This window comes from Carlito syrichta, unplaced genomic scaffold (genome assembly GCF_000164805.1).
Source record: "Carlito syrichta isolate Samal-C Ts95f unplaced genomic scaffold, Tarsius_syrichta-2.0.1 Scaffold307277, whole genome shotgun sequence".
NCBI lineage: Eukaryota > Metazoa > Chordata > Mammalia > Primates > Tarsiidae > Carlito > Carlito syrichta.
Window position 1 is genome coordinate 321,448 of NW_007251373.1, and position 72,089 is coordinate 393,536.

Consider the following 72,089-nt stretch of genomic DNA (forward strand, 5'->3'; position numbering starts at 1 on the left):
GTGAGAATTGCACAAAGGGATATCCAAACTGCATGTCACTATCGTTAGGGACTGCCTGTCACTAAGACAAAAAAGCATCCTCAGCATTTGGCCATTGAAAGTGGGGGCCTTCTGTGGTTCCATTGCCTCTAGATATTTCTTTGCTTTCTGGTGTTTTCTTCTCCCCTCCAAAATATAGACCTGGAAAGAGACAAAGAGCTCATGATAAGACGGGATGTGTCAGGAAGTTTGGTGCCTGGGTCAATGAGAAAGGAGTTGAAACCAACAGTGAAGTGAGGTTTCCAAGCCAATCTCTGAGGATGCTCATGATCAGCCGCTCCCCACACCACTGGGAGAGTGAGCTCGAGTCTTGGCACTGAGGAGAGGCACATTTAGACCTGAAAGTTGCATTCCCTCTTCATAATACAGAAAATAGTCACCTGCTTGGAGACAGCAGGTTGGAGAGGATGCTGCTGGACTGTACACAAATCCATATAACCCTTTCACTTAAAAAGTCACATAAAAAAACAAAAAATGTAGGCTGGGCTATAATCCCAGCACTTTGGGAGGCAGAGGTGAGAGGATTGCCTGGGCCCACGGTTCGAGACCAACCTGGGCAACTTGATGAGACCTCATATCTACAATAAATCACAAAATTAGCCAGGCGTGGTGGTGCACGCCTGTAGTTCCAGCCACTTAGAAGGCTGAGGCGAAAGAATCACCTAAGCCTAGCAGGTCGAGGCTGCGCTGGCCGTGAGTGTGCCACTGCACTCCAGCCTGGGCCACAGAGTGAGACTCCAACTCAAAAAAAAAAAAAAAAGAAAAGAAAAGCGATGACCACATCTAGTGTAGACAAGAAATCAAATGTTGAAGGTCACATACTCATTTACAGTTTCATCATAGGAAGTCAGATGACCTTTTGTACCCAATTTAAAAAATGTCCTTATGTTGTTCTTTGGCACGGGAGCATTTCAGGCTTTCTTGTTACACTCGTTTGTTCCTTTGGAATGTGGCTGTGTAGTCACAGAAGAAATGCTCCTCTGAAAGTTATCACCAATGGAGAGAATTTGGTTAAAACCAGTCAATTTCTTTGAGTGTTTTCAGGAAACATCAGATGGCCATGAAAAGCGAAGAGGGTTGAAGTGGAGGTCCGACTGTGATAAATGAGGCTGAGCTGTCCGTGGCAGCAAACAGGTAAAATCTGACATCAAGGAGCATTATTTTAATGGAGGGCTCATCCTGATCTCAAAGACTCAATGAAGTTCTAAAATAATAGAGCCCAGGACTTCAGAGAAATGACCAACATGGAGTTTAACACAGTACACTTAGCACTGGTTTCTATAGAAAACATTTCAAATTAAGTTATTTAAGGTGTGAAGCAGGTTTCCCAAGTGCCTGAGCCATCTCTGAGCTTTAGACTTGGTCTCAGAGATTCAGCTGGTGGTTGGGCGGCTTCATCCACATTCACCTCTAATGACAGGCTAAAAGAGGAATTTCCAGATGGTAGCTTCTGGCCCAGGACCAGGGGAGCGGCCTCCAGGTGGCTCCTGGCATTACTGAGATCTCACTTCCCAGATGGCTTTGTTGGAAAATAAATCAACAGCTGACGTTTGTGGGCATCTGGGCTCAAGCCTGGCCCCCTGAGAGGTACACCCTAAGAAGTGAAAAATGGAATTGGAGCTTTTGCCTTACTCTTGCAACCCAAGCTCCTTGTGTGGCAGGAGAACTTTTATTTTAAAAAACATAAGAAAATATTACCTAATATTTCCCTTTACTTCTAGTACCTTCTCAACACCTCCCCCCCATCCCCCTAACAAACCAAAACAGAAAATGACAAGTCAGGCAGCTATTAACTGGCTCATGATTGTGTCTCAAGGCAAGGATGACACAGCAAAAAGCAGAAAGAAAAAAATGAGTCTATTATTGGCTTGTGATTTACAAAAGCCAGAGGCCTTTAGGGAAAAGACCAGGAGTTATATAAACACATACAACACATCCAGGAGAATGCTGGTAAGAGGGACGCTTCTCCTCACCCAGGTCAGCCCCTGGCTCCTGCGGTGGCAGCCAGTGGGAAGCTGTCAGATCCTGGACATGGTGGTCTTTGAGAATAGGTTGGCCCCTCTCTCTGACCAGTTGGGATAAAGATCTGAATCCTGGATGCTGGGAGGTGGTTTTATGAACAGAGAGAACCGTGTCCATTTCCTGAGTCCCAACCCAGCGTAGATGCCATTAAGACATGGGTCTGGGTTGAGAATGGGTTTCCCCACACCCTTGTGTCACCCATGTCTTCAAGAGGGACTTAAAGGTGGTTGAGGGAACCCTAGGAATGGAATGGGGCTTACGAGGGGCAGCAGTAACCCAAGTCAGTCAATACCAAGGCCAGATAGGCCAGCGATCACCTCGGCAGATGTCACTGTGGATGGATGACACAGATGCATGACAGAGGGCCACTGCTCTGACCCCTTGCTGCCAACTGCTACCAGGTAACCCCGTCCCTCCCAATCCCACCCTCAGACCTTGGCCTCCAGGGAAAAAGTGTGTGTATAGACTCTTTCATTTGGACAAGATGGAAACTAAAAGTGGGTCCATTAAGAAAAGACATTTTCATACCTGAGTTTGTGAAGCACTTGCAACACATGATTTTTACCTTTCTGTCTTCCCAACTGACTAAGCAGTGAGGCAGGTAAAAGTACAAGGACAGTTTATAGCCAAATACCGGGCAGATTCCACAGTCACAGAATCGCAGCTACATGTTGGACCTCAGAGCAGTCTCAGAGCACTGCCCTCTCTCTCCTGTCCACCCATTTTATAGAAATGGTAGTGAGACCCTTCTGGCTGGGAGCAATAGGGCAGTGTAAGAAAAGCGATGTGTCAGCAGTGGGTTTGAAATGAAGCAAGGATCCATGAGACTGGCAGTGAACATATGTGGTCTGTTAGTCTGGAATCGACATACTGGGCAAGCCAAGGATCCCATCTGTTCAGGGAGGACTGACTTTGGCTCACCCTGTCTGTACGGGACGAGCAGGCCTGTTCCACTTCAATCCTGACCGCCAGTCAATTTGTGGAACAGGTCCTCGTCGAGTGTTTCATTCTGGTCTTTGGAGCGAGTGGACAAGAAAATGTAGCCACCGATGTACTCATGCACAACTTTGCAATCTGCACTCAGGCAGGTAAACGCCATGGAGACGTTTTGGTCAAATTCAATCGCCACCTGAAAGAGGAAAGCATGGGTAAGCTTAAACCCTCACAAGGAATGAAGAGAAAGAAGCGCTCTCCTGGAGCTGAGAACCGCCGAGGTGGCCGGCAGATGGCTATCCCCCCAAAACGCATAGAAATGCACCACTTCAAGTACTTCCAGAAACATCTTTGCTCTCTTTGCGCCCTCTTGTGGTGTCATCTTTGCCACACACCCGGTAAAACAACTCGCAGCACACGTATAGTATTTTCTGCCTGTCACTTGGATATAAGAATTTCCCAAGCACTCCTTGTTTTGAGCGGCACGGTGCTTTGCAGAATCTTTAATGGAAATAAGATAATTTTCCTGCCACTACAAATATTTTCCTGGCTGAAAGTCATGAACTCTAAGCACTAGAATAGGTCCCCAATCTTTTTGGTATCAGGGACTGGTTTTGTGGAAGACAATTTTTCCAGGGACAGGGGGTGGGATAGCAGGGTGAGGGTGGGGTGGGGCAGGTGGTTTTGAGATAATTCAGGCACATAATATTTATTGTGCATTCTATTTCTATTATTATTACATTGTAATATATAATGAAATGATTATACAACTTACCATTTTAAAAAAAGGGGAAATGGAAGGAAGCAGTAAATAAAATAATGGGCGGGCCATGTGCGGACTAAAATAGATGTCAGATTCTGACTTAAAGCCTGCTACCAGATGCAGCTGTACATTTGAAGCACATCAACTCACTTGCCACTCACTGACAGGGTTTTGATATGCATCTGCAAGCAATTGATTTTTTATGGTCTCTGTGCAGGCAAACCTCCCTGCTAATGTTAATCTGTATTTGCAGCTGCCCCCCAGCGTTAGCCTTACCACCTCAGCTCCACCTCAGATCATCAGGCATTAGATTCCCATAAGAAGTGTGCCACCTAGATCCCTCGCGTGCACAGTACACACTCCTAATTCAACACTTTCATCCTCCTATGAGAATCTAATGCCATTGCTGATCTGACAGGAGCAGAGCTCAGGCAGCAATATGAATAATGGAGAGTGGCTGTAAGCACAGATGAAGCTTTGCTTGCTCACCTGCTTCACCTCCTGCTGTGTGGCTTGGTTCCTAACAGGCCATGGACCCATACAGGTCTGTGGGCTGGGGGTTGGGAACCTCTGCCCTAGAAGAAAGTCTCAGAGATTTCACTTTGGCTACCCACTTGGAATCACTTATAGAGCTCTAAAAATGACCGATGTCTAGCTCCTATTCCCAGAGATTCAGATTTAATTGGTCTTGGGTGTGGCCTGGGCAGTGGTATTTTAAAGCTCTCCAGGTGATCCTAATATGCATTAAGGTTTTAGAGCTACTGCATTAGGGGTCATCTAATCCCCGACCTTCATTTTACAAAGGAGTACCCAGGTGGCTATCAGCACTACTGAGGGGAATTCAGGGCTCTTAAAAAAATGTGTGAGTCCATTCAGCCCTTTGGCAAGTCATGTTGGTTCAGCCTCCAAAATACACTCCTAATTCAACACTTTCTTCCCAGCTCTGTTGCTAAAGTCTGCACTATGTCACCAGTCTGGTCTACTTAAAGAACTTCCTAACTGGTCTTCCCACATCCCCTGTTCTCCTTCTGTAGTACATCCTCCCCTTGTAGAAGCCAGACTGTTTTTAAGTAAAGACGAGATCATGTCATTTTTTTGCTTAGAATCATCCAGTAGTTTTTCATGACTACAAGGCCTGACCCTCCCTAATCCACTCACTCCAAGTTCCTCTACTCTCCCTCCTCATTCACTGTTCTTTCTGTACCTTGGACCCACCAAGCTCATTTCTATCACAGAAACTTTGCACTTGCTATTTCTTTGGTCTAGAATACGCGTTCTCTAGAGAGCATATTCTAGAAAATACATATTGTGTGGCATTCTCCTCCTTATTCAGGTCTCATTTCAAACACTGCCTCCTCAAGAAATCTTCCACGACCACAGAAGCTGAAGGCCTTCCACTTTGTACCACAGTACTCTATTTTATCTTCTTTATAGCCATATTTGGGACCTGACATTATCTTATATTTTTTTCATATTGCCTTGCTTACTAATCAATTGTAATTATAATGTTTAAGCTCCTTAAAAGCAAGTTCTTTCTTTTGCTTATTACTTATATTTCTAGTGCCAAGAACAGAGCTTCCTACATAATACATGCTAATAAATATTTGCTGATTAAAAAAAAAGTGTGAGTATCTACCATCCTTCTACATTGATGGCTTTGAACTAGAAAAATGAGAATGCTAAAGGAACAAGGGAAGAGAGATTCTGTATCAGCAACACCAGAATGTTCCAAATCAGCAGTAAAATGCTAAGGTGCCTCTAACTTCATCTAGAATTTCCCATGCTCTAGGATTGGCTTGAACTTAATTCCTAGTACCGGAGATGACAGGAGACTGTGACACAGGCTAAGGGTTTGAGGGCTCCTGATCTCAACAGGCTAAACTTTTCTCAGTCATCTTTGGGCACCTCACTTGCTTCTCCAGCAGTTCTTCCCTTTGAGACTGGAATGTTCTCCAGGTAAGTGATTGAGCCTTTTAGTCCTCAATCAGTTAGACTTCTTGGCTGCCAGTCAGATGAGGCCTTGTTTTGGATTCATTTTGCATAATAGTTACATCTTTAGTAGTTTCTGCTAAGTAATTATCAGCCTGAATCTTATATAATCCTATGCTGAGTCAATGAATACTAATCAAACTGCTCAGCAATTTTTGAGTCTGTATGGAAAATCTTCATGGAGACTAAGCCAACTTGTGGTGCTAATTCAAGAACATTTGGCCTGTACTTGTTAGGAACTTGCCCAGAATTGCATGTGATTATTTTAGCAGACAATTACCACATGTTTGTGGTTTCCTAGTTCTAAATTTATGGACATCTCTTAAAAATCCGAATAACCTGCATTTCTGAGGGAACACACATTTATAGGCTCAACATTGAACACTAACAACTTTCACTTTACCTGCCGGATTTCCCAATTTACATTCCACTGTTTCATATTTGCGAATCTCCATGTTGTAATTGGAATCCCAGTGACTGCATCAATTCTAATCAACCTATTATATGAAACTCCCAGAATGTCATCTTTCTTGTATCCTTTAAATCTGAAAAAGAACAACGTTAGCTAAAAGAAGCAACTGCTTCTTCTAATATGATGCTCATTTCCATATGACTTAAAGATAATACCAACATGTCTAAATCATTTCGGAAGAATGGATAATGAGGGATTTACTACAGGAGACAATTTTTATTGATACAGAAAATACAAAGAACAGAAGCCTGGGCACAGGGGCTCACGCCTGCAATCCTAGCACTTTGGAAGACTGAAGCAAGAGAATCACTTGAGTCCAGGAGTTCAAGACCAGCACAGGCAACATAAGGAGACAACATCTCTACAAAAAAAACAAAAGAAGAAGAAGAAGAAGAAAAATTAGCTAGGCATGGTGGAGTGAGCCTGTAGTCTCAGCTGCTTGAGGGGCTGAGGCAGAAGGATCACCTGAGACCAGAAGTTGAGGCTGTGGTGAGCCATGAGTGTGCCACTGCACTCCAGCTTGGGTGACAGAGTGAGACTCTAACTCAAACAAAAAAAAAGAAAAAAGAAAAAAGACAATACAAAGAATGGAGGGAACGAAGCCTTTCTTGCAGACCTCCTTTAAGTGAAATTGACATCAGAAGAAAGTAAAATAAGAGGAAGTCAAATCAATTCAAAATTAAGAGCAACTCTATGTGTCAGGCACCATCCTAGGTACTGGGGAGACAGTGGTGAACTAAACGGATAGAAAATTCCCAACCAGCTGTGGGAGAGGAACATAAGTGTGAAATACATATACCAGATAAGATCATGAAGGAAAATAAAGTACAGAAGGGGTACAGGGATTACTGGCCAGGAGATGGTTACAATTTAAAACAGGGAAATCAGGGAAGGTCAGTGAGAAGGCGATGTTTGATTGCAGAACTGATATGCATGAGGGAGGGAGCCATGTGGATATCTGTGAAAAGAATATGTTAGACAGAGGGCACGTCCACTTATTCATTTCTGCATGCTCAAGGACCTGCCAGGAGGCCCATGTGGCTGGCATAATAGAGGGGGGAGGAATGTGTTAGAGACTTAAGGTCTTGTAGGTTGTTGTAAGGCGTTTTACTCTGAGCGAGATAGAAAGCCTCCAGAGGGTTTTGAGAAGAGGCTTCTCAGAGTCTAGCTTAAGATTTTAAACAGATCCCTCTGGATGCTAAGTTAAAAACTTAGGGGCACAAGAATAGAGGCAGGAAGGTCAGGTAGCATGGTAGTAGTGATGGAGGTGGTAAGAAGTGGTCAGATTCTGTTATTAATTTTGGAAAACTTAAAAAGAAAAAGGGGTGGGTTCTATGTATATACTTTGAAGGTAGAGTCAGTAGGATTTGCTGATGAACAGCATGTCAGTGTGAGAGAAAGAGCAGAATCAAGAACAACTCCAAGAGATCTGACCCAAACATCTAGAGGGGAAAGCTGCCCTTTATTGAGATGCAGAAGGAAACAGGAGGAGCAGGTGTAAGGGGCAAGGTCAGGAATTTGGGACATGTTAAGATGGGATGCCCATTAGACAGCCAAAGGTCATTGGATTTATGAACATGCAGTTCAAGAGAGAGTTCTGGGCTCAAGATATACACTTATGGGTAATCAGCTTATACATGTATGAATGAAGCCAGAATGGCTGAACCCAAGAGGTGAGCATAGATTGAGAAGAGGAGTATTTTGGGAACTGAGGCTTGGGCATTCCAGTATTACAGAAGGTTGGAAAGATGAGAAAGGACCAGCAAAGAAAACCAAATGAACTGGCCACGAGAGAGGAGGGGAGACAAGAAAGTCAGCTGTCCTGGGAAGCAAGTGACCCAGGTTGTCAAGGAGGAGGGGGTGCCGAGAGGCTGCTGAGAGGTCACAAGGACTGAGAGCAGAATGAGGAGTTCAGCGGTGTGAAGGTCATGGGTGGCCAACAGGCAACCTGATGAGAGCAGATGGCGGGGGCGGGCAGTGGAGTGGGGGTCAGGGGAGAAATCATGACTGGAGTGGGTTCAAGAGAGAACGGGAGAAAGAAATTGGAGATAGTGGGTGGGGACAGCATGCTTAAGAAGTTCTGCTATGAAGAGGAGCCTTTAGCAACCAGAGGGGGAGGGGAGGAGGGGATGCTGATGTGAAATTGATGCAGAAGGAAAGGAAAATATAATTTGAGAAAAAAACATTTCTAGTTGAATAAACCCTTTTCCACATCATTCTTATCTCCTTCGTATTCTTATCTCCTTGATTGAAGTTTACTCTACTTTTCTGGAATTATTCCCATATCTTTTAACATCCATTCATTTCACCACCCTCATGCTTAATACCACAAGTTAACCCATGTCTTACTCCACTTGCTTCTCTCTAACATACGGGAATTCCCTGGGATGCTCTCCAGCATCCGGGGAGCCGTGAGGCAAAAGCCCAGGTTTCTCAGGTGTGGGCAGATCTCGACTCTGCCTGCTGGCCTTGGAAAAGGCAGATTTTCACTACCCTCAGGGCCGCTCCCTCAAGCTGCACCTCCATAAACAGATGCTGGAGGCAGAGGGAAGGAGTAACTGTCATGGGAAACCTGTTCAGGGCCCATAGCACACTTCACAACTCATCAGGCACTTTGCTTGCATTCTTCCACTGGATTCTCTCAACAAGGTGGGTCCACAATGCCCAATGAAACAACACAGAAGCTGAGACTTGGCGAGGTCAGTGACAGTGACAATGTCCAGGTCACACAGGAGCAGAGGCAGAGGTGGGACTGGGAGCTGGGCCTGGGTGGCTCAAGTGTTCATGTTTTCTCCAGTCTATAGGCCAAATTCCGGGTTACAGGTGAGTGTGTGTGTGCGTGTGTGCACATGCACTCATGTGCATGCACATAGTTAATGTCCAGCACAACTCCCTCCCACTACTCACGCTTTTGCTGGGTGCAGTAGAGCAGAAGAAGTTGCTTATTTGGGACAAACATTGGGGACCAATGTTAAATATGATGTTTCAGTGGATAAAAAAGTTTAAATAGATTTCTTTGCCATAAAAGGTAGGAGAAAACAAGTCTTTGGAAAAGGTCAGGAAAGCGAATGAAAACGGTACCTTCCCATAAACCAGCACTTTAAAATATAAACTCATCTTTCGTCAACAAATTAGAAAATGAGAAAGTGACGGAGAGTATTTGTGGCACTGCAGAATTAAGTGTAGATTTTGCTTAAACTTTTCCCCTTACCTTTTATTCTTCATTTATTCCACCAACTTCATGCTTAATACCACAAGCTAATGTCTTTGCTTAAATGTCAGTCTTCTTTACTGAACTAAAAAATATGTTTTGATTTACAAGCATGCTTATGGACACATTTTGGGAAACCATTCATTTTATACCATGGGGCAGTCATCAGGCTGGGTGGGGATTATGAATAGGGACACTGGGCCATATGCCAAGGCATGCCCCTGACTAGGAGGTGAACTTGGACAAGTCACCCAAGTGATTTTTCTATAGCTCAGGGTTCTCATCTGTAAAACAGAAGTGGGTAACAGATGGGCCCCCTGTGGATCCTGTAGATCCAGAAATCTTCAGAGACCAGTGGGAACAGGGTGGCTACCTCATGAAGCTGGGTGAAGATGAGACACAGCGTTTGTTCTAGAAACCTACACATTCTGCAAAGCCACGCTGTGAGGCACGGTGTGAGATGCACAACAGGGATGAAGCTGACAGGAAAGAAAGTCACAGATTTCATAAAATCAATAGGTGGTGTTCCTTCTCTGGCTTTGCAAATGAAGTCATCCTAAAAGATTTCCTTTCCCACATTTAGTTGTTTCAGGGTCATCCTTTTAAAATTTCCTTTCCCACATTTAGTTGTTTCAGGGTGCTGGCACTTAGAACTGAAGGTATGAAAAATTTTTATGAGCAACCAAAAGTGTTTGGGCCATTTGTGAAAGGGCAGTATTCTAAAATAAAAAGAGTTCTGGACTCGATACTACAAGAGAATAAGCTGTGCTCCCAGAAAGCTACTTAAAATTGAACAGAGCGTGAGAGAGGCAAGTGAACATGTAATCACCTGACAAGGTAGTAGGTGAGGCCGAATTCGGGTAGCGACTGCCACGCTTGAATGAACCGCAGCTTGGCTTCGACCAGAGGCATCTGAGCCACGTTGTGGTGGGCTTCCAGGATCCGGGCTGCCAGCTAAGCAGAAACGGGAGACATCAGACTCTCCTCATGCACTGACAGCTCTGTAATCGCCATGTTAGCCCCCAGAGCCCCAAGGAGAACAAGCAATGCAAGCCCCAACTGCATCTTTACAAAGACGTCCATTCTCATTCAATTATTCATTCTTGTCTCCCTCCCTCCCTCTCTCCTTCCCTTCCTTCTGCCTTTCTGATTCTCTTTCTTTTTCTTTCCCTCCCTCCCACTCTCTCATAAGGTTCATGCAGATGATGAGATTTGGGGTCTCTTTCTGAGGTTCATGAACAGAGTCAACAGACAACGGTTCTATTTTAATCAGTTTCTCTGTGCAAATTTTAGTCCACTTCTGTGGAAACACAATTTTAATTGGTGAGAATGAAACAATGTATTTTATTTTATTTTTTTTGAGTTGGAGTTTCACTCTGTTGCCCAGGCTAGGCTGGAGTGCAGTGGCACACTCACGGCCACCGCAGCGTCTACCCACTGGGCTCTGGTGATCCTTCTGCTTCAGCCTTCCAAGTAGCCAGAACTACAGGCGTGCATTACCACAACTGGCTAATTTTTTATTTTATTGTAGAGATGAGGTCTCGCCTAGTTGCCCGGGCTGGTCTCAAGCCCGTGGGCTCAGGCAATCCACTTGCCTCGGCCTCCCAAAGTGCGGGGATTACAGGCTGAGTCACCGAGCCTGGCCCAGAACTAAACAATTTTAAGTCCAATCTGGGAATATCATTATGTTCAGTCAGCAGTACAGTCACCTCTAGCAAAATTAACAGTAATTTCATAACTTGGTACATAGTCAAATTTCTCCATCAACTCATTTTTCATGATGATGGTCTAAGATGGAATTCTTCCTTTTATTTCAGAACATAAAGAATTCACTGCAGGCAACTGTCCCAACAAGATTAGCAGTACCTGTTTAGACTTGTGTCTTTTTGCACACCGGGGAGACACAAAACATTCTGGGTTCATGTCCATACTTTCGAGACTGGAGGGCACCTGAAATTCTGAGTTCCTGTTTTTCATCCTCAGAAATGAAAGGATGTTGAGGACCTCTGGCTGGTAGGAGCTGTCTGCCATGGTTTTGCCCTTCGATGCCAAGATGCAGGCAGCCATCCATCGGGCATATTGATTCTCCTGCAGCAAATATCAGAGGGCTGAGAAGCAAGTTCAAGGGCAAAGCCACCCTGCTACCAACAGAATAGGACTTGGACTTTTTTCCTCCATTGCAGTACAAAACCATCACCTTCCAAGCAAGGAAAGATGTGAAGTGGCACAGGCTCTGCATGGCTGCTAACCACCTAATGTAAGGCTTGATAATAGCCTTAGAGTCCTGTGTTGAGTTTCCAGGTGCTTAGGGGCTAGAATATCAGTTTTGATAAACTCCATGCAGGGAACTTTGAATTTAAAGATGATCTCAGGACGCAAATGAGCACCATGGAGCACAGATAGGTAAAACCCCAAACTATGAATACCAGGGCTTTCTTTGATACGTGTTCCCATCTTCATGTCATGTCACAGAGATGACAAAAGAAAATGATGAAAAAGTCATTAACTGATTTCCTATATTATTCAAACCTTGGTCTATCCTTAGTAAAGATTCTAATCCAAAGGTAGTGACCAGGGCCATTATGACCTCTGAACTAGTGAACAGTGGTTTCTATTGTTCCTTAACATCTGTGCTCATTTTTAACTTCAGGGAGTGAACAGGAATGGTCCCCAGAAACTGAGAAGATGCAGCTTAAGAGGGTAATTCTTCAGCGCAACAGGGGTTGTGGCACATTGAATTACTGGCCCCAATCTTCCCCCTCCCGGTTTTCCTACCCTTTGCTATGTCCCTTCCACCAGAGACAGAGTGCAACTCCAGTCTCCTGCCTTGGGGCTCAGTCACGTGATCTGCTTTGGCCAATGGAAAGCAAGTAATGTGACTACGATGCTAACTTCCAGCCAAAGCTTTAAGGAGGCCTCACATCTTGCCCTCTTACACTTCTGCCTTGACTGTGAGAAGAACTTCCCCCAGACACCTCAAGACCCAGAATAGATAAAATCAGCTCAATGTGTGGCAAGGTCTAGCCAAACCTGCATCTCAAAGCAGATATGACTGGCTGACACTGGCCTAGATCATCCAAACCCAAGCCTACCTGCAGATCCTTCAAAAACAAATGTTTATTGTTGAATGGTATTGTGATTTTGTTACACTGTGATTGTTTGTCACAAAGCAATAGCTGACAGACACAACAGAGCATGAATTTGAGAAAATGTCTTACAGATTTTGCTCTTGAGCTTAGTACTGGTGAAGGGAGGTAACTTTTTTTGTGGTTTTACTTACATGGTCACATCTCAAATTCACTTCATTCATACCATCAGCAACAGGGATTAGTAACTTGATTCCAAATTTTCTCCCTGCTACATTTACATCTGGTACCACTTCGCAGCCTGAAGGATAAAAGACAGGGACTAAACTGAGTTTGAGGAATCAGTTAGGTAAGTATTAGGTGTTCATCAAAAAAGAAAGAGTTGAACATAAGCCCCTTGGATGTATCTCTCTTCTGAAAATAAAGGAGACTATAATCTTAGCACTTTGGGAGGCCGAGGTGAGAGGATTGCCTGAGCCCATGGGTTCGAGACTAGCCAGAGCAACTTGGCAAGATCTCATCTCTACAATAAATCAAAAAACTAGCTGGGCATGGTGACACATGCCTGTAGTTCCAGCTACTTGGAAGGTTGAGGTGGAAGGATTGCCTGAGTCTGGCAGGTTGAGGTTGTGGTGGCCATGAGGATGCCACTGCACTCCAGACTGGGTGACAGAGTGAGACCCCGACTCAAAAAAAAGAAAAAAAAAAAAAAAGAAAAAGAAAAAAAAAAAAAATATATATATATAAAAATGAAGGAGCAAGTGAATAACATTAGTTCAAGGATAACTAAATAAGACTGATGAACAATTAACATGGATAAAAAATAATTTTCTTCTGGAATTTTCTTAAATCACAAAAATCCACTGAATTCATTTTTCAAGTTGGCATTGGCTATCCTAACTCACAGGAACAAATATGAATATGAAACTTAAAATAAATGAAAGCAGAAGGAATTCTCTGATTACCACAACAATGAGGGTTGAGCGCACTGGTTAGTTAAATGTTCCAATTCACACAGCATCATCACTTTACTCACAGTGACTTTCTAACATTAGAATAGGCTCTAAAGTGACACTGAATTCAATGCAGCTGTTCCTGAATTCAGAAATCTTTTCAGGATCTTACAGGCCTCATGCACTATAGACACCAATGACCACCACGTGGTAGACTCTGAACACACTGGGAGACCAGGGACAGCAGAACGTAGCTAACTGTCGTGACCAAACTACATTCAAGGTCCATGTTTCATGAGGAAGAGGAGTCTACTGTTCATGTGGACAACAGTGACAGATGGTGGTCCCTCTCAAGGGAAACCTTGCTCCATTTTGTTGGAACCTCACCCTTCATCAGCTTGCTGAGTCATGATGAGTCCTGTGCTGAGTTTTTAGAGGCTAACGGGCTAGAATGTCGACTTTGATACATTCCATGCAGGAAACTTTGCATTTAAAGATGACCCAAGGACCCAAAGCAAGAAGGAGAGTACTCTTACCTCTGAGGTTTAATTTTTCTACTGGTTCTCCTTGTTCAAGTTCCTTATTTTTAAAGTAGGATATAGATGTGTCTTTAAAGACAAACCAATATTGCTTCAAAGCTTTTAATATTAACTTCTTGGGCCTGCAAATTAGAGTAAATGTTTCAACAGCCATCCAGAAAAATAGAACACATTGCAACTTTCAAGTGGATCAAAATGCTCTAGAGACACTGTCCAACAGCAAACTCTATCCTAAAAAATAATTTTCAAATTGCTAACACTCCAGGCAGGGTAGCTTATACCTGTAATCTCAGTACTTTGAAAGACAGAGGTGAGAGGATTGCCTGAGACCAGGGGTTCGAGACCAGCCTGGGAAAACTTGGCGAGACCTTGCCTCTGCAATAAATCAGATAATTAGCCGGGTGTGGTGGTGTGTATCTGTAGTTCCAGCTACTTGGAGGGCTGAGGCAGAAGGATGGCCTGAGCCCAGCATGCTGAGGTTGCGGTAGCCATGAGCGTGCCACTACACTGCAGCCTGAGTGACAGAGTGAGATTCTGACTCAAAAAAATAAAAATATAAAAGAAACTGCTAACTCATTTCAAAAAACTAGAAAAGAGGTGTTGACATGCAATGTAGAATGTAATGCAAAGCCTCAGGTGTTAGACCCCCTAGGACCACACTTTGCCACTGCCTAAAAGTGCGCCCCGGGATACTCCACCTGCTTGGCTGTATGTACTGCCTCTCTGTGATGGAAACAGTCACAGTCTGGAATCCCAAGGTTTTTGTGAGGACACAGTGAGGTCATCTATGTGAGGTGCTTATCACAGTGCCTGGCACAACCGAAGTGCTCAACAACTGATGATGTATGTGAGAAATCTAAATCTGGTAACCTTTAAAAATCTCAGCATCATTCTTGGATCTGAAAAAGCTGTCAACAGAGACAGCATGAGCTTCAAGTTATCAGAAATAAAAGTGGCAACCTTTTTTTGTGGTGTCTTTTTGACTTTTAAGAGAAACCACCAGAGAATTTCCAATGTTCCATGGATCACCAATATCTACAGAAAATCGATATAAGCTCTACAGTTATTGAAACATATTTTGAAAGAAGATATCCAATTGTGGTATCTGTTTGGGCCAGAAAACTTTGTACTGGCACTATTGGCAGTGCCAATCAGAGGCCTAAATGTTGGGTCATTCAAAAAAGGAAATATGCCAGGTGTGGTGGCTCACACCTGTAATCCCAGACTTTAGGAGGCTGAGATGGGAGGATCACTTGAGGCCAGGAGCTCGAGATCAGCCTGGGCAACATAGCAAGATTTCGTCTCTACAAAAAATAAAAAAAAATTACCCAGGCATAGTGGCTCATGTCTGTAGTCCTAGCTACTCAGGAGGCTAAGGCAGAAGGATTGCCTGAGCCAAGGAAGTTGAGGCTATAGTGAGCCGCAATTGTGCCCCTCCACTCCAGCCTGAGTGACAGGGTGAGACTCACAACCCAAAAAGAAAAAAAAAAAGGAAATGTGTGAGAGAGAGAGCTGAGGGAAGAGAAGATCAATTATGAGTTGTATGTGGTTCGGTGGAACAATCCAGGCCTTGGGGTGGGTCAGGGTATTGCATGCCAGAGATGTGGACTTCTGCATTCAAGAGTGGGAGAGAGGAAGCCTGGTGTTTATACCACTCATATAATCTTGGGCAAGTTTTTTGACAAGTCAGTACTGGTATTTCCTTAGCTAAAAATGTTTTATCTTTAACAAGAAGATAAGGACGAAGGTACACATAAAAAATCTAGTGCGTTACAGGAGAATATTACATAAAAATTATGAAGTAAATTTGAAAAACATTATATGGAGTAAACACTTCCAGGATTAAGAAAAACCACTGAGGCCAGGCATGACAATGGCTCACACTTGTAATCCCAACATTTTGGGAGGCTGAGGCTAGAGGATTGTTTGAGCCCAGGAGTTTGAGACCAGTCTTGGCAACATAGTGAGACTTTGCCTCTTCAAAAAATGAAAAAAATTAGCTGGGTGTGGCTGGGTGTGCCTGTAGCCCCAGTTACTTGGGAGGCTGAGGTAGGAGGATTGCCTGAACCTAGGAGGTCGAGGCTGTGGTGAGCCATGATTGTGCCACTGTACTCCAGCCTAGGCGATAGAGTGAGACTCTGATTCAAAAAGAAGAAAAAAAATCATTGCGTTAAAATAGTATTTATCATATTGAGGGCTGTAGTTAATATAACTCTGAACATATGTAAAAGACTGTCTAATACTTAGATTCTTCAAAATAAATAGAATTTTAAAAATAAAATCTAAAGACAAGGCCTGTAACCAGTAGATGTAAATAGCAAAGTCTTGTCTCAATCTCCAGCATCTAAATATTTCCCTTAAGAATTAAGAATGAGACTATGTTTTTCCATTTTCCCTGGACCTTAATAGCATTGACATATTTCAGATTTCTTCTACATTCTCCTTTCGTTTAGTTCATCTTCCAGGTTGCTTTCAACACAATAATGAACCTAAAACTTATAGCTGCTTTTCTATGCTCCAGAGGCTGGGGGAGGGGCGGAGATGTTGGGTAGTAAAGGTTACATGAATGAACGAGACAGGCTCTCAATCTGAATGATTTTTTATTTAACAGAAAAATACTGTCTCCAAGTTTTAAAAGTGTGTAGATACTTTAAAAAAAAAAACATTTTATTGAGGTATGATTGGCATATAAAGAAATAAACACACTGAAAATCTTGATGAGTTTGGGGATAAGTACATACCTGTGAAACCATCATCAAAGCTATCATCACCCAAAATTTCCTTCCACTCCCTTTATCATCGTTATTATTATAATTTTTGGAAAGAATACTTAGCATAAGACCTTCCCTCTTAGCAAATGACCCTATACAGTATAATAGATTCATATCCTTTAATCATTATCTTCTGATTTTTCCCTTCCCTCTGCCCCTGTCCCTAGAAGCCACTTTTCTGTTCCCTACTTCTATGAGTTTGACTATTTTAGATTCCAGATATAAGTGAGATCATACAGTGTTTGTCTTTGTCTTTTTCTTTTTCTTTGTGAGTCAGGGTCTCACTCCATCACCCAGGCTGGAGTGCAGTGGCATGCTCATGGCTCACTGCAGCTTTAACCTCCTGGGCTCAGGCGATTCTTCCACCTCAGCCTCCTGAGTAGCTGGGACTACAGGCATGTAACACCACACCTGGCTAAGTTTTGATTTTTTTTTTTTTGTAGAGATGAGGTCTCGCTTTGTTGCCCAGGCTGGTCTCAAAATCCTGGGCTCAAGCAATCCTTCTGCCTCGGCCTCTCAAAGTGCTTGGATTACAGGCATGATCTACTGCACCTGGCCTCAGAATTTGTCTTTTTAATAGGCAGTATCATTACTGGCAACAATGTAACCACAGAAACACTTCCAATAACAGTTTTCAAAAGGGTTAGGATAATATCTTTTAAAAATTGATTATGTTCTCATTCATTTTATAGTAACCTTTTCTTTAAAGGACAGATTAAATGTGTTTATTATTTTGAAAACATCTAGGGCTTACTACTGATGGCCACTTGTCAAAACAGAAGGGTCACTAATTTGGAACACTAAAAAAATAAAAACAAAAATGCATGACTTCACTTATATGTGGTTTTCCATGTGAAAACCAGTGAGCCTTACTATAGGACCAAAGATTTCCATGATTATACACTATCACTTTATGAAGTATTGTAAAGATTCTACTAATGTTTACAATAAGGGTCTGAGAGACAGGGTCTTGCTCTGTCATCCAGGCTGGAGCACAGTATCCTGACCATAGACCACTATCACCTCAAACTCTTGGGCTCAAGCGGTCCTCCAGCCTCAGCCTCTAAAGTAGCAGGGATTACAGGTGGGAGCCATTGTACCCAGCCAAGATTCTGTTGTGTTTAATTAAAATCCAGGCCTTATGGACTTTAATAAAATGTCTATGCCCTAAAGCCCTCTGCAGGGCTGATGCTTCATTTGTGGAACTAGGTTCCTCTTCATTTCCTGCAAGTTGGGATCTGTGTTTCAGTTCATGGCCAATTGTGTATTTACTATTCCTTTGGTTTTTTTAATCCAAATTCATTAGGAATTTATAGCAAGATTTGGGTTTGCAACTGAGTGGATGCCCTGTTGCTGGAAACCAAAGTCCACTATTTATATAGAGATTTAATGGATTTTGCTTAGAAAAAAATGAAGAGTTTCCAAAGACAAAACCTAAAAGTCAAAGGACTAGTCCAATGCGCTCATACTGATGAGGAAAGAAGGCCCAGGGAAATGAAGGCCAGTCAGCGGTCACACTTCCACTAAGAATCGAGCTCCACTTTCCAATCTCCCTCTCTCCCTCCCTTCCTCTCTCCCTCCTACTCTTTCTTGCCTTCCTTTCTTTGTTTCTTCCTACCACAAACTGCATTAGATATTAAATTCAGTATCATGAGACCTTAGTTGATCAAGTGTCCATTGGTCAAACAGGACAATTTTGTGAGTTTGATTATAACAGTCACACCAAAAGCCAGTAACTATTCCGGGTAGCATGAATGATATGGATGCAGGGCTTAACTCCAGAATATCACCTCCTGCATCAAAAACATCTATAGGAAGGGTACTGACTGTCAGCATTTGTTTTGTGTTGAGCTCAATTTACTCTATACAGAGAATATGGCAATCCAATGTCTTTGTAGGATAATATGAGTACTTTATGAAGATGTATTTGTGAATTCATATTGTAGCTTTTTTCTATAGCTCTGACTATAACAATATGAGTCAGCTGCGGTTACAACTATTTATGCCATGGAAGTGAAATGAATGACCCTATTGTTTGAGACCACATCCTACAATCACATTAAAAATATCCTAAAACAAACCTGCAGAAGCCCAGTGATAAGTACTGTTGCCTTTGGATGCTTGTTTCTCATTTATCCCTGATTCATTGTTCATTTTTTTCCAGGGCTCTCTTTGCATCATCTTTTATCCAGAGAAACTTGTGTTTCTCTTAAAAATCAACTGCCCTGGTAAAGTGTTGGTTGATTAAGAAAAGTCAACAAACCATGAAGTGCCATAAGGAACTGATAGGATTTCAAAAGACCTATTTCTTTCATCCAGCCACACCTTGGCACCACCACAAAGGTGGCAGTTCTTTCTTGCCATGAAAAAAATCCCCTTCCCCACCTTTTTAGTAGTTTCAGGTTAGCCTGAGGTGAATTGGGGAATTTATCAGAAGCAGTTAGTCAACAGTAGATAAACTAAAGTGACTACTCTGTATATGGGCAGGATCAAAGGTCTAGAAACAAATGATTTTAAATTGTAAAAGAACCTTCAAATGTGTTAGAGTGCTGAGCCTCCCAGATGGATCCTTCCAGAAACTCCAGTCTGGCAGGTGTGTTCATTATTGCTGATGCTAGTTGCACTCACACTACCATTTGCTGAGCACATATCGTGATCCAGGCACCATGCTAAAGGTTTCATGTGCATTTTATTGAATCCTCTCAACAAACTTAAGGGGGCCAGGCATGGTGGATCATACCTGTAATCCTAGCACTTTGGGAGGCCAAGGCGAGAGGACTGCTTGAGCCCAAGAGTTAGCCTGGGTAACATAGCGAGGCCTCATCTCTACAATAAATTAAAAAAAAAAAATGAGTCGGGCATGGTGGCGTGCACCTGTAGTTCCAGCTGCTCAGGAAGCCGAGGTGGAAGGATTGCCTGAGCCCAGGAGGTCATGATTATGCCACTGCACTTCAGCCTGGGCGACAGAGTGAGATTCCAATTAAAAAAAAAACAAAAACCAAAAAACTTTAGGGGAGTTATATTTCTACTTTGTAGACTGGAAAACTGAGGCTCAGAGACATGATCCATTGCCTGAGTTCAACCAGCTAGTTTGTGTGGTGGAACAAGGACTTAACATGTTGATGCCCTGTGCTCTTGCCTTTGAACTGTGAACCTTGCCTCAGGACGTGCAATTTAAACTCCTGCTCTCTTATCTGCAGGACTTTGTCATGAGTAACTCCTTTTCCCCTGAAAGGGTTACTTACCTAAACAATTTGAGATTATCTGCAAGTTTAGGAATATCCGTAATGTCCTCCTAAGGAAAAAACAAATGACATTTCACAACAGGAACCTTACAAGTGATGTTGATATTCTTTATACCTGCATTGTCATTGGCCACATGTGGCTATTTAAACTTGAATTTGTTAAAGTTAAAGAAAATGAAAAACTCAGTTCCTTAGTCATACCAGCCACATTACCTAGAGGTGTGGTGGGGTGGGGGGCAGTAAGAGGAGGAGGGGAAGGGATGGGAGGGGGAGGGGAAACATGTAGGGGTTCCTGAGGTGGAGGGCGAAGTTCTATTTTTTTATTTGGGTGGGGCTTGGGTGATAAGTGCGTACTAATTTGCCAAGCTGTACATTTAGGTGCTTTTCGTTTTTCTGTATGTGTCTCCTTAATAACAAAAGTGAACAAAAGATTAAAAAAAATGATTAAGCAGTTTCTACCTACCAATCAAGTTAAAAATTTGAGTTAGACGTGACTGCTTTTATGTACAAACTAGTCTGCAATTTTTACATTCGTGTGGTGATTCTGGCTACATCTGGGTCACTGATTAAACTCTCCAAAGGAACCTGGCTCAAAGTTCATTCTGCAATGTGGGTTGGTGCCTGTTTTCAAACTGTTGTTTAGTTAGCATTACATAAAAATATTGAGAGAGGGCGGAGGGCATTTTTCATTTATCTTAAGGAGGTTCATTTTTCTGTTGTATTTATTCAGTGAAGAAAACAGACCACAGAGAACAATTTCACTGGGTCCTTGTCTCCTACAAATGTGAGACAGGACTCTGCATCTCTTGGCATTTATTTTGCAGTAAGTACTTGCTCTTGCATGATACCAATTTCCTGTTTTTAGACATTTGATGATAAGAGAACACACAATGAATCTGTAAGAATACGGTGACTCATTGCTATCCATTATTTCTACTTAGATCCAGTTATGACGGACCCACCTCTCTGATACAATGTGATTAAACTAATAGTTAATCCTATGATTGAAGAAGTTAAACAAAAGAATGGAACCCAATGCATTAAACAGGGGGGGCATTCCAATTATAAAGCAGTCCTATTTCATGAATAAGGAGCAAGAGATGATAAAAGCAGTTTTTAAAAAAGTATTTTACTGGAGGGTTTGTGTTTATTTCCTGAAGTCAAAAGGATTCATGAACTTTTTACAATGTCCAGCAAAAGACCCTCACTGCCATCAAGCTTGCCCAGTTGAAATATATGACAAAGTAAATAGGAAATAAGATTTTATATCTGTAAAGCATTCCCTATTCTCACAGCTGCCTCCTGCAACAGACAGGGCAGTTCTTTCAAGACTGAGTGAACCAATTCCACGCTCCATGATAGTGAAGTGGAGCTCTCAGCCATCTCTCCCTCACATCACACCATGCCAACTTGCCCCTAGGAAGCAATACAATACAGGAGAAATCACATGAAATATAGTCCCTTATAGAGCTAACCTGAGAAAAGACAGTTCTTGCTAAGAAGCTTGTCAGAGAAGAGTAAATTCTTTTTTTTCAAAATCAGAGAAAATATTCTTTTATTTATAATAGAGAAAAGTTCATCTATATTTGTCAGTGAGAACAAAGTCATGATTCTGAGTTATCAGAAAAGTTCATACCAAAGGGCTGTCTGCTTTTCCACCTTCTAGGGTCACTTCCAAGTTAGAAAGTGCTGCTTCCACTTCATCAACCTCGGAGTCATTGGTGAAGTCCTGTATGTCAGCGGACAATGACAGTTTGCTAATATGATACTAAAACAAAAACAGAGGATTTAGAAATAAGTCCATGAGCCAGTTCTTCACTGAAAACAATTCCCTTGGAACACTGCACATCTCCTGAAAGATCTCCCTCCTGTGTGGAAAATGACGTTTTAATCTGAATCATTCTGAGACTGAACTCATGTTGTGTTCACTACTGGTTCATCTCCATCATGGACTGCGTTTGCAGCAGGGAAGAGCTAAGAATTGCAAACGACGTGCACATGTGTGTATAGGACGTGCACATGTGTGGATTACGAGGAGCATTTTAAATTTAAATGCATGGCCCTCCTTTTAGGCTCTTTTTTTAAAAGAAAAAAACAGCAGTGAAGAATACGAAACTTCAAGCAGAACCAACTTGGTCTCCTTCCAGAGAAAAGAAATCGACGTTCTCGTCATACCTGCAGTGCTGCAAAGATCAACATTTCTTCCTCTGTGCAGTCAATTTCTTCTAAGAGAATGGCCCACCTGGCTTGTTCATAGAGTTGGTTTATTCGAACAGCATCGTACTAGAGAAAAATAACAGATGTGTGTGTGTGTGTGTGTGTGTGTGTGTGTGTGTGTGTACATGTATATAACGTAGTACAGAATTTCTGGAATAACAGAGGTCATTCTCTGTTTAATCCAATGCAATAAGCTTCAGTTCAGAAAACTGAAAGAACACTTCTATCTGTCCACTTTCCCAGCTCATTTTTACTCCCGAATTCAGAACTTTCTTTCCCCGAATATTTTCCAGAGCTGTTGCTCCTTCTTCACAACCCCTCACGGATTCTGTTATTTTCTCTCTTCTATGGCACTTCTATTGGTAAAGAGATAGTGAAGATGGTTTGCACAGCAAATAGTGTAAAGGAGAAAGATCCCCAGCCCGTCTGCAGACTCAGTGCAATCCCAAGCAGAATCTGATAGGAATTTTTTTTTTTTTTTTTTGAGTTGGAGTCTCACTTTGTCACCCAGACTGGAGTGCAATGGCCGCTCCCGGCCACCGCAGCCTCGCTCCGGCGATCCTTCCGCCTCAGTCTTCCAAGTAGCTGGAACTACAGACGGGCGCTACCACACCCAACTAACTGATAGGAATTTTTTAATGGAACTTTAAACAAACTGAGTCTCAAGTTAAGCTGGAAGACATAATGTTCAAATGTTGCCAAGGAATTGAAAAAGAAGAACAATGTTGAGGGAAGCACTTGTCCTCCCAAACATTAAAATATATTATAAAGTTACAGTAATTAAAACTGTGTGGTATTGGTATAGTGATGACTGAACATTATCTAGAAGTAGACTTATGCATATATATACATTTACTATAAAATAAAAATGGCATTTTATATTAGCAGGGGAAGAAAGACTTCAACACCACAAATGGTGTGAAAATGCCCAGCCATTTGGGGAAAAAAATCAAAACAAAAAATAACTTTACACAGTCCAAAAATATAAATTACAGATGGATTGAAGGATTTAAACATACAAAACCACAATGAGATACTACTTCACACCCATTAGAATGGCTCTGATATAAAAGAGACAATAACCGGTGTTGGTGAGGATGTGGATAAATTTGAACCTTCGTGCACTGCTGGGTGTAAAATGGTGCAGCCTCTGTAGAAAAGTTTAGTCGTTCTTTAAAAAGTTAAACATATAATATGATCCAACTATTCCACTCCTGGATATACACCCAAACAAATGGAAAGCAGGGACTCAAAAAGATACTTGTACACCAATGTTCACAATATTGTGAACATTATGCACAATAGCCAAAAACCAGAAACAACCAAAATGCTCAATGACAAGTGAATGGATAAACAAAACATGGTATACACATACAGTGGAATATGATTCAGCCTTAAGAAGAAGAAAATTGTGACACACAGTACAATATGAAAGAATCTTGACAATGTTATGCTAAGCGAAATAAACCAAACACAAGAGGGTGAATATTGTCTATTTTCACTCATATGAACAACCTAGAATAGGAAAGTTCATAGAGACAGAAAGTAAAGTAGAGATTATAAGGGTAGAGGAGAGGAGAAAATTATTGTTATTGCTTAATGGGTACAGAGTTTCTTTTCGAGATGAAGAGAAAGTTTTGAAAATAGAGAGTGGTAATAATTGCACAGCATTGCAAATATACTTAATGCTACTCAGTTGCACACCTAAAAATAGTTAACGTGATAAATTTTATATGTATTTTACCATTATAAAAAAGTCAAAGAAAAAACCCCAAACATATATATGAATGTTCAGAGCAGCATTATTCCTAATAGCCTAAAAGTGGAAGAATTCAAATGTTCACTGATGGAAGAATGATTGAATAGATGTGGTATATACACACAATGAAATATGAGTTGGCAATAAAATGACATGGAATACTGATATAGGCTATGATATGGATACACTTTGAAAATATTATGCTACGTGGAAGAGACTAGTCATAAAGTACCACTAGTGGTACAATCACACTTAGAGGAAATGTCTGTCCAGAGTAGACACTTTCACAGAGACAGAAAGTAGAATGAAGGAAACCCAAAGCTAGGAGTGCTGGAGGGGATTGGGGTGTGACTGCTAATGGGTATGGAGTTTCTTATCGGGGTGATGAAAATGTTATGAAATTAGATAGTGGTGATGGCTGCATAACTCTGTGAGTATATTAAAAAGCATTAAATATTAAACAAGTGAATGTGTATCATGTGAATTATATTCAAAAAGCTATTACTAAGTCTAAACAAAACCCAAAACTATTATTGGGAACCTTGAGAACACACGTTTTGTGATCTTTAAACATGTTTAATAGCAAAAAGTACCCTAAAAAAGGTTATAAACTTATAAGGCAAGATACAAATTAAAAGAATATTTGAGGCCGGGCTCGGTGGCTCACCCTGTAATCCCGCGCTCTGGGAGGCTGAGGTGAGTGGATTGCCTGAGCCCGTGAGTTCGAGACCCGCCTGGGCAACTTGGCGAGACCGCATCTCTACGATAAATAAAAAAATTAGCTGGGCGTGGTAGCGCGTGCCTGTAGTTCCAGCTACTTGGAAGGCTGAGGCAGAAGGATCGCCAGAGCCCAGGAGGTCGAGGCTGTGGTGGCCGGGAGCGGCCACTGTGCTCCAGTCTGGGCGACAGAGTGAGACTCCAACTCAAAAAAAAAAAAAAAAAAGGATATTTGAATAACTGAAAAAATATTTGCAATAAATAAAGGAAGTAATACCCATAAAACAAGGGAGACCAAAAAAACCCAAACAAACCCCCAAGCCGGGCTTGGTGGCTCTGCCTGTAATCCCGTGCCTTGGGAGGCTGAGGTGAGTGGATTGGCTGAGCCCGCAGGTTCGAGACGTGTCTGGGCAACTTGGTGAGACCTCATCTCCACAATAAATCAAAAAAAAAAAAAAAAAAAAAAAAACAGCCGGGCGTGGTAGCGCATGCCTGTAATTCTGGCTACTCGGAAGGCTGAGGCGGAAGGATCGCCGGAGCCCAGCAGGTCGAGGCTGCGGTGGCCGGGAGCGGCCACTGCACTCCAGTCTGGGCGACAGTGAGACTCCAACTCAAAAAAAGAAACAAAAACCCTGGAATTTATTTATAAAAATTGTGTATTTATTTTTACATGTTTAAGCTTCGGCCACCTTCAAAATACTCTCCATTTGATGTAATACACCTATTAAGATACTTTTTCCACAGCTCAAAACAGTTTTGAACTCATCAATTTTGATGCCATTTAGTGCTTCCGCCATTTTTTGTTTCACCTCTTCCACATCAGCAAAATGTTTCCTTTTGAGGACTGTTCTCATTCAGGGAAACAAACAAACAAAAAAAAGGTGCTTGGGGTGAGATTGGGTGACTAGAGAGGGTGGGGCAAGAGGGCTATGCTGCTTTTGGTAAAAAACTGCTGAACACTTAGCATGAGGCAGGCAGGTGAGCTCGTAAATCACCCATTATGAAATGGGCAGACATACTGAAAGAATCTCCAAAAAAAATTAACTGAAGCCGAACTTAAGCCTCTCACACCAATGCTAGCTGATACACTGATGCTGATGGGTTACCTAGTGGGGGAAGCCTGTACTACAAGGGGCCTGCCCTCCAAAACATAATTTCATTTTTATGTGGTCCCTCCTCGTAAACAAAGTGCTCCTACACATCAATATGAAAAATATAAATAATTCAGTAGAATTTGGGGCAAATATATACAGTCAGTTCACAGATATCATAATGGCCATGTAAACTTTGATGCTCAAACTCACTGCTTATCAGATGCTCAAACTCACTGCTTATCAGAGAATTCAATCTAAGACAAGATGACATCATTTCCCTTTTAAAAAATCAGATTTGCCTAAATTATAAGTGTTGGTAACGTTTAATGTTGGTGAGAACACTGGACAATCAGCACTTTCCAGTTGTGGTTAGTAGGAAGGTAATTCGGTGGTTTTTTTTGCCCTTTGATGAGCACATCTAGGGGTACTACTCTAAAAAATGCAAGCATGCATCAAAGACGCTTTTTATAAGAATGCTCATCACATTTGGGTCCTGATAAACCATGGTTTAGTCTTGCCTTTGATTATTGTGCAGTGATTAAAGAAAGAGTCAGACTCATATACATGGACATGAAAGATAGTCATGACATAGTGGATAGTAAAAAGAAGCAAGTTATAAAGCAAACAAATGATTCCATTTATAAAGGGAAAATCGGTTAAAAAATTGTGTACAAATGTGTGTGAAAACGTCTGCAAGGATGGTTAGTCATGAAGTTGTTTAGGAGAAAGATCAGGTAAAAAACTATTTCCCATTCTTACTCTAAATAATTGGCTCTTTATGTTTGATTCTTTAAACAATTAATTGTAATTGTGGCAAAACATATAACATAAAATTTACCATCTTAACCATTTTTAAGTGTGTCGTTTAGCGGCATCAAGTACATTCAGATGGTGTACAACCATCACCACCATCCATCTATAGAACTCTTTCCATCTGGCAAAACTGAAACTGTGTACCCATTAAGCAATGATTCTCCTATTTTTTAAAAATAGTGAACACACATTTTACTAAATCCTTTGGAAAAAATACAAATGTTGAAGAAACAGAGACAAGGAATAGAAAGAAAGTCAGAGGAGCTAAGCAGATTGATCGTGGCTGATTAGCATTGATTGATTTTTTCTTTTGCATTAACCTCATGCATACTAATAAAAAAGGTGATAGGGAATGTGAAAATCTTCAGTAAGCCCAAGTCAGAAAACAAGATGCTGTCAGCTAAGTGGGAAATGTGACCTGTGTCCCAGGTGTGCTCCTTCTCTGCATTTCTAAAGCTGTAGGGAAAGGAAGACAAATTCAGACCCAAGCGTGTGGTACTCGAGAGGCCGGGATAGTAAGACCTTTAAGAAAGTCTGCTTTTGCCAGGGATCATGGAGCACCTCAGGAGCTGGTGCAGAATCCTCCAAAACCAAATAAGAGCAAAACACACATGAGAATATTCACAGCAGCAGAACACATTATAGCCCCAAACTGGAAACAATCCAACGTCCCTCAGCTGGTGTGAGGATAAACAAGATGTGGAACGTCTACACCATGGGCTACTGCTCAGCATCACTGATAGCTGCTCCAACACGTATGCCTCAGAATATTATGCCTGCAGAGAGAATCCAGACAAATGATTGCACATTATGTGCCTCTATCCATATGAAATTTCTAGAAAAGGCAAAACTCGAGATAGAAGGCAGACCAATGATGGTCTAGGGCAGAGGCTAGGGGCTGGGACTTACAAAAAATGGGTTTGGGGAAACTTTTTGGATGATGGAAGGTGTTTTAAAACTGAATTGTGGTGATGGCTGCACATTTGTATACATTTACTAAAAAATAACAGTAGTGTATACTTACAATAAGTGAATTTTTAAAAATTCTTTTTCTTCTTTTTCCGAGTTGGAGTCTCACTTTGTCACCCAGGCTGGTGTGCAGTGGCATGAACTCCTGGGCTCAAATGATCCTCTCAGTCTTCCAAGTAGTGAGAACTACAGGCATGTGTCACCACGCCTGACTTATTTTTAATTTTTATAGAAATGGGTCCCACTGTGTTGCCTTGGCCAGGCTTGAATTTCTGGCCTCAAGCAATCCTTCCACTTAGACCTCACAAATTGCTGGAATTACAAGTGTGAGTCACCATGCTTAGGCCCCAGTCTTTTTATTGTTGATTTGTAGGAACTATTTGTATATTAGATAAATTAGTCTTTTGTTTGTAGTATGTGTCACAAAGACTTTTTTACTTTGCTTATGTTGTTTTTGTCATGTGTATAATTTTCACTTTTTATAAAAATATACTAATCTTTTATGGATTCTGGACTTTGCATCTTTTGAGCATATTATCTTTGAAATGTATTTTAGTACTTTACATATCTGAGATTTTAATTAGTACCTGTTATTTTGAACCTATGACTTGCATGCATCTCTCCTCTGAAAGCCACAGGGGCTTCCTAGTCCCCACTGTAGAATTAGGTTATTTTAGGGTGCCTTGTATATTTGCAGTGGTTTCATGGATGCCATCTGTGCTTTTCTTGATTTGACTGTAGATTCCATGAAAACATGACCTACATCTTAAATTTCTATATCCCTTGTATCTATTCAGTACATAGTAGGTGGCTTATTTATAGTACTTGTAATTTTAGAAGGGGAGGGGAGAGAGCACTGCAACACCTCTAAAGTAGCTGGGGGATCCCCATTCTTGTGCCCAAAGCTATGTCCTACTAGCCCAAATCTTTCTGTTACCTTTGGGTTGACAGCTACCATTTGGCTGTTAGATTCAAATAGGTTTCACTTAACAGGCTTTGAAGAGAAAACTCTTCACCAATTAAGCAAGCAGAGGCTGAAGGCCACGAGTCTAAACAACAGCCCAGTGACCCTCACCTTCAGTGTCCTTGCCCCCTTCTGGGAGTACAATTCCTTTTATTTCTTCCACTTTTTAGACAAATGCACAGTGAACACTGCTCCTCTATATTTATACTGAAGGTCTGCCATTGTCTAGATTCTTTGACTGTTAGTCACTTATAAGTTCCTGACAATTTTTTAAGGGGTAGATGACTGAGTTGCATTTCTTTTAGCTTAAGCTCAATTCTGAAGCTGAGGATTTAATGAGGAATGTCTTGGCAAAGAAATTTCTGGAAGGGTCCCTGAGGGCCAGATGCCCCTATCATTGATCAGGTGCCTGAACCAGGAAAGTCGGACTCTCACAGCATCTTTGCACCTTGTGGGGGTGGAGAAACAAAGAAAGTACTAGGGGTGATCTCTGTCTCCAAGGACTTTGTAGTCTATTTGCAGAAAAAACAATCTACAAATGTGGTATGATTCGAGGTGTGAGTCCTGAAATTATTCAGTTTAGTTGTGGCTTAGAGAAGAGAAAGGTCCATGTGACCAAGAGCAGGGAACAAATTTCACTTTCTGGAAAGGGCAGTACTTGAATGTGGTCTCAGCACGGGGGTTCTGAATCTGGGTGGGGTTCTTAGACTTGAGGGTTTTAATTCAGGTGGTCCATGAGCTTGGATGAGGAACCACTACAGCTCCATCTGCATCAACTTCAAAGGGAAGTTTAGCATTTGTAACCATGATGAGCACAGGCAACAAACCACGGAATTACAGTCACTTTGTGACCACCAGAATTATAGGTTTTTTTCCCTAGTGTAGTCCAGCTGTTGCTGCTATCTTCACGTAATGTTCACACACATCATGACTTTGAAATTTTGGTAGTTATGAGATCTGCCACTAGGTCTTATTTCTACAATTAACTAAAAGTATATTACTATCCTACATAGACATTTTGAAAAGATTTTAGTTACTACAGTGTAACTGATTTATTTTATAATCCTATGTTTTTTATTTCACTAACTTGAAAACATTATTCTAATATATGATAGTTTTGGGTTCTCAGTACCTGGCTTAGTTCTTGGCATTCAGTAGTTGCTCAATAAATAAATGTACAAATAACAAGTGGGGCACACTCTTGAATCAATAAAATGGGACTAAATTGCTGACTTAGCAATTAGAGAATGCATAGGGACATTTTACTTAGGTACTACCTGTTTTGAGAAAAAAATTTAAGGCAGCTTCTTAGAATACATACTATACAACAAGATAGCTTAAACAAACTAAGAATTAAGCAAGGAAAGATTAAACTTGGGTCAGGAATGAGGCCTAAATATAAAACAGAAAATATATTAATTTGGTTCTAGCAGAAAATGCAAAGAAGAAAGCCTGAACAGTTGCATAATACACAGTGTAGTTAAAAAAAAAAAAAAAAACCCAAGGCGGGGCATGGTGGCTCATGCCTGAAATTTCAGCACTCTGGGGGGGCAGAGGCAGGAAGATCGCTTGAGAGTTTGAGATCAGCCTAGACAACATAGCGAGACTTCATCTCTACAAAAAATAAAAAAAATTCGCCAGACATGTGTCTGTAGTCCCAGCTGCTCAGGAGTTTGAGGTGAGAGGATCCCTTGAGCCCAGGAACTCAAGGCTGCGGTGAGCCATGATAGTGTCACTGCAATCCGGCTCGGGCAACAGGGAGAGCCTGACTCAAAAATAAATAAATTAATTAAATAAAATTTTAAAAGCCAAACCAATTATTTAGAAGAAGCAGTACAGTAGGTTCTCCTGAAGATTTTATGGAAGAAAAGCCACAATTGCCCTTTACCATGACTCACTGGGTCTTATGCATTTCAGATACAAGCTAGGTCAACCAGCGTTGACTTGGATCCAAACCATGGACTGCAGGAGCTTCTTCACAGAAATGACAAAAGATAAGCTTTATTTTGAAGAAGATACTGGTTAGGGAAACAGTAGGAGCCAAGGTGGGCCTTTGAAAACCAGACTGAAAGGACCAAGGAGAAGACGGTGCCACAAGAGGTAGAAATACTGCTGTAGAAAGGCTCTGTATGGAAAGGTAGACTGAAGTAAGTTCCTTAACCAAACTACAAATCTGGGATGAAAACAAGGTGACAAAGTTGCCCCCTGCACTCAGAGGATTGGTCTACCAGTTTATACTGTCAAAACTGGGCCACTGAACTCCTAACTTACAGCCACTGCAAAGGGCTTGTTGGGAGCAAGGAAGTCGCGAAAGTTCAAAGGACTTGTCTCACATCTCACGAGTTGTCCTAATAAACCTCAGGTGGGAGATGTGCGCTGAAAATGGGATTGGAGACCGACTGGGGTTTTTATTTACATCAATGATCCCGTTTTCTCGTCACCAAAGATTTAGTAAGCACTGTGGCGGGGAGTCTGGTGTGCACATCTGTGTCCCTGGCTTGTCCATGAGAGCCTGTCCTTAACCCTGGCCTCTGACAAGTCTTCTTTCTAGGCATGAAAGACTCCTGCTCTGTGAGTGATTTTCTTCTTGTTTCTCCATTTCTGTAAACAGAGAGGGGCAGTACATGCCACGCTGGGATGTACTCCCGCAAACTCAGAGGCAGCTTACCACACCCCCTAGACACCAAAAAATGAAAATTTAGAGATTAGCATGCATGTATCAATTTAACTCCACAGAGCTAAACAGAAGGTCACACAAACAAATGAATCCTGATTTTGATAACATAAGGAATCTGTTTTACATGTTCATACATTCACATTTTTAAAAAGAGAGCGAAAAAAGAGAAAATGCCTCTTACTTTTGGGTTCAAGTCAAAGAAAGTATAGTATTTAAACCGTAACAAAAGCTGTTCATCCTCTTGGATGTCTTGCTCCATGAGGGAACGTGAAGAGTCCAGCCAACTAGAAAACAACAGCATGAGTTAGAAAAGCCAATCAATGTCTATCCACTATAGCATTATATTATGTTACTTTATCTATTACATATGTATACACACACACACACACACACACACACACACACACACACACACTTGTGCAAAGTCAGAATAAGCCATACAGATTGAGTATCCAAAATCTAAAATCTGAAATGCTTCCAAATCCAAAACTTTGAGTGCTGACATGATGCTCAAAGCAAATGCTCACTGAAGCATTTTGAATTTAGGATTTCTGGATTAGGGGTGCCCAACCAGTGAGTATAATGCAAATACTCCAATATCTGGAAAAAATCACAAATCGAAAACACTTCTGGTCCTAAGCATTTCGGATAAGAGAGACTCAATCTGTATGACCAAAAACCAGTAAGCATACAATAAGAGCACATATTTGCGTTTTATCTTATGTTTTTCAAGGTGCTTTATCTATGTTTTTCAAGGTGCTTTATATATTGATATTTTCTCAACACCTTAAAGTAATCCAATGAAGGAGCCAGCTCAGTTCTTATTATCACAGTTTTATAGATGAAGTCACAGTCTCAGCAACATAAGATGTCCTTTCAAGGTCACAGGCCTGGTGGCGGGGCCAGCATGAGACTGTACACCTCCTGACTAGTCGCCCTGCCACTCCACTGTACCAGGTGGTTCACCCCAAAGCCAGTTCTATCTTGTTGCCTGGAACTTTCAATGGGGGAACTATTCATACCTGTGCTGTCTAATACATTAGTCTGAAGCTGCATGAGGCTGCTGAATATGCTAAATGTGGTTAGCCCACATTTTATTTATTTAAATTCAAATTTAAATTTAAATGCCTGCATGTGGCCAGTGGTTTTTGTACTGGATAGTACGGTTCTAGACTTGAAAAATAAAACCTGGGACCAGGTGCCGTGGCTCACACCTGTAATCCCAGCACTTTGGGAGGAAGTAGAGGCGAGAGGATTGCCTGAGACCACAGGTTTGAGACTAGCCTGGACAACATGGTGAGACTTTGCTTCAACAATAAATAAATTTTAAAAACTAGCTGGGCTTGGTAGCACACACCTGTATTCCAGCTACTTGGAAGGCTGAAGCAGAGGGACTGCCTGAGCCCACTAGGTAGAGGCTACGGTAGCCATAAGTGTGCCACTGACTCCAGCCTAGGTAACAGAGTGAGACTCCAACTCAAAAAAGAAAAAAAAAAGAAAGATAAAAACTGGATAATGGTAAGCAGTGGTAATATTAACAAAATTAGAAGGGGATGAGTGTCATCCAACACCACTGAATAAAAATGGCTTGAACTTCCATTATATTAGGCCCTGTGGGAGACTAAGGATGATCAAGACATGACTGTCATCCTAAAGGAGATGGCAGTCCAGTGGGGAGACCACACCTCATAATAAAGGAACCTCATGACAGCTGGAACAAGCAAAGTGTTAGAACTACAGGGAAGTGACCATTCTGGAAGGTGACACTTGAGAAAGACACAGCATGTGGGTTGGGTCTTGAAGGATAAGCAATGGATATTGAACGCTGTTGACAAATCTGACTTGATTCTGTGGACAATGGAGGAACAAAAGAAATAGTAGCTGGAGAAATAGTTTAAGGATATTATCTGAGATCATTCCCAAGGGAGAGGACTTGCTCCCTAAGATGCCTAATGAGTGAAGTGGCGTTCCACGAAAGACAACATCGTACACTATCACCATGTGGGAAAAAAAAAGACAACTGAACCAAGTGGCCAGCTTGGGTCACCCCCACTGACCCTTGGGGACCAACATGCTTCAAAATCAATCTACATCTTATAAAATACACTTTGCCAACCAGTCGTGACAGATACTTAGTACTCACATATGGTCATCCATGGAGTTGACTGAAAGCATACATTTTGTCACATTTGAGATGTACTGAAATGCTCAAAGTTTGATTTTTTTCTCTTTGTTAAGATCAGCACTGACTTTTGCTAATAATGTACAATCCCCAGGCCTACCAACTTGAAATTAAATACCTCCCCATCTCTCTTACGATGTCAACACCAATTCCAGGAGAAGCAAAGGAACCACGCGTTTACCCTGCATTGAGCTTGGCTTTATCAACCAGAGACCGAGGCTGGAACATATCTGCAAGTGCTTCTGGTGACTGAGGATGTTGGCTGAACGCGAGGATGTTGCAATTTTGTTCAGCCAAAGGGCTGTCACTGAACCACGTCATGGTGGATGACACCGGAGTTCCATTGATGGGATCATATGTTGGAGTCATGGTTTTACTGTATAAGCCAGGGCTGACTGCAAGGCAAGGGGAACGTGCACCATGATGTGAGATTCAGGGGGTAGAAATCGTCAGGAGAGTAAGTACTAAGGTGACTTACACTAAAATGAATTAATTATGCTATTTTTTTTTGAGTCAGAGTCTCACTCAGTCGCCCTAGCTGGAGCGTAGTAGCACGCTCACGGCCACCATAGCCTCAACCTTCTGGGTTCAGTTGATCTTTCCACCTCAACTACAGGCATGCGCCACCATACCCGGATAATTTTTTGATTTATTGTAGAGGTGAGGTCTCACAAGTAGCCCAGATTGGTCTCGAGTCTCTGGGTTCAGGTAATCCTCTCATCTCCACCTCCCAATGTGCTAGGATTACAGGTGTGAACCAATGTGCCCAGCTTGTACTTTTTTTTTTTTTTTAAGTGCAAGTTACGATGATAGGGAAGCGAGTAATATATAGGTAAAGGTCCTGTCTGTATATTCAGCTCCTGGGAAGATCTGGAACTCAAATATGTAAAAGCTTCCAAAAATCAACATAAACACTAGGAACTTCTCTAAAATGTAATTCAAAGTCCTATTTCAACAGAAGTCTTGGTACTATTAGAGAACTGGAGACCTTACAGAATACATGTATGACAGAGAACCCCTCAAAAAAATCCAGAATTTATTTATAAGAAATTGTGTATTTATCCTTACATGTTTAAACTTCAGTTACCTTCAAAGTACTCTCCGTCTTATGCAATACACTTATCGAGACCCTTTTCCCACTGCTCAAAACAGTTTTTGAACTCATCAGTTTTGATGCCTTTTAGTGCTTCTGTAATTTTTCATTTCACTCTTTCACATCGTCAAAACGTTTCCCTTTAAGAACTTTTTTTTTTTATTGGGGCGGAATCACTCAGGGTGAGATTGGGTGAATAGGAAGGGTGGGGCATGGGGGTTATGCCAGTTTTAGTCAAAAACTGCTGAACACTCAGTGCAGTGTATGCAGGTGTGCTCATAAATCACCCATTATGGAATGGGTAAAAGCGTTGAAAAGAATCTCAAAAAAAAAAAAAAATTTCACGGAAAATGAATACAGTCTCTCACAACAATGCTAGCTGGTACACTGATGCTGATAGGTTCTTAGAACCTAGCAGGGGAAGCCTGTACTACAAAGGCCTGCCCTTCAAAAGATAATCCTGGGTTTTTTTTGGGTCCCCCTTGTATACAATATATTCTAGACAGCCTCATAAACAAATAGTACTTGCCAATTTAAGAATCCAGCAGGATGATGATTTATACATTATCTGGCTCTGATTTGCATAAGGAAAGGACAGATTTTTTTTTTCTTTGCATTGGAATACACTATGCAAGAAAGCCCTCTATCTTATGAACAAGCCAAAGATGTGATTATTTTGATATAAAAAGAAAAGGAGGCCTAGCACGGTGGCTCACACCTGTAATCCCAGCAGTTTGGGAGGCCAAGGTGGAAGGATCGCTTGAGCCCAGGAATTTGAGATCAGTGTGGACATCATAGTAAGAGCTCATCTATACAAAAATAAAAAATAAAAAAAATTAGCCTGGCATGGTGTTGTGCACCTGTAGTCCCAGCTGCTCAGGAGGCTGAGGAGAATGGATCTCTTCAGCCTAGGAGGTTGAGGCTGTGGTGAGCCGTGATTGTGCCACTGCACTCCAGTCTGGGTGACAGAATGAGACCCTGACTCAAAAACAGAAACAAACAAGCAAAAAACCCCCTCTCCCTCCAAAAACAAAAAAACAAAAGAAAAGGAAGCTACCTCTCCAGAATTTTCACCTGCCCTCCTCTTGCGTGCTCCATGAAAAACAATTCAAAAAAGAATCACACAAAGATAGAATTGAGTAGAGTGAAATATATTTGAGTGATTTAACATATTTTTCTAAGCACCATTCTCTTATCCCAAATTCATGCTTAGTTATACTAAAATTTTGCATTCATCAGCAACATAAAATCTATAATTAAAATGAGTCATTAAGCATTCCTGTTGAGATAAAGGTCTGAAGTAGATTTCTGTTAGTTCTAAATTTAACTGGATACCCTTTCCTCATCACATCAATACTGAAATTTTCTCTCTCCCTTGTTTGGTGGGGGTGGGGGTGGGGGAGAGGTGTATTTTCTTCTTGGGTTTTACACTACATTCACAAATTAAGACAACAAAACACCTGTGGTTTCCTTGCCTTACCTGGAGAACCTGAAATTGTTGGAGAACTCTCCAGGTTTAGAATATCTTCAATTATGGGTTCCCTATTATTTTTGTCTTTTTTCTTCTTCTTCTTAAAATAGTCACCAGAAGGCTTTAACAAGGAAAGTTCTTCTGGTCTTCTAATATCTAGGGGAAAAAACCCAAAAAACCACAAACAAATAATAATAAAAAAGAAAATTCCTTTTAAGACTCAGAATCATTTTGTACATTTGAAACTGTTTCTCAGGAAATTCCTGAGACCTAATGGGAACTAAGTTGCATGCCTTTTGAAGGAATAGAGGAAAAAACAGAGACTGTCAAAGAAGGGGGAGGGTAGAAAACAGTGGAAGGGGATTCAGTGTAGTAACATTTCTAGTTTAAAAAATTATTATGACAATATTTCAAATGTATCTACAGCAAATACTATTATTTTTTTGATGCAGCATCTCACTCCATCACCCAGGCTGGAGTGCAGTAATACCATCACGGCTCACTGCAGCCTTAACTTCTTGTGCTCAAGCAATCCTTCCACCTCAGCCTCCTGAGTAGCTGGGACTATAGGCATGTGCCATCATGCCCGACTAATTAAAACAAAAATTTTTTTTTTTTTATAGAGATGAGGGCTTGCCATGTTGCCCAGGTGGGTCTCAAACTCAAGCATCATCCCACCTCGGCTTCCCGAAGTGGATGCTGGAATTACAGGTGTGAGCCACTGCATGCAGCCCCATGTTCTCCCTATCTGGCTTCACCAATTATTAGCATTTTGCTATTCTTACCATCTTATCACCGACTTTTTCCTCCCTCCCTCTCTTTCTTCCATCTTTCCGTCTCCTCTATTCTTCCCTTCCTCTTTCCTTTTTTAATGATTTAAAAATAACAACTGGCGGGGCATGGTGACTCAAGCCTGTAATCCCAGCACTTTGGGAGGCCGAGGCTAGAGGAATGCCTGAGCCTAGGAGTTTGAGACCATCCTGGATAACTTGGCGAGACGCTGTCTCTACAAATAATAAAAAAAAAAGTAAGCCAAGCTCGGTGGCTCAGCCTATAATCCCGTGCCTTGGGAGGCTGAGGTGAGTGAATTGCCTGAGTCTGAGGCAACTTGGTGAGACCTCATCTCCACAATAAATCAAAAAATTAGCCAGCTGTGGTAGCACACACCTGTAGTTCCAGCTACTTGAAAGGCTGAGGCAGAAGGATCTCCGGAGCCCAGCAGGTCGAGGCTGGGCTCGGTGTGGTGACAGGTGTGGTGGTGCACGCCTGTGGTTCCAGTTACTCGGAAGGCTGAGAATTGCATAAGCCCCCCAGGTCGAGGCTTCAGTGGCTGTGAGTGTGCCACTGCACAACAGCCTGGGTGACAGAGTGAGACTCCGACTCAAAACAACAACAACAACAACAACAAAAAATCCAACTAACGGCCTACCTCTTTTTTTCTTTATAGACCATGAATCTTAAAAACCTCTTTCTCACACATGGTCCAGCAGCTTATCTCACCCTTGTGGCTGACATCCTCATGCCCTGCCCGTCTCTTCTTGGTCCTTACCACATCAGTGCATGCTTACCCGACTTCACCTGGAACATGTGTCTTTCTGCCTGAGGGTTGCTCTGGCAGCTGGCCAGGGTCTGTACTTTCTACACACCCATGCAATAGCCTCAGGAACAGCCCTTAGCAACTGACAAGGGTGCTGTATAAACACCCTTGCACTGAGACTGTGTCTACACTGTCTCCCAGAAGTCCCCCGCTGCTGAAGTGTGACTTGCTTGGTGATACACTCTTATTGGTGGTCTTCTCATCTCAGTCTCACTTGCCCATCATCTCCACCAGGATTTCCTGGCATCAGCTCTCACATAAACTATTTGTACTTGAAACCCTTATCTCAGGGTCTGCTTTGGGAAACCCAAACTATAATAATTCCCATTTCCCTCATTAAGTGAATATGTTTATTTTTTAAATTTAATTTAATTTTTTTTTTGAGTTGGAGTCTCACTCTGTTACCCAGACTAGAGTGCAGTGGCCACTCCTGGCCACCGCAGCCTTGACCTGCTGGGCTCCGGCGATCCTTCCACCTCAGCCTTCTGAGTAGCCAGAATTATAGGCACACGCTATCACGCCCGGTTGATTTTTTGATTTATTGTAGAGATGAGGTCTTGCTGCCCAGGCAGGTCTCGAACCCGCGGGCTCAGGCAATCCACTCACCTCAGCCTCCCAAAGGCGTGGGATTACAGGCTGAACCACCGAGCCCGGCTAAGTGAATATATTTATAATTGCTGATTAGAACTGCTGATAACCATGAACTTCTGAGTGACCATCATCCCAGGTGAAAGCCAAGGAATGTGGATGGGATGTTTTAGTCTCTCGGCAGCTTTGCGAAAGGCAAGTGCACTGATTCCACTAGGTCCTCCCATCACCTCATTCATACATTGCTTAGTGCTGAGAGACCAAGCCTCACATTCCAGCTTGACTCTCTCCCCAGTAGATGCCTGATTGTCATGCTGCAAGACATACTTGTGACCATTCCAAATGCATAATTTATATACAAAACCTCGTGATGAGCTAAAAATCCCAGCATAAGACCTAAACAAAAATAAAAAAACCCTGTATCTTCAAACCTAAGATGTGTATCTTTTTTGTTCTTCAAGGGAAAAAAAATTATACTGCTAAATTTGATCTAGCTTCAACTGATCAAATATAAAAAGCAATAATTAGAAATGTCAAGTTGATACCTATCACCATACACAAAAATCAATTCCAAATGGATCAAAGATCCAAATGTAAAACCTCAAACTATAAGAACCTTAGAAAATGCAGGAGTCAACCTTACGGAATTGGAACTGGCAACCAATTCCTGATCAAAACCCCAAGTGCCCATGCCATAAGAGATAAGATAAACAAGTGGGACTTCATCAAACTGACAAGCTTCTGCAAAGCCAAAGAAATCATCAAGAGAGCAGGGTGGGCTGGGCTCGGTGGCTCAGCCTGTAATCCCAGTGCTTTGGGAAGTCAAGGTGAGTGGATTGCCTGAGCCCGCGAGTTCGAGATCCGCCCAGGCAACTTGGCGAGATCTCATCTCTACAATAAATCAAAAATTAGCCGGGTGTGGTAGTGTGCGCCTGTAGTTCCAGCTACTTGGAAGGCTGAGGCAGAAGGATCGCTGGAGCCCAGAAGGTCGAGGCTGTGGTGGCCAGGAGCGTGCCACTGCACTCCAGTCTGGGCGACGGAGTGAGACTCTAACTCAAAAAGAAAAAAAAAAAAGAGAGAGCAGGGTGACATCCCATAGACTGTGAAACAATATTCGCCAACTTTATGTCTGACAAAGAGCTAACTTCTGGGATCTACAAGGAACTCAAATGTGCTGAAAAGAAAAAAGCAAACAGCCCCATTACAGAGTGGGCAAAAGACATGAATAGATACTTCTCAAAAGAAGGCATATGAGCAGCCAACAGATACATGAAAAAATGCTCCCCCTCACTATTCATCAAAGAAATGCAAATTAAAACCACACTGAGATACCACCTAATTCCAGTCAGGATGGCCATCATCAATAACTCAAAAATCAACAGATGTTGGAAGTATGTGGGGAAAAGGGAACACTTCTACACTGTTGGTGAGGGTGTAAACTAGTCCAACCTCTGTGGAAAACAGTGTGGCGATTCCTAAAAGATCTAAAAATTGACCTTCCATATGATCCTGCAATCCCCCTACTGGGAATATACCTGGAGGAACTCAAATCACTCTATGAGAAAGATACCTGCACACGTATGTTTATTGCAGCATGTTCACAATAGCAAAAACATGGAACCAGCCATGCTGCCCATCAAAAGAGGACTGGATAAAGATACATGCATGTGCAAGTATCTTTTTTTTGTAGAATGATTTGAATTCCTCTGGATATATTTCCAGAAGGGGGATTGTTGGGTCATATGGAAGGTTAATTTCTAGTTCTTTTAAGAATTGCCACACAGAATTTCCACACAGGTTGAACTAGTTTACACTCCCACGGAGTATTATGCAGCCTTATAGAAGGACAAAATTCTGGACTTCACAGCATACTGGATGGATTTAGAGTCCATCATACTTAGTGATCTATCACAGAAACAAACAACTGAATACTCATAAGTGGGTCCTGAACATTTATCACAATACTACAAGGGAGGAATTAGCAGTAGCGGGACACTACCAGGGGAGGAGGAGATGGTACATAACATCACTGAAGGAACTTGATACTAAACCAGAGGAAGTGAGGACCGGTTGGAGGCCCAAACTTCATCTGCACATAAACTACTTATGCACCTAATCCTGATTTGTGCCCCGTATCTTTATAAGAAAACAAGTAAAAGAAAAAAAAGACATTGCAACACCATTATCTTAATGACAGTAAAGACACACCAGTTCTATTGTGATGAAGGATTTAGTAGAACCCTTTTTGTTGTTATTTATCTTAAGTACTGTATAATGATGATTTGAGTAGAGCTAGGAGAAATAAATTTGGGGGAGCAATCTTAAAGGCTTATCAATTCTATTTGCAAGTCTCTTTTGAAATGGTTTTAAGCTTTGTAGAAAAGAATCTGATTTATGTTCATAATGTTCCATTTGGTATAATGCCACTTAAATGGCTGCTGTACCCAGAACTGGGCTTATAAACGTGAGCTTTCTAATAAGGGGTATTCGCTAGCCAATCGCTAGAAGTAGGCAGAATGCACACATAATTTTCCTGCCTTCCTTTATGAGGAGTCTAAAGGGCACAGGGGGCCCTCCAGGATACTCACTCAGGGTTTTGCAGATATTACTGACAGCTTTAAAAACCACGGCCGAGAAGCTGACTCGCAACCTTACTGTCTTCACATTTGGCAGGCGAAGGCGAAGCATTTTGTGCTGAGGGGTGAAGAGAAGCTTTGCATCTGCCTGGACCCCATATTTGTCCAGGGTCCAGTGGGTTTTCAGAAGCCAACAATGCTTCTGCTCCCACCAAAGAGCAAAGTCTGACCAGTCTTGGGATATGTCTGCAAAAATAAAAACACAGTTAAGTAAAGTGAGAGTGAGCCCAGCACGGGATGAGTCCAGGCACCCCAGAGTCAATTTCACTGTGTGCAAAAACTGACCTCCAGCTCCCATCTCCTTTTACAACTCAAGGCTCAACAAATCTTGGCTTCTCTCCAAAGTTTCCGAGGCAGGGCAGGAAGAAAACGGTGGCTGAATCTTACCATCATTTACATTGAAATACAGTGGAAGGAACGGAAACATAAAAATTATGTTCATCATGAATGCTAAAGTTCTCATCCCTGTAATCTGTGCTATGGTTTTTATTGGGAAGGCCAAAAGCTTTTGACTTTTGATTATTTATTTTTATAAGATTATTTGTCTTATAGAAATGTATCCTTATATTTCTGGATCACAAAGGAATAGCAATAGTCCCCAAAGTCCACACAAAAGTACTGTGAAACTGACATTCCATTCTTCTCAGTAATGCCCAATTCTTATCAGAGTCACTATATTTCCAGTTTTCAAAGTATATACATTAAAATCAGAGTTGAATGTTTTCTCCCTTTCAATGTCAGCATCAACATAGACTTTTTCCTCTCTAAATGTTGGCATTAAAATAGAATCTTTTCCCTTCCTCAATGTTGGAGTCAATATTTGATTCTTTTGCTAAATTAAGAGCTACCAGTATTTTTTACTTACTTGTTATTTTTCTTTCTTTCTTTTGAGTTGGAGTCTCACTCTGTTGCCCAGTCTGGAAGTGGAGTAGCATGCTCAAGGCTATCACATCCTTGACCTGTTGGGCTCAGGCGATCCTTCCACCTTAGTCTCCCGAGCAGCTGGAACTACAGGTGCACATCACCAGGCCTGGCTAATTTTTTGATTTATTGTAGAGATAAGGTCTTGCCAAGTTACCTAGGCTGGTCTTGAAACCCTGGGCTGAGGCAATTCTCTCGCCTCTACCTCCCAAAGTGCTGGGATTACAGGTGTGGACCACTGTGCTCAGCTTATTTATTTATTTTTTGTAGGGATAAGGTCTCACTATGTTACCTAGGCTGGACTCAAACTCCTAGGCTCAAGCAATCCTCTCACCTTGGCCTTTTATTTTTCTTTAAGTGGTTTCTCTCTAGCTCTCTTTTAAAATTAAAAAACCTTTCTCTCAATGCTATTAGTAGACATATAAATTGGTAACACTATTTTGGAAAACTCTATAAATCAGCATTTTCTCTTTGAGCTATATAAACCAAAAGAAATGATCACCAAAAGTCATGGATTATAGCAGCCTTATCTGTAAGAGCTTAAAAACAAAAACAACCAAATGTCCATCAAGAGGTAAATGGGTGAGGCATGGTGACTCATGCCTATAATCCTAGCACTTTGGGAGGCCGAGGTGGGAGGATTGCTTGAGCCTAGGAATTTGAGACCAACCTAGGTAACACAGTGAGACCTTATCCCTACAAAAAAAATTTTAAAAATGAGTTGAGCATGGTGGCACATGCCAGTAGTCCCAGCTACTCATGAGGCTGAGGCAGGAGGATTGCTTGAAACCAGGAGGTCAATGCTGTAGTGAGCCATGATCATGCCACTGCACTCCAGCCTAGGTGACAGAGTGAAACCCTGACTCAAAAAAAAAAAAAAAAGAAAAAGGGTAAATGGACAAATAACGTGTGGCATTTATACGATAGAATATTATATAGCAATGAAGATAAATGAGGCGAAACTATATACAACAAAATGGTTAAATATCAGAGACACAATGTCGAGTGAAAGAAAGCAGAAGTATGAGTGTACCCTGTATAATTTTATTTATATAAAGTTCAAACCATGCAAATTATTTCTATGGTGTTAGAAGTCAGGATCGTGGTTTCCTTGGGTGGAGTGGCAACTTGGAAGTGTCAGGCATGGGGTTTTCCAGGGGAATAGGTAATCTTCTATATCTTTATCTGGGTGAATAATTTATATGGTTAGTGTACTTTTCTGTATATATTATACTTCAATAAAGACTTACTTTAAAAAAGTTATGATTATAGGAAAGTTATGAGTAAATGAAAGCCAGCACCCAAGACCTTGAATAAAAGGTAAAATAAATTGTAAAGAAAATAGAATGCTATTACATTCTAGTTTGACTGGGTGCAGTCTCAAGCCTGTAATCCCAGCACTTTGAGAGACCAAGGCAAGAGGATTGCCTGAGCCCAGAAGTTCGAGACTAGGCTGGGCAACTTGGTGAGACTTTGTCTCTACAATTAAAAAAAAAAAAATTAGACATATGTGGTAGTGTGTGCCTGTAGTTCCGGTTACTTGGAAGGCTGAGGCAGAAGGATCGCCTGAACCCAGCAGGCTGACGCTGGGGTGGCGGTGAGCCTGCCACTGCATGCCAGCCAGGGAGATAGAGTGAGACTCTGACTCCAAAGGAAAAAAAAAATCCTAGTTTAATAATGTTGACTCCTGTTGTAAAGAATCTGACCCTGAAGACTTCTCTTTCTTTGTTTAAACAGGGAGAGTAGCAAATGGTGGATGTGTGTCAAAAGGCATCTTAACACCAAGCAGACTTTACCACTGGGTAGCAAAGTATTAACAGGGAATTGACACAGTGGTCTAATGCAATGCCACCCAAAGTCATGTCAGATGCCACCAGAATGAATCCCATCTTTGTCGAAGTACAGCATTATGCTTGCTGGAGAACTTCAGTGTGCCACCAAAGACTCAAGTTTTTACAAGGGTAGTTGGATTCAGTTTGAGTTTCCTGCAGGGTCCTCTATTTCTTTCTCTCCTCTGGGAGAGGTTGAAGAGCTTGTTCTCCGGGCTGTTACAAAATGGATGGTCAGAAGAACCTAGATCCCAGAATACCCACTTAGGGGTGATGAAACAGAAAGAGTTTCAAATACAGAGAAACTACAAAGAAAGAGTAACTTACTGATCTGTTCTACTAACTTGAGCATCACTCCCCCAATATGCAGGTCCCCTGACACTCTCAGCAGGATTTCTTTCTGCTCCTTTTCATTGGGATGGTCCACTCGAACCACGAGCTCCCAGGAAGCAGATGAAAAGTCACTGGATGAGAGCATCGTGGCAAATGCTGGTGTCTGCTGAACAAAGGCAGACACGGGTCAGAACGTGAGAAGGAAACGGGAATGTGCCACGAGAACTTGCAGAGCAAAACTCTTATTTGTTTTGTTTTTTATTTTAGCCTCCTCTTCAAAAAGCTCTGCAGAGATCTCAGGACCCCAGAATTAAATGCATCATCTTAACTTTAAAGAACAAAAGTTTTGTAAAAATTATCTCAAACCACCTAAATGTACACATTTCATTTTTCCATTCGTCCATTCCTCCAGAACTACATGGCTATGTCTCTTCTTTGTCTGTCCAATGCTCCAATCTTCATTCTCTTTCTATATTGACTCTTTGTGACTTCTCCTGAACTATTCTGGCAATAGGCAATCCTCCATGTTATCTTTTTTTTAAACATCAACTTTATTAAGGTATAATTTGCATGCGATAAAATTCAGATTTTAAATATACTACAGCTCAATATATTTTGTTGTATGCAACTTATACTTCAATAAAGTTGATTTTTAAAAAGGATGTCATTAAAACCATTATCTCTAATATCTTTAATACATACATATTATTACATTCCTCCCATAACATTGATATCTTCTTGTATGAAAGCTAAAAAAATAATATAAAGCAAAATAATTCCTATTTCAGTCAATATAATATGTAGTTTTACCTTAAATGCACATGATACAGTTCATTGATAATTACTGTCATGTATTTGATTTACTTGAGTTATTGTTTTATATATAAATGTACCAATCAAGTTTTTGGATACACCTTTGGCAAAGATTTAAACACGGAAGTGGCAAACATAAAAAGCTCACTCTTCAACATATAATGGCAGTGTGAACTTCAAATCTGTAGTATTCTCCTCACTGGAAGGGAAGATGCTTAGCAGTATCAAAATTGAAACGTTTCAGGAGGTAACAGGAACACAAGAATCCAAAATTGGCAGAACTTGGATAAAATTTGAGATGATAACTCTATCTTACTTTTAGATAAAAAGAAATGATACTACCGCTCCTGGCTGTTGAAAACACTTAAAGTGCACATCATTTAAATATGTCTTTTTCACCTGACTAGGTAAAGGCAGCCTATGAGAAGCCCATGTTCTCATCTGTTTGCTTTTGAGAAACATCAATGCACTCAAACTCTTAAGAAAGGAGTGCACACAAATCCCCTGAGGATTTTATTAACATGCAAATTCTATTCAGCAGGTCTGGGAGGGGCCCTATATTTCTAATAATTCCAGGTGATGCTGGTCCGGTGCTCACACCTTTGAGTAGCAACAGCCAAGTGAAAAATTAGCTCGAGGACTCAGTTCCTCCCTGCAACCTACCCAAATCAATGATTAAACCGGGGACGATGGTGACATCTGAGGGACACTGTTGTTGCTGTTACTTTTAAAAATAATAAACAATAATTAAACAACCTGTGTCATATCCATTGTGTTCATTTGAAATTGCACAATGAGCAATTTCTTGTAAGCATAAGAAAATCTCAAGATACACTGCACAGATAAATTGAATACTGCAAATCTGAACAGGTTTAGCACAGATTTTATATGTTCAAATGAAATTCAAGAGTTCAGAGGCAGCTCTTGGTGTTTCTCTAGTCAGAAGCATCCAATGATGCAATATATCTACTCGTGATGCACAGAGGCCCGCATGGAGCTCTCCTGCACAAGGAATGCCATGCAGTGATTACATTAGGGACGATGCCTCTGCCCTCGTCAGTTTAGTATGTATCACATGCTCACTGGATGATGAGCATTGCGTTAATTACTGTCTTCTGTTATCTCCTTCATCCTCCCAGCAATTCCTGGGATAATAAGATCCTCGGGGCATTTGTGTGTACTCCTTTCTTAGGAGCAGAAACTCAGAGAAATCAGGCAACTTGTCTGAAGTCACACAGCAAGTTAGATGGCGAAGTCCAGACAAAAATTCTTTCTTTTCTTTTCTTTTTTTTGCCATCTGCACATGGTCTTTATTCTCTGTGTTTCTCTGACCTGAGTCGGGGTTTTGGAGGTTCAGCTTGGGGTATGTTTTTTTTGGCCAATCTCCTTCAGCCCTGGGTTCAGCTGGAAGAGGAGAAGGTGTCTTTTAAGAATTCCCCCAACCAGGCCCCGAAGACGGAACCCACGGAGCCCAGCAGGATGTTGGATGACGTGGAGAATCCAGCTGCGCCCATCGACTGCAGAGTAGCCACCAGACTGCCCACGGCAACTCCACGCCTGTTGGCAACGGCCGCTGCAGACATCGTCTTGGCTGCCAAGAAGGAGGTGGCAATTGCTGCCCCAGTGAAGCCCAGGGCACCGAGCACCACGGGCACAGCCCCCACTGCCAGGGCTCCTCTGACTACAGCAGCAGCTGCCTGTTCTAGAGAGTGAGAGACAGAGATGGAGAGACAGAGACAGATGGGGGGTGGGGTGGGGAGAGAATAGACAAAATCCTTTCTACCTTCAAACTGCTTATCCATCATACTGGGAAACGTTTTTGATATCACCAAGCCAATATGAAAGAAAACTCTCAAAAACCACATGCACTAAACTCTTGGTAGCCCCTGCTAAACATTTATATTAACATAAATCTCTCTCAGTGAAGAGACAATAAAAATATGCTCTACATAGTCAAACTCATAACTTTAAGATCCTTACAACTTTCTCAAATATTATGATTTGAGGTTTAGTTATTCAAAATGCTTTGTGCATAGAGGAAATAACCTTTCTTTTAAGGTGACTCCTTACTGTTTGTTTCACTGGGCAATCAGATATAAGGTCCTCTTTTTTCCACCCTGGGGGATCAAAACACTACTCAAGTAGGCAATAAATGGGGATCCCCTAACAACGAAAATGCAGGCTAAAATTAGACAATCTGGTTTTCCTGCATTCCTTTCCTATCTATCTGCACCTTCACTTGTGAGTTAACTTCTCATCTGCAGCATGCTGTTACTTGTTGAGGAGAAGAGCACACTTTAGCCGGGAAAACATTCCAAGGAGTCCGAGACTAGAAGCAAAGCCGTGCGGGTGGATGCCAAGCTCAGCAGCCCTTCATGGAAAACGAAAGGAAGGAAAGAAAGCAAAGAAAGCAAAGAAAGCAAAGGAAGGCACGAAAGGATCGGGACACGAAAGGAAGGAAGCGAAGAAAGGGAGGGAGGGAGAAAAGAACGCAAGCGAAGGAATTAAAAGGCAGGACGGGATGGGACAGGAAAAGAAAGGAGGGAAGGGAGGGAGGGAAAAGGTGGGAAGATTGTCCCCGAAGCCTCCCCTGGAAGATCTGAGGGTGCTCGGTGTCTGAAGACCCCCTACCTGTCTTTGCCAGCGCTGCAGGAGCCTGGGACGGATGCTGGGTGGACAGAAATCTGCCCCCTTCCTCCTTTCAAGGCAGCCCCCACGGCTAGATGAAAAGTGTATCTTGCACGGCCAGACGCACAGGGCCGGAGAAAGCAGTCACACCCGTTTGAAATTATTTTCAGTTCCAAAGTCATTTACGTGCAAGGGGCTGCAGAAAGAAAAGGCGTCGGCTGCCCAGGAACCACAGGTGCTGTCGACGCCTCCCAACCTGCGGCCCGCAGGCCCAGTCCCTTTGCACCCACCTCCTTTGCAGCAGCCGGCGGCGTTCAGTCTGGCAGACCCGCACGCGGAGAGGTGCACCCCGGAGAGGTCTCCCCGGGCACACCAGGAACGGGCGCTGGCGCCGCGGGGCGTGGAGGGCGCCCGGGGGAGGTGGCTCCGCTGGGCTGCGGCGGGACCGCTGGAGCGAGGGACCTCCCGCGGAGGCTAGGCGCCCGCCCCCAGCCGGCTGCAAGGTCTCCGCCCTGCGCGGCCCCCGCGGTCTGGCCCGGCCAGCGCGCGGCCGGGCAGGCGAGGGCACGCCCAGCCCGGGCCTGCCGGGTCTCGCTCCGACGGGGAGGAGGCGTCGTCCGCAGGTTTTTTTTCTTTTTCCTTTCCTTTCCTTTCCTTTTTTTTCTTTTTTGATTTGGAGTCTCACTCTGTCGCCCAGGCTGCAGGGCAGTGGCACAATCACAGCTCACCGCAGCCTCGATCTCCTGGTCTCAGGCGATCCTTCCTCCTCAGCCTCCCGAGCAGCTGGGACTATAAGCACTCACCACCACGCTCGAGTACTTTTTTTTTATTGTAGAGATGAAGCCTTACTATATTGCTCAGGCTGGCCTTGAACTGGGCTCAAGCGATCTTCCCGCCTCGCCCTCCCAAATTGCTGGGATTACAGGCGTGAACCACCGCGCCCGAACTGCGCAGATTTTTTAAGGGTAAATGGTGGGCGAAGGGGGACTCTGGGGCCAGAGGGCGGGGAAAACCCGGGACGCGTGCTCACCCCTGCAGCGCTCCCTTCAGACTGGCAGCGATGATTAAAGACCTGCCACGTCCCCTGCCCTCCAGGTATATCCATCACTCACTGCCGGGGTGTGCCCAGGCCAGGAGACGCTCACCTTCTGGCTAGAACAGCTGTCTCCCTTGTAAAGAGTCCCGGCGCACCTGTGACCAGCGAGGTGCAGGAAACACAGCGACTCATCTCTGAGTAACAGGGTGATGTAAATTCCCCAGCAGGGCGAGACGGCCCCAGGCCCAAGTCAGGACCGCGCCTGAGGTGGCTCACTTCAGGGTCACCACCCGTCCGGCTGGCTGGGCCACTAAGGAAGGATGGGCGATCTGGGGAATTTACACAACCTGTGTGAGCCTCTTTGCTTCACACTATACACATTTGTGGAGCGCTTTCTATGCACCAGACCTTTGAGGATAGAGTTGTTAATAAAAGGGACGTGGTTGGCCCGACCCATGATTATGCCTGTAATCCCAAGACTTTGGAAGGCTGAAGTGGAGAGTGTTGCTTGAGCCCAGGAGTTCGAGATCAGCCTGGGAAAAATAGCTAGAGCTTGTGGCTGCCACTCAGGAGTAACTAATCCTAAGGTGAGAGGCTCGCCTGAGCCCAGGTGGAGGCTGCAGTGAGCCATGATCATTGTGCCACTGTACTCCAGCCTTGGCAATAGTGAGACCCTGACACACACACACACACACACACACACACACACACACACACACACACACACGTCATGTCTGCATTATCCAATGAGATATGAGTGAATTGGAGTGGGTGAGCGGTGTGATCAAATTCCACGTTTACTGAATACAAAAGAGTAAAAACAAATACATAGGGGGCCTTGGAAAGTCTCAGCTACTATAGGGTTAAACACAAGCAGATTTTTTTCCTTTGACACCTTCCCACTAAAAATTCTTAGGTTGAATAAGAAAACTGCTTAAAGGAGAAAAGAAGTGGAGTTATTTTTCTTGATGGCTGGTTTTAATTGACAAAACAAATAGGATGTTACCCAGTATAGTTTTCTGTATTAAGTCTTCAGCTAATAAACCTGCTAAAGTTTAGTAACTAAAAAATGGCAATAGATATCCAAAGTGTCCTTTTATTTTCATGGGATCCTTGGGACATAGAAAATGGGAGCTGTGCCAGGCTCGGTGTCTCAGCCTGTAAGCCCAGCACTTTGGGAGGCTGAGGTGAGTCGATTGCCTGAGCCCATGAGTTCGAGACCAGCCCAGGCAACTTGGTGAGAGCTCATCTCTACAATAAATAAAAAATTAGCCGGGTGTGGTAGCGCATGCCTGTAGTTCTGGCTACTTGGAAGACTGAGGCGGAAGGATCGCTGTAGCCCAGCAGGTCGACGCTGGGGTGACTGTGAGCATGCCACTGCACTCCAGCCTGGGCGACAGAGTGAGACTCCAATCTCCCCAGAAAAAAAGAAAGAAAATGGGAGCTGTGTTCACGTATGTGGAGAACACGTTTTGCTCAGTGCAAAGGAGCAGAATATATCTATTAGAGTTATACCCTTTTTCCCTGTTGGATGGATAAGAAGCGCTTTCTGTGCCTAGGCAAGTTCTAAAGTTTTCTCCTTGCCAGGGTGGAAAGGGTGTGTTCCATTGTACAGGGCTGGAAGAAGGAGTATGAGGAAGAGCAAAGAGGAGAGGCTTTTGCTGGGGTTCACACTGCAGGCCACCTTTGAGAATGAGAGAAGGAATATGGTGCCCCCCATCCTTCTCTTTCTTCCTCCCTCCCTCCATCCCTCACTTCCTTTCTGCCTTCTCCTTCCTTACATTACCTCATCTCAATTAAAGGGTACAAGGGAGTATAGAGTGATAATTAAGTCTTCCTCCCACCCCTGATTACTGAGTTCCCTTCCCTGGAGATAATAGTTACCCATTTCCCATGGAACCTTCCAGAGACAGTCCATGCAGGTAGACTTTCTGCTTCGTATGCAAGTGTTACAATTTTATGCGTATTGTTGTGCATTTTGCTTTTCCCACTCTAAAATATCTTGGTGACTGCAGTGGACATCAGTCACAGTCACGGCTGCCAACCATCCTTGGGAAGTCCTCTTCAATGTATGTGGAAATCTTCATGTGTTATTATAGTGTAGAAGTCAGAATTCTAATTCCCAACCTCCCTTGCAGCTAGGCCACGGGCCTACGACCCAGGCTCTGTCATTCAGATACACTCAGGCATGACTTTAATTTGGAAGTGAGTGAGGTTTGAAGACAGGATGTACTTTGGAGCTTCCATCTTTCCTGATGTGGCTGGTGGCAGGGGTGACTATGGTGGTGGTAGTGGGAAATGGCTTCCTGGGAGAAAGAGCTAAGAGAATTAGAAATGGCTGCTTCTGGGGAGTCTGGATGGGAAGGAGAGGGTTATGGGACTGTTGCTTTTAATCAAGTATACGTTTTAATTTGTCAAAATATTTAAAATAAATAATGTTTCAAAAGTTTTAATTTGTCAAAATATTTAAAATAAATAATGTATCACTCTCCTATCCCTCCTCTCCTTCTCCTACTGGGCTAGTGAGAAATGTAATCTTTCATTATTAGGTTTGTATTCTTGACTTCCAGCATCTCATGAAGATCCCAATTTTGTTTTAGAAAAGTCAGAGCTGGCCAGGCAGGGTGGCTCACGCCTATAATCCCAGCAGTTCAGAAGACCGAGGTGAGAGGATTGCCTGAGCCCATAGGTTTGAGACCAGCCTGGAAACTTGGCAAGCCCTCATCTCTAAAAAAAAGAAAAGAAAAGAAAAGTCAGAGCTTTCTGGAAGGGCTCTCAGGACTCCAGTTCCCACTGGTTTCTGAAAGTCTGCATTTTCTCTAAGACTGGCTTGAGGAGATCCCTTTCTTATTCTGAGCCCACTTCGAGCCTGGGTTTTGCCCTGTGGCTCCCAAGGCCTCAGTGAGCCTGCCTCCCCCATTGTTTTGGGAAGAGGAAGGTTCCCTGGGTGGGGTGGGGTGAGGCAACCTCAGCCTCTTAGTAGGAATTGCAGGTGGTACAGTTATTTTCAATCTTTGACCACAGTGGGGGGAAGGGCTTGAGTTCAAGGCTGCAGTTTCCTGGGTCATCAGGTGCCTTTAGCAGTTATTATTTGTGAGGACTTTCTTTGTCCCAGGCACAGTGCCTAGTTCTTTGCATGCGTTGTCTCATTTAATCCCCATAACCTAGGAGAACATCATTTTACAGATGAGGAAACTGAACCTTAGGGAGCTTAAACAATTTGCCCAAGGTTGCCCAGCTTTGAAATGGCAAATTTAGAATTTGAACTTACCCCTATTTAATTTCCAAATCAATGCTCTCAACAGCTCACAGGGCTGTCCACACACACATGCGATGTCTCTTTTGTAATTTTCCAATTCTATCTAGTTCTGATAGATTGAGTTTCTGGCAGTTTCTGAAACTTCATTGCTGTTGTGAGGGCTCTGCCCCTGCCAGGATGCTTCACTTGGCATCCACTAGGGATGGCATGCTCTTTGTCACCTCCCCACCTTTGTTTAGATCGATCCTTCCATCTGGCTTGCCTTCCCTCTTTCTTTCTTCGTGGATAATTACATTCTGTAAGACCTGGCATTGCAGGTGGCGAGGCTGTGGCAACAACTGGAGGAGGGGAAAGTTCAACTTTGAGTGAAGATTGACATTTAGTTACTACATTGAACTGGACTATCCATTACCAAACTGAGTTTCCTTTTTTTTTAAATGACCGTCCATGTCTGGAGTACTTTTCATGTTCTGTGAAGGCCCATGAAAGCTGCCCTGGTTTTCATCAGGAGAGGAAAATAAATACCCCTTCTCCTGTTTCAAAAGCCAGAGAGGAAAACAAGTAAAATGTGTGTGTGTTTTAATTGCACTGTGTGAATCTTGCTTGTCCAATGTACTGGTGATAAATATATTTCTATACTTGATGTGATTGTGGGACTTTATCTCGTCTGGATATACACAATTCATTTTAACCCATTGACTCTTCTGTTCTAAAATATCTCCATTACCCATTCCCCAATCTAAGGCCATGATAAATCTTTGCCTGTGCTTAATTGCTTTCTTTAGATAAATTCTTACTTGGTCAAAGATTATGTGTATTTATTTATTTATTTTTCTGTTTTTGTAAATAAAGTTTTATTGAAACACAGCTCTACAGATTCATTTGCATATTTTCAGGCAGCTGCTTTCCCACTACAGTGGTGATATGAGTCGTTGCTACAGAGACCATCTGACAGGCAAAATCTAACAGGACACTTAAAGAGAAAGTTTGCTGACCCCTGTTCTTCCAGAACACAAAGTTGAAGACAGGAAAAGAGGAGGGGATAAGACCTTTTATGACATGTTAAAGCTAAACAGTTTAAAATCCTATAAAGAAAGGAAAGTCCTTAAGAAGATTTAAACAGCAAAGTGAAATGGTGAAATTTGAATTTAAAGTACAAGACATGATTCAGTCTAAACTGAGTCTGTACCTAATTTGTGGCCACAGGGATGAAAGAGTGGGAACTGTTTTGGGGAATTCAAGATGTAGATTATGTATATGTAATGAGTTTTTGTATGATGGCCAACTTTCTTGACAAAAAGACTGTACCATTAATGTTCTCTCTGGCAATATGTCAGAGCTCATCTAAGATTATTATTTATTATCAGATACTGTCTTGTATTAAATATTTGGACTGTGTTAGGGCCTCTACCAGGCCCTTAGAATTCTGCTTTTGACACATAAATGAAATTGGGAGGGGACATATATAGGAAAAAAGTATAAATAAAATAATGGTACTTTATGTGTTTATTGCTTTAGTTATAAAATATTTTATTCAAAAGTTTATAATATGTTTTCATGTACATCAGTTCAAGGCTTTCAAACACGAGACTGCATATGAAGCACCAGGGGATTAAAAGTCAGATTCTGATTCAGTAGGTCTGGGTTGGGGCCTGAGAATCTGCATTCTAGCACGTTCCCAGAAGCTGACAGTGCTGTTGGTCTGCAGATCACATTTTGAATAGCTGAACTTAGTTCATCTTAATTCCTGCAGTGACTTAATCAAGTAGGTTTATCATCCTTATTTAAAAAAAAATTTTTTTTGAGTCAGAGTCTCACTCTGCTGCCCAGGCTGGAGTGCAGTGGCACAATCACTGTTCACTGCAGCCTCTAGCTCCTGGGCTCAAGTGATCTTCCTGCGTCTGGGTAGCTGGTAGTACAGGTGTACACCACCACACCTAGCTAATTTTAAAACATATTTTGTAGAGTTAAGGCCTCGCTATATTGCCCAATCTGGTTTTGAACTCCTGGGTTCAAGCAATTCTCTCCTTGGCTTCCCAAAGTGCTAGAATTACAGGTGTGAGCCACCATGCTTGGTCTTATCATCCCCATATATATATATATATTTTTTTTTTTTTTTGAGAAAGGAGGATTTATTGAGAGGACAGAGAAGCTCCCACAGTGAGTGGGGACCTGAAAGGGTTGCCCCATCCCCATTTTAATGATGAGAGAATTAAAACTCAGGCTCAGTAACTCATCCACAGTGCTAACACAGCAGCTGATTTGGAGTGTGTTTCATTCATTCATTTTCTTCACTGATTTATTCCTTCAGACACTGTGAATACAGCAGGAGTGATATTAAGTCCTTAATCTTGTGAAACTTGCCTTCTAGTGGAGAAAACTGGCAATAGGTGACTAAATAAATGCAAATAAATCACCATTTCAGGTAATAGAAATGTTTACAAAGGAAAATAAACCAGGATAAGGAGTTGATTATAAACCAAAGGGGTCTCACAAATCTAAAGTTTACGCTCAATCCTCCTTAACTGAAAATCTATGGCCTTCACTACTTCATGGCACTTTGTAGCTCATATTTTGCATTCAAATCCCTTTCCCCCTATTTAATTTTCACAATAACCCTGTGATAAGTTTAAGGCAAGGATTCAACACAGTCCAAGAGGTGAATCATTAGGACTTCTTGAACTAAAAAACAAGGGAAAGAGGCAACCTTTGTTTACCTTTGGTTAAACAAAAGGTAACTGGAAAAGTTCTTTGTTTTTTCTTTTTTAAAATTTCAGTAGCTTTGGGGGATACACTTAGTTTTTGGTCTGGAATTTAAGAGTACCCACTCTCCCCACCTGTGCTCAGTCTCCCTAATAGGTGACTTTTTTGTCTCTCCACCTCTTCCCCCCTTCCCATTCTGAGCCACCAGTGTCCCTCCCTTATACCATTCTCTATGTCTTCACATAAAATTTGGAATGTTTCATGAATTTGCATGTCATTCTTGCACAGGGGTTATGCTAGTCTTCTCTTTATCATTCCAATTTTAGTATATGTGCTGTCGAAGTAAGAACGCCTTTGAGTTTTATCTAAATTGGCAAAGGAAACCCTTGGCCTTTTCTTGCCAAGTTTACTCTCAAGGTTGATGAGGAAGGGTGATGGGAGAGATGACTGGTCAGGTTTGGGAGGAGGTGTCTTGGAGGGATGGGTTTGTTGGAAGATTTTGGTTGTAGACAACATAGCCAGAATTGGTTTATGTCGCCAATTGGGTCTTTAAAAAATTAATTGGAGTTTATGATAAAGCTATGGGAAAGTAGTTCACAGAATCAAGGAAAACCCCCTAGTAGACTTGGCAAAGCACAGGACCCAAAGCAAACTAGGAGTTTGGGGGGTCCCATCAATCTCCTCTCCTTGGATAGAATGGGCTCCACATGGTTGTGGGCTTCATATCTGTTATGGGTTGAATTGTGCCCCGCAAAGATATGGTGAAGTCCTAACCCCCAGTACCCGTGGATGTGACTTATTTGGAAGTAGAATCTTTGCTAATGTAATCAAGTTAGGATGAGGTCATACTGGAGTAGGTTGGACCCTACTCCAATGTGACTAGCATCCTTAAAAGAGAAGAGAGAGAAACACCCAGAGGAAAGACAGCCAGTGTGAAAGAGGCAGAGATTGGAGAGACGCATCTGTAACTCAAGGGATGCCAAGGTTTGTCAGCAAATACCAGAGGCTAGAAGACGGAAGGAAGGAGTCCTAGCTACGTTGGGATGCTATTTAAAAAATACCATAAACTGGGTGACTTATAAGCAATAAAAGTTTATTTCTTGTAGTTCTGGAGGCTGAGAAGTCCAAGATTAGGGTGCCAACATGACTGGGTTCTGGTGATGGCCCTCGTTGTGTTATAGATGGATATCTTCTTGCCATATCTTCACACAGTAGAAAAAGAATGAGCTAGCTCTCTGGATTCTTGGTATAAGGGCACTCATGCCATTCATAAGAGCTTTACCTTCATGAACTCATGATCTCCCACAGACCCTACTTCCAAATGCCATTATATTAGAGATTGGATTTCAATATATGATAACAAACATGCAGACCATAACAGAAGAATTTTTACCTATAGGCTTCAGAGGGAGCATGGCCCTGCCGACACCTTGATTTTGGAGTTCTAGCCTCCAGAGAAAATAAGTTTCTGTCATCTTAAGCCACCCAGTTTGTGGTAGTTTGTTATGGCAGCTCTAGGAAACAGTGTCCCTTCGCTCTAGATTCAAATTCCAAGAAGCAAACATTCGAGTGGCTAGCTTGTGTCGTGTGCCCACCCATGAGGTCATATTTGGAGGAGTGGGTGGTTTTCCAAAGGGTAAAGAGAGGTGAGGACAACAGAAACCCCTGGCACAAACCCTCATGTGCTGCTGAAACTTCATCACCTGGGATGATGATTCGGAAATGGGTAGGCTCTTCTTGCAACATGGGCTGCTCTTTGACCCAAGTCCTCTACATAGATAATGATGGATGAGGTGGGTGCTATGTGCCTTGGAAGCATTTTCTTTTTTTCAATTTAATTTTTATTATTTTGAAATTTTATTTCAATAGCTTTCGGGGTTGCACATAGTTTTTGGTTATGTGGATGCATTGTATACTGGCGAAGAAGTCTGGGCTTTAAGTGTACCCATCACTCCCACCTGTGCACATTGTACCTGATAGGTGATTTTCCATCTCTCTACCCTTTCCCCTTCCCCCACTTCTGAGTGTCCATTATACCATTCTCTATGTCTTTGCACTTTCTTCATTTAGCTCCCGCTTATAAGTGAAAACATGTGGTGTTTGATTTTCGATTTCTGTGTTAGCTAACTTAGGATGATGTTCTCCGATCTTGGAAGCATTTTCTAGCTTGTTCTCAACTACTCTAACCTTGGCCTGTTCTATAACAAACAGCTTTCCCTTCCCCACCCTTCATCCTGACTCTGAAACCCTCTCATCCAACTATGGTGTACAAATAAAGAAGATATTGTGGTGTCTCACCTGTGGGGATACTGCGGGTGAGTGTAGCAGACCAAGATCCTTGGCACCCACCATTTCCTTAGGTACCTACAGCTTTCAACTGCAAACATTTGTAACTGTCTGATGAGTTGCTAGTTTGCAACTGGCTTAGCCTAAGGGCAGAGCAGGCCAGAGTGATGGGGAAATTAACAACCTGAGGAGCTGCCTGTAATCAATGAGAGACAGCAGTTGGTGGATAAACACCCCAGCATCCTTGTCAGGGGAACAACTCTGAAATTAGTTCTACACAGTTCCACAGAGTTCCTGAGAAATTGGACCCCAGTTGCCTATAGCAACAACCTGCTCATGAACATACCTGTTACTAACTTCTTCCCTTTCCTATCTCACTTCCTCCCTTCCTTTAGGTGTTCCCTGGGATCACCTTCCAAATATGCCACTTATGCTTGAATTCTTGTCTCAGAGTCTGTTTATGGGGGTCAGTCGTGCTAAAACTGAAAAAGCAAATCAGATCACCCTGCCCCCTCCTCACCTCACACTGACTTTCTTCCTAGAGGGGCCAATGTAGCAATGGCCCTGGGTATAGATAGGTAGGACAGACCCTGTGTCTGGAGAGCCTCCAGCTAAATTGGCATTCCAATACCAGAGTGGCTAGCAGCCCTGTCCTAGTGGAAATGAAGGGTAGCCAGGCATGGGTGTTTACAGTGTACCTTTCACGTGATACTTCTTTATGTGGTAGATGGCCTACAGCCTAGTTGTCCCACTCATGACCAGGGTGTCCCGTCATGGGAAACTTGTTTATAATGGCAGATGCTCTTGAGGCTGATCTGACCTGTTTCTAGTATATGCCACTGCTCTGACTTGGAAACCTTGAGTTCTCCCTGATATCCTGGGGAAAACTTTGCCTGGGCTAGCTCCTAGTTCTTCAGATGGATGGTGCAAATTCAGCACATTATCACAATGGGAAATACGTTCAAAGATTTATTACTCACAGATCCCAAGTAGGGAGGGTGTCATAAGTCAGTAGGGCAGCCCTCCATCCCCAGGTCCCACGAGGCAGGAATGAAGACTCTGGAAGATGGATGGATGGATGGATAGATAGATAGATAGATAGATAGATAGATAGATAGATAGATAGATAGATAGCAGTTAGCACTATATACCAGGGAATAGGGTGTGGCTCACTTGAAGTTCACATGCAAATGTCTGAATGGTTCATTTAATAGAAGCAGCAGGAAAGCAGGGAGTTCATTCTGCTAGGTGGGAAAGACATTTGGAAGTTTCTATCTCTTGCTACTGCCTTGGATCATTTGCGTGTGGCTTTCTATTTCTTATGCCCAGGTAGCAACATTTGCTGTGCTACTCTTGTTACAGCTTTTCTAAAAAATATCCCACTCTGAAACATTTGGTGATGTTGCTGTTCCAGCAGAGAGCAATGGGACCCCTGGTTAGAGCACACAGTTGAATTGTTGAGGTCTGGATGCTGGAAAATCAAGGTCTCTCCCAATGAGAGCCCTCACCATAAAGATGACAAAAACTGAGCTTTACTCTTTACCTGTAAAACGTTAAGCAGATAAGGATCATGGGGTTAGAGACTGCCTCAGATCAGGATCCCTAGAGGTAGAGCCTGAGATAGGGACTCCAGAGCACATGGTTTATTAATGGTAGACTCTCCAGAGAGAGAGTGAGGAGAGCAGGACAGGGAGGCGGAGGGACCAAGTCAGGGTATGACTTCTGGAAGATCTAGCCTTGGCCTGTAGAGTTGTACTCTCCTTGAGACAAGTGGGCTGGCCCTTTATATCCCTGCATCAGTCAATCACTGGTTGCAAGCCACCTCCAGGAGAGAGGGAGGTTATAACCATTTAGAGGAGGTGGTGCTTATCAGTCAAGGGCCCTCCTTGCAGAAAGGATGAACTGTGAGCTGTTGGCAGCCAACACCCAAATCAGCAGGGGTTAGTGTGCCAGCCTGGGAAAAGGGCTCTGGGCAGGCTGCAGTCAGAGCCTCTGACAGTGGGTGTGTGGTGTGTGTGTGTGTGTGTGTGTGTACATGTGGGATCTGGCAGTTGGTCGTTTCTTTTTAATTCAAAACAATTTTAATTTTACTTTTAATTGACATATAATTGTTTCTATCCATCTATATATCATATATCTATGGGTACGTAGTAATGTTTTGATACATATAGTGTACAGTGATCAGATCAGGGTAATTAGCATATACATAATCTCAAGCATTTCTCATTTCTTTGTGTTGGGGACAGTTAATATCCTTTTCTTAGCTATTTAAAACACTGTTATTGTTAACGGTAGTCATCCTATAGTGGTATAGAACACTAGAACTAATTCCTCCTATGTAGCTACAATTTTGTATCCTTTAACAAATTTCTCTTTGTCCCTCTCTTCCTCCTGCCCTTCCTAGCCTGTAATGTCCTCTGCTCTACTTTTAGATTCTATGCAATAACCTTTTTTAAAGCTTCCATATATGAATGAGAACATGCAGATATATCTTTCTATTCCTGGCTTATTTTTATTTTATTTCACTTAAAACAATGTCCTCCAGTTCTATCCATGTTGCCTTGAATGACAGAATTTCATTTTTTTTTTCCTGGCCAATAGTGTACACACACACACACACACACACACACACACACACACACACACACACACACACATATATGCATGCCTGGCACATAGAAGACACTCAACAAAGATTGATTGATTCAACAAATGAATGAATGAACCTAAAAATATTGCCTAGTAGGTAGGCAATTTGTAGATAGTTAGATGGATGAACAAATGCTATAACAGATATAACACACACACACATATATATATACGCACATATACGTCACATTATTTTAATCCACTCATCTGCTAATGGACACTTATGTTGATTCCATATCTTGTCAATTGTGACTAGTGCTGCAATGAACATGGGGTGCAGATGGTTGGTGGTTTCTATGGTAATCAGCTATTGAGGACACAACTGCCTTAGTTATTCCCTTCTCCCCTCCTTGCCTTTATTCATAGTAAAGAAAATGGATTAAAAAAAGAAAAATACTATGAAAGAAGTCTCATGATTCAGCTCATCCTTCATTCATTCATTCATTATTGATTTGCTCTAATTCATTTAGAAAACATGTATTAAATATCTCCTATGTGTTAGACACTGTGCAGTAAGCACATCCAAACCCTAGTGGTGTTTCCGCAATTTCTTTCTGACTAGAAAAAATAAAAAATTTCTTTACAAAGTGAACATCATCAAAAGGATCCAGGTCACTCTACTGAGTCTTTCCATTAAAAAAATCATCCATCCACATATGTACATATCAACCCAACCATCCGTCCACTCCACCTGTGCACTTGTCCAACTACCCATATACACCCCTAATCATCCAATCACCTGTCCACCACTCCTTCTACTCACCCATTCGTAATTAACCCATCTCTGTATTTATCCACCCATCTGTTATGTCATTTGGTCATCCATCTAAATTATTTATAACTTGCCTACCTGCTAGGCAATACTTTCAGGTTCATTCATTCATTTGTTCAATCAATCAATATTTGTTGAGTGTCTTCTATGTGCCAGGCATTATTCTAAGGGCTGGAGATAAAGTGAAGAATAGAATGATAAGTTCCCTGCCCTCATGAGCTTTGCAATGCATGTGGAAAAGCAGACATTAAACCAATACTTAGATTATCACTGCTTTTTTTTTTTTGAATCAGCGTCTCACTGTCACCCAGGCTGGAGTGCAGTGGTATGATCACAGCTCACTGCAGCCTCAAACTCCTGGGCTCAGATGATCCTTCCACCTCAGCCTCCCAAGCAGCTGTGCCACCACGCCTGGTTAATTTTTTGAATGTCTGTAGAGATGAGGTCTCTCTGTGTTGCCCAGGCTTGTCTTGAACTCCTGGGCTTGAGCAATCCTCTTGTCTCTGCCTCCCAAAGAGCTGGGATTACAGGCATGAGCTAATTATTCCTGGCCTAAGTCAATAATTAGGAAGATAAAATGTGAGGCAACATCCCCCTCATCTTCTAATGCTCTTAACCCTTTCTTTTCGGTGTGCTTGGAAAGCTTTGATTTTGGTAAACTTACAGAGCATTTAAGCATTTAAGATGACTGGATCAGAGAAAAAGAACATCACTTCCAGAGGTGAGTGGGGTGTATGACCATTAGAGGTATGTTCTAATTCATTACTTTATTCCCAGGGCCTGTCACCCATTAGGCATGGAACACATATTTGCTAAATGATAAACAGGGGTAAGACTCACTCTGTCATTTTCTGAGTTTTGATTCTTTGAAATGGTTAAAGAAAACAACTTTTTAAAAAAGAAAGTAAGACTTGAAGAAATATTTTCACAGATTCTTGGCTGTTCTCTGCCAGTCATAATGGAGGTAGGAATTTAGCCCAGAAACGGAGAGAATGTGTAGACTAAAGAATCAAGAATAGACAATTCAGAGTGGATTGAATTCGCATATTTTTTCCTAGGAAACATATGCTAATACCAGGAAAGGATACAGAAAATATTAGTATACACGAAACAAATACTAGGAAAAGAATATTCGCAACACCACCAAGAGCTTGGCAGGACAGAGACAGTCCAACAATTTGCCGTATATTTTCAATGTATGTTTTAATGCTTTTGTTGAACAAATATGTGTATTTTTCTGCATTATAAGATGCATGTTGGTGGTAAAAGATGTGGAATGGCTGGGTGTGGTAGCTCATGCCTACAATCCCAGCACTTTGGGAGGCAGAAGCAGGAGGATTGCTTGAGCCCAGGAGTTCGAGACCAGTCCAGGCAACATAGCAAGACTTTGTTTCTGCAAAAGATAAAAAAAAAAAAAAATTAGCTAGTTGTGGTAGCGCATGCCTGTAGTCTCAACTACTGAGGAGGCTGAGGAGGGAGGATCACCTGAGTCCAGGTTGTCGAGGTTGCAGTGAGCTGTGGTCATGCTACTATACTCCAAACTGAGCAACAGAGTGAGACCCTAACTCTAAAAAAAAAAAAAAAGACTATGTAGAATGCCCCTCTGGAGAGCCCCTGTGAGAAAACTCATTCCCTTCTCCTCAGAGGACCACCTGAATTCTTCTACCTTCTTTTTGGGAGAGCTCCCAAATGAGCCCTAAACTGTTTTTGTGCCTTCCTGGCCACCCTCTACTGAGAAGACACCAAAGGGAAACAAAAGGACTTTTTATGATACCACTGGAATGTGGTACAGTATAGGACCCAATTTAGAGACGCTGGGGCAGGTAGCTATACATGGAGGATATTAACCAATATAGACTCCAGCTTTGAAAAGATTCTCCCCAACCATTTCCAGGTGGGTGATTATTGGGACCCTGACAACCCTCACGAAGCCATGGAAAAGGTGGAGGAAAACAAAAACCCTGCACCCTCATCTCCCAGTTATTGAGTCTTTGGAAGACTCTAAAGTCCCAGACATGAAAAAAACAAGTTATCCAAAGTATTCATAGTTTGATATAAACTATTTCAGTCATTTTTTTCTGTCCATATACAGACAAATATACATAGAAGAAAATATTTTCCGCAAAAATATTTTCATGTTTTATACTGTCTTGTAAAATGCTCTTACTAGTTAAAGCATTAGTGTAAATACATTTCTTCTTTCATTTTTTTTTTTTTTGTGAGTTGGAGTCTCACTCCGTTGCCCAGGCTGGAGTGCAGTGGCACACTTGGCCACTCTGGCGACGACCTGCTGGGCTTCGGCGATCCTTCTGCCTCAGCCTTCCAAGTAGCCGGGACTATAGGAGCGTGCTACCATGCCCGGCTAATTTTTGACTTATTGTAGAGACGAGGTCTCACCAAGCTACCTGGACTGGTCTCAAACTTGTGGGCTCAGGCAATCCATTTGCCTTGGCCTCCCAAAGTGCTTGGATTATAGGCTGAGCCACCAAGCCCGGCCAATACATTTCAATGCCATTAAATATTATTAGTCAATGGGTATTTATTTATGACCTGAGCTACCATGCTACTTGCTGCTGTGTTCTAAAAATGAACTATTACTAACTAGAGTTTCTAGTGTCGAGGAGATCACAATTTAGCTAATGAGAGGACATACAAAATTCAATTTGCATAGCAATAAAACTAAATAATACAAGACAGCATTATAAGATATACACATTGCAGTTTGGGGAAGACTATTTATAGGGTCAGAAGACTTGAAGTTATCTCAACAATGTTTCTCATTAAATGAGTTTGTCACACAATCATTTTTAGTTTCCTAATCTGCAAAATGGGAATGAGGATAAAAACAATAATACTGACTTTGAGGGCTTGTTTTCTGAATAAGATAATAACAATAATGATAATCATAGTAACAGCAGTCAAGTCACATACATAGATCTTACCATGAGCTGGGCACCGTTCTAAGAAGGTAACATCATGGCAGCCCCATGAGTAGGGAGCTACCATTATCGTCATTTTATAGATCAGGCAATGGAAGCACAAGAGAAGCCAAATAACTGGCCTAAAAATCTTACCTAAAAAGTGGCAAAAGTTGGATTTAAACTTGGACAATTTAGCTCTTTTTTTTTTGTCTTGACTGTATATCTGAAAAATGTTTTGAAATGGGCAAATTTTATATAATTGGAGTTATTACTTGTTATTACATGTAAAGTTCTGCATGAGAGCACTGAGAGGACCAACCAATGAGAGTGATGGGCTTTAATGAAGAAGGCTTACTGCTGATGTGAGGGGTTGTGGGGAGGTCCTGGGAACAGAGGACCTTTGAAATGAGGGCAATAAGCTTCTCCACTTGGTACTAAGCTGCTTTCCTCATCTTTCATTAGCATCAAGAGTAAAATCAAGAAGAACATTCATTGCAAGTGGAGAGACCCATTTTAAACTAGCTCAGGGAGAGAAGGGCTTTACTGCCCATTGCTGGGACATCTGGAATCATGACTGGATATGGGGGTTCACCCAAGACCCATCTCTTTCTTGCCATTTTTGGCTCTGTTTTATTTTGTGGCAGCATCATTCTCAGGCTGTTCCAACACAGCGGAAAGGGTGATCTTCAGCAGCTCCAGCCCAATAGGACCTCACAGTTGGAAAGGCTGATTCATTCTGACAATGACCTTAGAAAGCTTCTTACCAGCCTAGCCTAAGGCATGTGCCCATTTTTGGGACAGTGAATTCAACCCCGACTATAGGGCTGAGGAGGCTTCCTGTGAAGTGGGAGTGGTGTGAGTTCTTCCAAAAAATGGAATGCTGGGCAAAATTTATGTCTACTGCAGCCTTGTTACTTTAAGTGTGATTCACAGAGTAGTAACAGCATCACCAGGGAGCTCTTAGAAGTACAGGCTTTCGTGTCCTGCCCCAGGCCCACTGCCAGAATCTGCATTTCAACAAGGTCACAGAAGATTCCTGTGCACAACAAAGTCTGAGAGGTGTCAGGTGACAGAGGACTTTTAGAGAGAGACATGTGGTTTGTCTGTTTCTCTTGCTCTTCTTCCACACAGATGGCATGAGTGTTTAAACAATGACTGCAATCAAGAAAAGGGACCCAATCAGGAAATGTGCAGAAAGGAAGGACAAGCAAGAGGGTTTCTGTCCTTAGGTCTTGACGAGAGCCCACATTTTATTTATTTATTTTTATTTTAGATTCAGGGGTACATACGCAGGTGTGTCACATGGGTGTGTTATGTGACAGTGAGGCTTGGGCTTTTATTGAACTGTCACCCAAATAATGAACATAATACCCAGTGGGTAGTTTTTCAACCTTTGCTCCCTGCTTTAGGAGTCCCCAGTGTCTGCTATTACCATCTTTATGTTCCTTTGTACCCAGTGTTTAGTGTCCACTTATAATTAAGAACATGTGAATTTAATCTTCTGTTTTTGTGTTAATTTGCTAAGGATAATGGCCTTCAATTGCATCCATGTTGTTGCAAAGAACATGATTTTGTTCTTTTTTATAGTTGTTTTGTATTCCACGGTGTATGTGTACCACATTTTCTTTATTCAGTTCACTGATAGACACCTAGGTTGGTTTTATATCTTTGCTATTAGAATAGTGCTGTGATAAACATACAAACACAGGTATCTTTTTGATTATATTTATATAATTTATATTCCTTTGGGTATATACCTGGTAATGGAATAGTTGGGTTGAATTGTAATTCTAATTTTAGTTCTTTGAGAGCTCTTCAAACTGCTTTCCACAGGGGCTGAAATAATTTACATTCCCACCAACAGTGTATGAGTGTTCTTTTTTTTTTCAACCTTGCCAACATCTGTGGTTTTTTGACTTGTTAGTAATAGCCCTTCTGAGATGGTGTGAAATTGTTTCTCACTGTGGTTTTGAATTGCTTTTTTCTAATGCTTAGTGATGGTGAGCATTTTTTCATATGTTTGTTGGTCACTTGTGTGTCTTTTAAAGAAGTGTCTGTTCTTTGCCCATTTTATAATGGGGTTATCTGTTTTTTCTTTTCTTTTCTTTTTTTTCTTATTGATCTGTTTAAGATTCTGGATATTAGTCCTTTGTTGGATGCCTAGTTTGCAAATATTTAATCATACTTTCTAGGTTGTTTGTTTACTCTGTTGATAGTTTCTTTTGCTGTCTAGAAGGTCTGTTAGTTTAGTTAGGTCTTAATTGTCAATTTTTGTTTTTGTTGCATTTGCTTTTGAAGACTTAGTCATAAATTATTTGCCTAGACCAATGTCTGGAAGAGTACTTTCTAGGTTTTCTTCTAGGATTTTTAAAAAATAGTTTGAGATCTTATGTTTAAGTCTTTAATACATCTTGAGTTAATTTTTGTAGTGAGAGGTAGGGGGCCCAATTTCATTATTTTGCATATGGTTGGTCAGTTTTGTCAGAACAATTTATGGGATAGAATGTGCTTTCTTATTGTTTGTTTTTGTCAACTTTGTCAAAGATCGGCTGGTTGTAATTGTATGGCTTTATTTCTGGGTTCTCTTTTCTATTCCATTGGTCTATGTGTTTATTTTTGTGCCAGCACCATGCTATTTTGATTGCTATGTCATATAATAAAGTATGAAGTGGGGAAATGTTATGCTTCAGCTTTGTTTTGTTTTGCTTAGGATTGCTTTGGCTATATAGGTTTTTTGTTGTTGCTGCTTTATATGAATTTGAGAAGTTTTTTTTTTTTTTTATTCAGTGAAAAACGATGTTGGTAACTTGATAGAAATTGCATTGAATCTGTATACTTATTTGGAAGTATGGCCATTTAAAAGGTATCACGTTTTCCAATTCATGAGTATGGGATGGTTTTATATTTGTTTGTGTCATCGTGGATTTATCCCAGCAGTGTTTTATGGTTTTTCTTGTGGAGCTCTTCCAGGTTCCTTAGATATATTCTTAGGTATTTTATTTTTTGTGCCTATTGTAAATAAGATTACATTTTTGATTTGGTTCTCACCTTGAGCATTATTGGTGCATGGGGATGATTCTAATTTTTGAATGTTGATTTTGTATCCTGAAGCTTTGTTGAAGTCATTTATAAGGTGTAGAAGCCTCTTAGAGGCGTCTCTAGGCTTTTCTAAGTTTAGAATCATATTGTCTGTGTAGAGAGATAGTTAGACTTTCTCTTTTCCTATTTGGAGGCCTTTTCTTTCTTTCTTTCGTTTGATTGCTCTAGTTAGAACTTTCAGTACTATGTTGAATAGTAGCAATGAGTGGACATTCTTGTCTTGTTCCAGTCCTGATGGGGAATGCTTCCAACATTTGCCCATTCAATAATGTTGACTGTGGGTTTGTCATAGATAGCTCTTATTATTTTGAGTATGTTCCTTTGATATCTACTTTATTGAGGGCTTTTATTTTGAAGGATGTCAGATTTTATCAAATTATTTTTCTGCAACAAATGGTTTTGTTTTTAATTCTGTGTTATGTGGTGAATCACATTTATTGATTTGTTTATATTGAACCATCCTTGCATTTCAGGAATAAAGCCTACTTGATCATGGCAAATTATCTTTTTTATGTGCTGCTGGATTCAGTTTGCTAGTATTTTGCTGATTTTTTGGGTCTATGTTCATCAGGGATATTGGCCCATAATTTTCCTTTTTTGTTGTGTCTTTGCCAGATTTTGGTATCAGGATGATACTTTTTTGTAGACTCATTTTTTTATAAATAGTTTCAGTAAGAAGCTTTTCTCTTTACATGTGGTAGAATTTGTCTGTGAATCTGTCTGATTCAGGTCTCTTTTTGGTTGATAAGTTGTTTTTTTTAAACTACTGATTTAATTTCACAACTTGAGATTGGTCTGTTTGTGGTTTCAACTTCTTCCTGTTTTAATCTTGGAAGGTTTTGTGGTTCCTGGAATTTATTCATTTTCTCTGGATTTTGTAGTTTGTGTGCATAGACATGTTCTTAGTAGTCTCTGAGGATCTTTTTATACATTTGTGGGATTGATTGCAATGTCATCTTTGTCATTTATTTTATTATTATTATTATTATTATTATTATTATTTTGTAAAGATGAGGTCTTGCTAAGTTTTCCAGGCTGGTCTTTAACTCCTGGGCTCAAGAAATACTCCCACCCTGGTCTCCTAAAATATTGGGGTTACAGGTGTGAGCCACCATGCTTAGCCATCTTTGTCATCTTTGTGCTTATTTGGAGTCTCACTCTGTCACCCAGACTGGAGTGCAGTGGCATGCTCACAGCTACCACAGCCTCGATCTGCTGGGCTCAGGCAATCCTTCTACCTCAGCCTTCCAAGTAGCTGGAATTACAGGTGTATGCCACCACACCCAGCTAAATTTCTTTATTTATTGTAGAGACAAGGTCTGGCCATGTTGCCCAGGTTGGTCTTGAACCTCTGGGGTCAGTAAATCCTCTTGCTTCAGCCTCCCAAAGTGCTGGGATGACAGCCAGGAGACACTGCACCTAGCTTTGTTTATCTTTTCAAAGTTTCAACTTTTAATTTTGTTGATATTTTTAGGTCTCAAGTTTTATTTAGTTCTGCTCTGATTTTGGTTAGTTTTTTTCTTCTGCTAGCTTTGGGTTTTGTTTATTCTTGTTTGTCTAGTTCCTTTAGGTGTAATGTTAAATTCTTGGTGTTTAGTGCTATACAATCTCCTCTTAACTGCTTAAAAAATTTTTTTTTAATTTTAAAGATATGGGGTGCAATTTAGGATTAGGTATACAAATTGTCATCATACAGGTAAAATGTGAGTCTTCCTTTGGTCCCCACTTCACCTGGTTTGAGATCAGGTACCCTTGATATGTGTCCTCCCTCCCTGCCCTGGTAATGTCCCACTACTACTAATCCCTTTCTTACGGTATTATGGTAAATGTTCAGGGACTGCTTATGAGTGACTCTGATACTGCTTTTTCTGCATCCTAGAGTTTTTGGTATGTTTTGTCCCTATTTTCACTAGTTTTAAAGAATTTTTTGATTTTTGCCTTAATTTTATTTTTTACCCACTCGGAAATAAGATGTTTAGTTTCCACGTATTTGGGTGGTTTTGAGAATTCCTCTTTGTATTGATTTTTAGTTTTTCTTTCATTGTGGTTCAAGAATTTGCTTGATATGATTTTGATTTTTTTAGTTTACTGAGACTTGCTTTATGACCTAGCATGTGGTCAATCTTAGTGTATGTTAGGTGAACAGATGAGAAAAATGTATTTTTTGTGGTTGTTGAGTAAATTATTGTGTAGATATCAATTAGGTTAAATTGGTCAAGTGTTGAATTTAAGTCCAGAATTTCTTTGCTAGTTTTCTGCCTCAATGATCTATCTAATACTTTCAGTGGGGTGTTGAAGTCCCCCACTATTATTGCATGACTGTCTAAGTCTTTTTTTAAGTCTAGTAGTAATCATTTTATAAATCTGGGTGTTCCAATTTTGGGATATATATATTTAGAATAGTTAAATCTCCGAATTGAATGGACTCCTTTATCATTGTATAGTGATTGCTATTGTCCTTTTTTTCTTTTAGGGTTTAAAGACTGTTTTATCTGTTCTAAGAATAGTGATCCCAGCTCTTTTCTGTTTTCCATTTGCATGACTGATCTTTCTCCATTCCTTTACCTTGAGTCTGTAAATGTCATTACATGTGAGAGGGTCTCTTGAAGACAGGAGAATGGTCTTTAAAAACTTGTAAATCCAATTTGCCACTCTGTGTCTTTTAAGTGGGGGCATCTAGGCTGTTTATATTTGAGGTGAATATTGATATGTGAGATTTTGTTCCTGTCATAGGGTTGTTAGCCAGTTGCTTTGTAGTTTTGATTGCATAGTTGCTTTATAGGGTCTGTGGGGCCCACACTTTAGAGGTTCTCCTGTCATGGGCTTCCTCTGGCCATGCTTATCCCACTAGCTGAGGAGCCCATGGGGCAGAGGAGTGTCCATCTGGAGTCTGCCTTTGCCCTTCTAGACCTTATTTTGGGCACTTGGGATGCAGGGATTTCTTGCATAGATGGTCCCAAGCATGTTTTCAGGAAAAGCGTGGAACACTTCCCTAGTCATTTGACTCTGACCACCCGGATTTAAACCTGCTTTGAGGAGTACAACACAAATGTGTGTACCCGTAGGTCTGACAGGTGGCTGAGCAACCTCATTTTCCTTCAAGGACATATTCTCTTCTCTTGCTCTTTTCTCTCACTGCCATTGCATTACTTGTAAGGCACACAGGATTTGTTGGAGGAAGGATAAAGGAGGAACCAAAGATAAAAAGACGATGGAAGCAGTTTGTGGATAATTGAACAACTTTATCCTAGATCTTCAAAATCATAACATACTTCAGTACACACGTTTTTCTTTGTTCCCACGGACGAGTATCCCTTGCTTAGGTTTGGTCATTTAATACCTTCATGACCTTTTATCTTGGCATAGAATCTTCAATCATTCTGTCTTCAAATGAGAAAACAACCAGACTCATTTTCTTTACTTACTTTGTTTCTGGCACTTGGCTAAGTGCATGTGCTTGAGGCCACTCACAGTGTGTGATGGAGCTGAGGAAAGAACACACCAGTGGGCTGCCAGGCAGGTCCAGACGTGTATCGATCAAAGCACTTGAGGGGCTTTACTAATGGAAACCACTAGATGTCGCTGTTGCCACGTTTGTAAATCCTATATGCATCTTCCTTACCTCCTCGACCTTTCTCTACCTTGGTTTGATTTAAGCAGATTTAGAACATAAATATGTCCATTTTAAAGTTAATGGGCAGATTTTTCTCTATAACTTATTAAAATCCTTGCTCTATTTCCATGTCGCCACTGACTTCCATTACTTTTGTTGCTTTCCTTGCTTGTATTGGGCGTATGAAGGTCTCAGTAAACAGTAGGGGCTTAATAAAATTTGAATTGAATTGGAAAGGGAACATTTTTAAGGATTTGAGGAGATAGCACCTTTCTATTTTAACTTGCTGCAGTATTATTTATTTATTTTAAAAAATTAAGTAAATGCTTTGATTATACCAGTGTTCTTAACCAGGTCTTGAGCCAAATTCAGTGTTAATTTGCAAGGGGAGAAACCTCACTAATGTGTAATAGAAGATTGATATTTTCTTTGATTGCAAATTTAGGCAACAAACCACAGTCATGATACTATCCAGAACTATGCTACCAATAGAAATGGCAGATTTCTTACAGCACATTATTTCAGACAATTTTGAAATATCATCATATTCATCTCTGCTTAAGGATCTTTTAATATGTTAAAAGATAAGCATAGATATTCCTACATCACAATTTTTAAAGGTATTTGAATAACTGTAATCAGCAGAATTAGTGTTCTTTGTAGTCATATGTATGTTATTTTATGCATTTGAAAGTATTATCCTGAGAATGGGTCCATAGGCTTTACCACACTGACTATGGGAGGCAGAATCATAGCTTCCCAAAGATATTCACATCTTGGTCCCCGGAACCTGTGAAATGTTAATGTTCTATGACAGGGGGAATTAAGGTGGCTAATCCACTGACTTTAAGATGAAGAGATAATTCTGGAACATCAGGTGGGACTAATGTTATCACTAGTGTCTTTATAAATGAAAGAAAAAGGCAGGGCAGTTGAGTCAGAGTCAGAGAAGGAGACGTGGTTATGGCAACAGAGGTGGGGTGATGCCGCTGCTGACTTTGAAGATAGAAGGGGACCAAGCACCAAGGAGGGCAGGCAGCCTCTACAAGCTGGAAAAGGCAAGGTGTTAGCACCATGAGACTTATGCTGAACCTCCAGAACTGTGAGATGATAAATTTGTATTGTTTTAAGCTGCTGAGTTGGTGATGGTTTGTTATAGCAGCCCTAGGGTACCAGTGCCCTGAAAATAAGTCAGTGGCACACAAAAAGTTAGGAGAACTCTGGGTTAAGATTGAAGATCAGAGAAGAACAGGTCTACCTGTGATGGAAGGTGGGAACTATGGAGTTGTCTACTGCTGCACAACAAATTACCAAACGTAGTAGCTTAATAAACATTTATATCACAGTTTCCGTGGACCAGGGATTTGGGAAGGGCTTTGCTGGTGGTTCTGGTTCTGGGTCTCTTATGAGTTGTGGTCAAGATGTCAGCTGGGGCTGCCGTCATCTGAAGGCTGGACTAGGGTTGAAGAATCTACTTCCAAGATGGAGCACTCACATGGCCATAAGGAGGCTTCTGCTTAACACTGGTGCTTTGCGGGAAGCCTTAGTTTCTCCTCACATGGACCTTTTCACAGGGCGGCTTGAGTGTCCTCACATCATGGCAGCTGGCTTCCATGGAAGTGCACAATCCGAGAGAGAGCAAGGCAAAAGCCACATGTCTTTCACAACCTAGTCTCAGAAGTCACCCCATCACATTGGTTACATCCTATTCCTTAGATGTGAGGTCAGACTCAAGGAAAGGAAAATTAGTCCCCATCTCTTAAAGGATGAGGTATTAAATAATTTGTGGATATTTTTTAAAACTGCCATATCATTTATCTGTCATTTTACTCTTTCTAAGAATATCCATAAACAAATCTATACCAAGACCTGAAATCAAGACCATTTGGATACCAAGTATAAGTGACTGACAAGACTATATATTTAGAAAGTTTTATTTTAATTCAATTTACTCCATTTGAGCCTAAATTTAATCAGATTAGTAGTTGAAGTCATAAGCCAAGAAATAAAGTCTTTCCTTGTAGAAATTCTCTCATTACCAGCTTGGCATAGAATAGATTTTTTTAAAAATAAACTTTTTATTTCAGAATAGTTTTAGAATTATAGAAAAGTTGCCAAGATACAAGAGAGATTCTGTATACCCCACACCCAGTTTCCCCTATTGTTACTATCTCACATTACTATGGTGCATTTGTTACAATGAATGGACCTATAATGATACATTACTGTTAGCTAAAGTTTATATTTTATTTGGATTTCCTTAATTTTTACCTAATATCTTTTGTTTCTGGGACAATACATTTTTGGAGTGGGTTGTTCCATGTATCTCTGGTATCTTTCCAGTATCAGGGCTTTTGGAAAACAGCAACAAAAACAATTACGTGTGGCGGAGAGGCTGACAAACTCTGGGTGGATTTAGATTTGAAT

At 41.6% G+C, this 72,089-nt stretch overlaps 1 protein-coding gene across 1 annotated transcript; it reads right to left on the reverse strand.

Annotated features, from left to right (window-relative positions):
* Positions 1 to 2,934: 2,934 nt before the first annotated feature.
* Positions 2,935 to 47,670, reverse strand: FERMT1 (fermitin family member 1). Its single transcript, XM_008064311.2, has 15 exons — positions 47,615 to 47,670; positions 43,878 to 44,049; positions 40,753 to 40,986; positions 35,989 to 36,135; positions 33,597 to 33,810; positions 31,415 to 31,517; positions 22,199 to 22,306; positions 21,660 to 21,791; positions 20,024 to 20,073; positions 14,005 to 14,129; positions 12,710 to 12,816; positions 11,296 to 11,517; positions 10,259 to 10,383; positions 6,150 to 6,291; positions 2,935 to 3,190 (listed from the first exon to the last, which is right to left on the reverse strand). Exons 2-15 carry the CDS (start codon positions 44,026 to 44,028, stop codon positions 3,017 to 3,019), a joined length of 2,034 nt encoding a protein of 677 aa, XP_008062502.1. The 5' UTR covers positions 44,029 to 44,049; positions 47,615 to 47,670; the 3' UTR covers positions 2,935 to 3,016.
* Between the last annotated feature and the right edge of the window lie 24,419 nt (positions 47,671 to 72,089).

Bases quoted from the DNA above. Each gene is read 5' to 3' on its own strand.
- FERMT1 (XM_008064311.2), bottom strand. From the start codon at position 44,028: ATGCTCTCATCCAGTGACTTTTCATCTGCTTCCTGGGAGCTCGTGGTT. The intron at 12,817-14,004 runs GTAAGAGTACTC...TTTATCCTTCAG, and splicing joins AGAAAAATTAAACCTCAGAG to GCTGCGAAGTGGTACCAGAT. The intron at 11,518-12,709 runs GTAAGTAAAACC...TATTTGCTGCAG, and splicing joins TGAATTTGAGATGTGACCAT to GAGAATCAATATGCCCGATG.